At 47.0% G+C, this 62,454-nt stretch overlaps 1 protein-coding gene across 2 annotated transcripts; it reads right to left on the reverse strand.

The window, feature by feature from the left end:
• Positions 1 to 29,503: 29,503 nt before the first annotated feature.
• On the reverse strand, positions 29,504 to 55,430 carry clk2a (CDC-like kinase 2a). Of its 2 annotated transcripts, XM_063041824.1 has the most exons (13): positions 55,298 to 55,430; positions 51,201 to 51,358; positions 44,534 to 44,774; positions 42,564 to 42,657; positions 42,113 to 42,179; positions 36,587 to 36,703; positions 34,861 to 35,027; positions 34,263 to 34,357; positions 34,010 to 34,139; positions 32,889 to 32,971; positions 32,717 to 32,796; positions 31,682 to 31,772; positions 29,507 to 30,917 (listed from the first exon to the last, which is right to left on the reverse strand). In XM_063041824.1, the coding sequence occupies exons 2-13, from the start codon at positions 51,356 to 51,358 to the stop codon at positions 30,732 to 30,734; spliced, it is 1,509 nt and encodes a 502-aa protein (XP_062897894.1). In that variant the 5' UTR covers positions 55,298 to 55,430; the 3' UTR covers positions 29,507 to 30,731. The 2 variants fall into 2 exon arrangements, with proteins under 2 accessions (XP_062897895.1, XP_062897894.1); XM_063041825.1 differs by lacking the exons at positions 42,564 to 42,657; positions 51,201 to 51,358; positions 55,298 to 55,430 and having other exon boundaries at positions 29,504 to 30,917; positions 44,534 to 44,672.
• Positions 55,431 to 62,454: the final 7,024 nt, after the last annotated feature.

The following is a 62,454-nucleotide window of genomic DNA, read 5'->3' on the forward strand; positions in this document are numbered from 1 at the left end:
GTCAGACACAGAGTGAAGCTCCCTCTACACTGTCCCATCACACACTCCCAGGGTCAGACACAGAGTGAAGCTCCCTCTACACCGTCCCATCACACACTCCTGGGGTCAGACACAGAGTGAAACTCCCTCTACACTGTCCCATCACACACTCCCGGGGTCAGACACAGAGTGAAACTCCCTCTACACTGTCCCATCACACACTCCCAGGGTCAGACACAGAGTGAAGCTCCCTCTACACTGTCCCATCACACACTCCCGGGGTCAGACACAGAGTGAAGCTCCCTCTACACCGTCCCATCACACACTCCTGGGGTCAGACACAGAGTGAAACTCCCTCTACACTGTCCCATCACACACTCCCAGGGCTGGTTACAGCTTGGAGAATCAAAGGGACAGTTTTCAGACACCAGTTGGGGAGGAACAGGTTTTATTTTAAGAAAACGAAGCAAGTACCCCTGTTGCGTTAAACACAAGAGAGTCTGCAGACGCTGGAAATCCGGCATGACACACACAAAATGCTGGAGGAACTCGACAGGTCAGGCAGCATCTATGAAGAGGAATAAACTGTGAGCCTTTCGGCCCTTTTATCTTCTTCCCCGCTTCATTCCATTAGGAATGTTTATTCCTCTCCGCAGATGCGCTCTGATCTCCTTTGTGTTTCGGGGTTGGAGGCTGGGTACGAGGAAGTGTGTTGGGAGAGGTAAGGAAGCTGGGACTCTGAAGGGCATGGCGATGTCCCCAGGGGAGGTGACTTTCAGTCCTCCCCACGCCACCGTCCAAGTCTAGTTCCATTGCAGCCGCTCCTGGAGAGTTTGGAAATGTCTAGGCAGCTTTCGATTGTCAGAATCAGACTGGTCATCTCCCCTCGGCTAACCTTTGCGCAAGACGCTCGCCTTCATCGAACGAAGCTTCAAGTACCTCGCTATAAATGTTAAATCCAACCACACTGGCAGGATCCTGTGTCGCTCTGGCTGCCTTGTTACAGAACTGAAACGTGGAGACGGTGCAGAAGAGGTTCACCGGGTTGCGGCCTGGATCGGGACACATGAACCCGGGTCGCAGCCGCTGAGCTCCCGTTCGCCCCATAGGTGATCAGAGGCAGGGAAAGGGTCGTCAGCCAGGGTCTTTCTCGCAGGATGGAAATGTCTAATACTAGAGAGCATCGGCTTGAGGTGAGAGGGAGAAAGTTTAAAGGGGATGTGTGAGGCAGACGTTCTTACACAGGGACTGTTGGTCGCCCGAACGGGCTGCCATGGGTGGAGGTGGAAGCAGATATGATAGAGACCGTATGGATGTTGTTAGATACATGGTTATGTGGAGAATGGAGGGATGTGGATTGTGTGCAGGCCGAGGGGAGTTTGTCTCATTTAGCACTGTGCTCGGCAAAGGCAGTTCGGGCCGAATGGCCTGTTCCTGGGCTGTACTGTTCTCTATCGCTCCTTTCAAATATCTCAAGGGTGGGCGGGCATCAACGTCACCCCATTTTCTCCTGTCGCCCCGACACCATTTCAGCCACTGACCCCAACCTGGTGGCCCAGTGGTGTCGCGGGTAGAAACACTGCTTGAGAACCCCAGAGACCTCAGCTCGATCCCGATCCGCCCAGCACTGTCAGTGTGTGCTTGTTTTCCCATGAAATCGTGGGATTCCTCTCCATATCCCGCCACCCGACTCCCCGCGCCGCCGCCCCCTCTCACATCGGGACGTGGCTGGTGGGCTAATCGGCTGATGTTAATTGCCAACACCCGCACCACCAGGGTAAAACCCGAGGAGAGCTGACGGGAATCTGGGACGGAGATGGGATCGGTGTAAGTGGTTGATGGGCAGGGGTTTTAGATGATGGGAAGTAACGGGGGGGGGGGGCGGGAGAAGAGTTTCCGGGGGGAAAAAAAAGCGAGGAATGGGATCGTCGCGTAGACCAGTATAACCCTGAAGGGCTGCATCACCTACTCATAGTATGGCCCCTTAATCCCACGATGTTGTACCGACCCTGTAACCTACTCCAAAAACAATCTAACCTCCCGTCTATTTTTCTTTCATCCGTGTTCATAGTCTCGGAAATGTCCCCAATCTGGCTGCCTCTACCCCCACCCCTGCCAGCGAGTTCCACGCACCCAACATTCACCCTGACCTTCCCCTTAGTCTTTCCTCCTATCACCTTACACTGCTGTCCCCTCATATTAACCATTTACACCGGGGGGACTGTATACCCCTTATCATGTTGTACACCTCTATTAAGACACCTCTCACTCTCCTTCGCCCCGAAGAGCAAAAATCTAGCGTACACAGCCTATCCTCGCATGACATGCTCTCTAATCCAGGCAGCACCCTGGTAAATCTCCTCTAAAACACGCCCAATCCTCCTTAGAACGAGGAGACCCGGAACCGTGTTGAAATGGCGGAGTTGGGGCCAAACGTGAAGGCGCTGATTCCCTCCCGAGCCGGTGGAGCTCACGGGTGTCGGGTGTCCAGGGAGAGCGGGGAAATTTAGGGCGGGGGGAGGGTGGTACTGAAACCCCTGGCTCGATTCGCTGATACGGTCACATCAGGGGACAGGGAGTGTGTTGTCGCAGGCGTTGCACGGTGTCTCGGGCCACGCTGTTGATCTGGCTCAGTCCCGGGACGTCGCTGAGGAAGGAAGAGCCGGGCTCCGTCCTGGCGATGGCCACCAGTTCCGCCGGCAGCTCCACCGTTCGGGTCGCTTCCCGCAGCTGCCGGCCGTCCCGCTCGTCCTTGGGGGGTGGGGGTAGAGCAAAGGGTCAGGAGAGGAACAGAAGGGAAGCAGCCCCTCTCTCCACCGGAAACTCACCCAGCCACTCCCTCAACTACCCCTATCTAACTCCCACCGACCACCCACATTCCCCACCCACCCTTCATCCATCCCCACTCGCCGCAGTGACACTAGGGCAAAGGGGGGCATAGCGGGTGGTTGGGGTGGTAAGGTGGAAGGTGGGGGGGGGGGAGAAGTGTTAAGACCGGAGCGCTTTACTATGGGGGAGGAGGCAGTTAAAGAAAATGGAGGACAGTGAGTAGGGAACATTTTGGGAGGGCAGTGAGAGGGCACTTTTAGGGAGGGAGCGCCGAGGGAGTGGTCGTGAAGGAGCTCTGCCCTGTGGGATGGGCAATGTTGAGGCTCCAGACAGGAAGGGGTGATGAGGGAGGGACAGTGATGAGGTGCTGAGAGAGAGCAGTGAGGGAGCTCTGTCCTGTGGGAGGGGCAATGTTGAGACTCCCCGCTGGGGGAGGGGCAGAGCTGAGGGTTTGCCCCTCCTGTACCCCCTTACACAGGGCAGCTCCCCCCTCCCCGAGTTTGAGCTCCCGCAGTGACAACGCATTCCTAAATCCCTTCGCACTCCCGCCCATCACCACCACCCTCGTTAATCCGGCTCCCTCCGGATCGCTGGTTGTTTCTCGTCCGACACCAGGACACCTCCCCGTACCAAGTCCCTGTTATAGATACACAGATAGTTCAGCTTCCCACTGAACCGGCGGTGGGAAGGGAGTCTCAACGCACCGGGTCCCAGTGACTCGTCGAGAATGTAGGCATGAGGTCCCGGAGAGCCTGCGGGAATGTGGGAATAGGATCCTGGAAAAACTACGAGTACTTAGGAATGGGGTCCCAAAGAAACCTACAAGGAATGGGATCCCGGAGAGGCCACAGAAATGTGGGAACGGGGTCCTGGAGAATATATATAAGAATGTGGGAATGAGGTCCCAGAGAAACTACGGGAATTGGGTCCCGGAGAGGCTCTGGGAATGTTTGAATAGGATCGCGGAGAGTCTTGAAACGTGAGAATGAAGTTCCGGAGAATCATAGGAATTTGGAAATGGTGACCTGAGAGACCGCGAGATATGGGTGTGTGGTCCTAGAGAGACAATAACAATGTGGGAATGGAGATCTGGAGACGCTAAGGGAATTTAGGAAAAAGGTCGACTGTGGGAATGTAGAACCGAGGTTCTGGGGCAACTGTGGGAATCTGGGAATGGGGAAACGAGAGAAAGTCTGCAGACGCTGGAAAGCCGAGCACGCACTGGAAATGCTGGAGGAACTCAGCAGGCCAGTCTTGGGAATCCGTGTGATTGTGGAAACGGGGTCCCGGGGAGTCTCTGGGAATGGGGTGCCGGAGAGTGGGGGAGGGAGCCGCAACGCTGACCTGCTGGGTCAGTCGCTGAACCACGGGGATTTTACGGTGGGTTGCAGATTATTGAAGGGTCACTGGACCCTCACGGGATCCAGGGATTCGGATTCAGATGGGCAGTCACGGGCTGGACCGCGGGCCGAATGGCCGGGATGGGTTTGGCAAGATCAGTACCTGCTGTAGCTGATATCTCTCTCGCAGGCGAATTCTCATTGCCGCTCTCTCCGCCTTCCTCTGCGCGAAGTCTTCGCGCCGCTTCCTCCTGCAAGGGGCACCGACAGCGTCAGGGAAGATGCCATCGTCACCCAGCCCTGCCCGGTCAGGGTGGGGTTCGGGCAACAGCCGTGCACTGCTGGGGGTGAGCCCAGACGGGGGCAGAGTGTCAGAGAAAAAGGGAGGAGGAGAGCGGCAGAGGGGAGAGAGCCGGTGACGGACAGCCAGAGAAAGGAGAGATGGGGAAGGGAGAGAGGGATAGACAGACAGCAAGGACAGTGAACGAGAAGTGAGGGAGAGCGCCAGGGAAAGAATATAATCTTACAGAGCGAGAGACAGAGGGGAGAGAGAGTAAAATGCATATACACCGACAGAAAGGGAGTTACAGAGAGAAGGAAAACAAGAGAGTTACACGCAGGAAGAGAGACAGAAAGTGCAAAGAGCAGACAGGAAAGTAAGAGACAGATAAGAGCGAGAGAGAGAAGAAGTGATAGACAACAAGACACAACACAAAAACAGCCCTTCAGCCCCACTGTCCGTGACCACCAATCCCCACCCCCCCGTTCCCATCAAAACGCCCCCGGACTCTACCCCGTCACCCACACACGGGGGGGGGGGGGATATGTACGGCGAAAGTGGGAGGGAACCAGGGGAAACCCACACGGTCACAGGGAGGATGTACAAGTTGCACACTGACACAACGCCGGAGGTTGGGATCGAACCCGTGCCTCAGGGTCTGTGAGGCAGCGGCTCTGCCCGCTATGCCACCAAACCCCAGACTGTGACGGATGGAGAGGGAAACGAAGGTAGAAAACGGCCAGAGATGGAGACCAGATACAGAGTAATTGACAAAAACCCTGGTCTTCAGGAACGGCAGAGGGGAGGTGGCGGGAGAGTGGGAGGGGGGATAAATCACAGAGATGACCCTTCGGCCCACTGCGTCTGTGCTAACCACTATGCCTATCTATACTAATCTCACTTCCCTGTTTATCCCTCTGTTCCCTGTCTAGAAGCCTCTTAAATGTTGTCACTGTTCCTGCCCCCCACCTCATTCCAGACACCAACTCTTTGTCTGAAAATTTTACCCCTCAGATCCCCTTTAAACGTTCCCCCTCTCACCTTAAGTACACCGCCTCTTGTACTGGACAATTCTACCCTGTGAGAAAGATTCTGACTGTCTACACAATCTGATAATTTCAATTAGATCTCCTCTCAGTCTCTGAAACTCCAGGGAAAGCCGTAAAGTCATAAGATATAGGAGCAGAATTAGGCCATTCGGCCCGTCGAACCGATCTCTCCTCATAGCCCATGCCCTCTAATCCAGGCAGCATCCTTGTGAATCTCTTCTGGACCCTCCCAAAAGCCTTTCTGTAGCAGTGCAATACTCCAAATGCGGCCTCATCAAAGTGATCCGCAGCTACAACATGACTTTCCAGTTCTTGTACCAATGCTCCGACCAACGAAGGCTTGACAGTGGGTAGTTAAAATCCCCCAACGCATCACCGGTACTAGCCTTCCTGCCATCTACGACATATGTATATAAAGGTGCTGGAAAAGGTCCAGTAACACCATAAAGGAACCCGCCCACCCTGGTCATGGACTGTTCGCTCCACTTGTATCAGGGAGAAGATTATGTATCACCACGCTCTGAAACGGTCACTTTCCCTAAGCAGTAAAGCTGATTAACACCTCCACTCTCTAACCCATCCCTTCTCATACCCCCACCATCACTACTTTATTATTTCTTGTCAGTCACCTTATGTACAGACACTGCTGTGCCTCGTGTCACTTTATGGACCTAAAATCAATGTATGTATATGAGCTATCTTATGTATTTATATTTATTGTGCTTTTATTATCGTGTTCTTTATCTTATTGTATCCTTGGTGTTGCATCGTATCCAGACTAACAATTACTTCGTTCTCCTTTACACTCCTTTCTGCTGGAAATGACGTTTAACAATTCTGAATGTTGAATCCTGAAGCTTTCTGTTTGCAGAGCAAGGTCAGGTAGTGTCCCAGGTAGACAGGGGGATGAGGAGGGCCTTTCATCGGTCAGGGAAATGAGCGTGGAAGCTGTGACACAGAACCTGCAACGGTACAGCACAGTGCTGGCTCTTCAACGTACTCTACTCTCAATCTAACCCCTCCCTCTCACGTAGACCTCTATTTTTCCTTCATCAATGTTCCCATTCAAGCGTCTGATAAACGTCCCTAATGGAGGAGCACATTGTATCATTTCTTAATGCATGCATTACTAAATGACAATAAAAGAGGACTGCGTGTCCTCATAACCTAATCTAATGTAGCTGTCTCTTCCAAAACCCTGTCACTCCGCCCCACGCACAAATTCCATTTGTAAAAAAAAAATACCTCTGACATGTCCTTATACTTTTTTCCAAACACCTTAAATTTCTGCCCCTCGGCCCAGGGAAAAGTCTCTGACTGTCTGCTCTATGACTGATCATCTTGTACATTTCTCTCAAGGCACCTCTTATCCTCCTTCTCTCCGAAGAGAGAAGTCCGAGCTCGCTCAAACTTCTGCATAGACATGCCCTCTAATCCAGGCAGCATCCTGTTAAATCTACTCGGCACCCTCTCTGAAGACTCTGCATTTTTTCCTATAATGAGGCGATCAGAACCGACGGTGCAAAGCCCGGCTGGGAAAGGAGGAGGGTCGGACTTGGGGCTAGCAACCCCAACCCCGTCCCGGAGCCAACAGAAGCTCCAAACGCCTCATCTCTGGGCGAGGAGGGATCTCCACCTGGAAAACGCATGAAGTCGTGTGGTGGAACCTGAAGCTATGGGGCTTCTATCGCGCCCCCCACCCCGGACAGAGGACTCTGGCGAGCGGCCTTTGACCCAGGTGGGCTTAAGTAAGTAAGTAAGAACTGAGCACAATGCTCCGAGTGTGGTCTAACCAGAGTTTATTATAGAGCTGCAACATTACGCGGGGCGTTACGTGTGGTTGGTGAGGCTGCATTTGAAATATTGTGTGAAATTTTGGTTACCCTGCTGTAGGAAAGATGCCGTTAAACTGGAAAGAGTGCAAGGATGTTACCGGGACTCTAGTTACTGAGTTAAGGAGAGGGGTTGAGCAGGTTGGGATTTTATCCACTGGAGCACAGAACCTGAGGGGTGACCTTACGGAGGCGTATAAAATCATTAGGGCAGAGATTGGGGGAATCTGCGTAGTCTTTTTCCTAGGATTTTGGAATCAAGAACTACAGGACACAGGTTTAGGGTGAGAGGGGAACCCGCGCGGTAACATTAACATTTAAAAGGTACTTGGACAGATCAATGGATAGGGAAGGTGTAGATTTGAAACTTTGATACTGGCCAAATGGGACTAGACTGGATGGGAATCTTGGTCGGCATAGACCAAATGGGCCGAAGGTCCGGTTTCTATGTTGTGTAACTCGGTGACCGATGGGAAGATGAAGCCCCGCCCATTGAACAGTCGGCCATTAACGGAGGCGAACCCGACCGGGACACTCACTTCTCCTTCTCCAGCTCCTCCAAGTGCATCCGGTACTCTTCCCGGTTTAGCCTCGGCTTCCGCTCGCTTCCCGTCTGCTTCCTCCCGTCCGGCTGGGGGGCCACGCAGCAGCCGAGCCAGGCTGCCGGTCCACCGGACACTAGTTTGGCCACCGAGCCCATCACCCCCGACCCTAGCGTCGTCCTCCCGACGGGGTGGGGGGGGGGGGGGAGGGAGAGAGAGAGAGAGAGAGAGAGAGAGAGAGAGAGAGAGAGAGAGAGAGAGAGAGAGAGAGAGAGAGAGAGAGAGAGAGAGAGAGAGAGAGAGAGAGAGAGAGAGAGAGAGAGAGAGAGAGAGAGAGAGAGAGAGAGAGAGAGAGAGAGAGAGAGAGAGAGAGAGAGAGAGAGAGAGAGAGAGAGAGAGAGAGAGAGAGAGAGAGAGAGAGAGAGAGAGAGAGAGAGAGAGAGAGAGAGAGAGAGAGAGAGAGAGAGAGAGAGAGAGAGAGAGAGAGAGAGAGAGAGAGAGAGAGAGAGAGAGAGAGAGAGAGAGAGAGAGAGAGAGAGAGAGAGAGAGAGAGAGAGAGAGAGAGAGAGAGAGAGAGAGAGAGAGAGAGAGAGAGAGAGAGAGAGAGAGAGAGAGAGAGAGAGAGAGAGAGAGAGAGAGAGAGAGAGAGAGAGAGAGAGAGAGAGAGAGAGAGAGAGAGAGAGAGAGAGAGAGAGAGAGAGAGAGAGAGAGAGAGAGAGAGAGAGAGAGAGAGAGAGAGAGAGAGAGAGAGAGAGAGAGAGAGAGAGAGAGAGAGAGAGAGAGAGAGAGAGAGAGAGAGAGAGAGAGAGAGAGAGAGAGAGAGAGAGAGAGAGAGAGAGAGAGAGAGAGAGAGAGAGAGAGAGAGAGAGAGAGAGAGAGAGAGAGAGAGAGAGAGAGAGAGAGAGAGAGAGAGAGAGAGAGAGAGAGAGAGAGAGAGAGAGAGAGAGAGAGAGAGAGAGAGAGAGAGAGAGAGAGAGAGAGAGAGAGAGAGAGAGAGAGAGAGAGAGAGAGAGAGAGAGAGAGAGAGAGAGAGAGAGAGAGAGAGAGAGAGAGAGAGAGAGAGAGAGAGAGAGAGAGAGAGAGAGAGAGAGAGAGAGAGAGAGAGAGAGAGAGAGAGAGAGAGAGAGAGAGAGAGAGAGAGAGAGAGAGATAGATAGATAGATAGATAGATATCAACGACAGGATCCCAGACCCTCAGTGCCCCGCTAGCCGCCCGCCATTTCTGTGGTCGGGGGAAGTCCGTGTTCCGTGTAGGTGCGGGGAATGAAAAGATCGCAGACCCCTTTGCCAGTATCCACAAGTTTTATCTACACTCCTGATCTCTAACCCTGGAGTCACATGGCAGCGGTGGGGAGCAGGAATCCTGGCTAATCCCGCCTCTCTCCCTAACCACGGGGTCACCGGATAATTATGGGGAGCAGGAGCCCTGTCTGATGCACCCTCTTTCTAACAGGCAGTGATGAGGAGCGGAAACCCCGGCTGATTCCCTCTTTCGCTATCCCCGGGATCACTGGACAGTGATTGGGGGAGCAGGAACTGGCTGATTCCCTTTCTCTCTCTCTAACCCCCGGGTCACTGGACAATGATGGGGAGGGAGCAGGAACCCACTGTGGAGAGGGGTGAGTGAATTAGTTGCCAGTTCTTCGCCAGTTTGCTCCTGGGCCTGACCACCACTCACGGGCGGCAACGTAACGCTTTACAACGACCCGCTTCAATTCCGCCACCGTCTCTAAGGAGTTTGTACCTTCTTCCCGCGACCGCCTGGGTTTCCTCAGGGTGCATCGGCTTTGGCCCACATTCCAAAGATAGGCGATCAGGGTTAGTAAGGTATGGGAATACAATGCTGGCGTGGGAAGGGTGGCGACATTTGCGGGCTGCCCCCCCAAACATAATCCCCGGACGTGTCGGTCGCTGACACAAACGACCCATTTCATTGTACATGTGACAAATAAAGCTAGTCTTTAAAATATATTCTTCCCCGGAAACGTCTGTTACCCTGCTATATAGAACATAGAACAATACAGGCCCTTCGGCCCACGATTTTGTGCCGGCCTATGATCAAACAAATCCTTCTCCTCAAAAGGCCCTCCGTTTTTCTTGAATCCCCGAGTCAATCTAAGAGTCGCTTAGATGTCCCGAATGTAACCGGCCTTACCACCACCCCTGGCAGCACGCTTCACGCAACCGTCACTCTCTGTTTAAAAAAAATACTACCTTTGTAGGACACACAAAATGCTGGAGGAACTACTAGCCAGGTATATGGAGGAATTTAAGGTGGAGGGTTATATGGGAGGCAGGGCTTAAGTGTCGGCGCAATATTGTGGGCCGAAGGGCCTGTACTGTGCTGAACTATTCTGTGATCTATGTTCTATGTTAACTCAGCAGGCCAGGTAGCTTCTATGGAAAAGACGTTTCGGGCCCAGACGCTGAAGAAGTTATGACCATGAAATTATGACACTCGTATGAGCCATTTCCGCCTTGGGAAAAATATCTTCACTGTCCATTCTATCTGTGCACCTTATCATCTTATACACCTCTATCAAGTCACCTCTCATCCTCAGCTAAACGAATACATAAAGTCTGCTCCTCTATTTGATCACGGTTGGTGTTTTTCCCCGCAATACCGTTCTCTCGCGCACTCCCCTTATCAATGAAGCGCTCATCAGTCTCTGCCTTAAACGCAGCCTCCAGAGCCCTGTGTGTGTCAACGAGCCCCGCATATTCGCCGCCCTCTGTCGCCCCTCCATCTCCGTTCCAGAGGCAAAGGAAGCGGCAGAGGCTGGAAATCTGGAGTCACACGCACACGATGCTGGAGTAACTCAGCGGGGGCACGGGAATAAACAATCATATTTCGGACCAAGACCCAGTGAGACTGTGGCCTCTGGTCCTATATTCTCCCACTACTCTTCACTCAACCTAGGCTAGACCTTTCCGATAGCTTTTAACGGGATTCCGCCCCCACCCCACCCCGTTCTTCTAAACTCCTGCGAGTGTAAGCCCAAAGACGTCAAACGCTTCTCATACGTTAGCCCTCTCATCCCTGGGGTCGTTCATCCGAGGCTCCTCTGTCCTCTATACCTTCTCCTGAGGCAGCACCTCTTTCCTTAGATTGGAGCCCAAAATTGCTCACTCTCTTCCAAACATTGAATCTGCGGGAAGCGCTTAGAGTCCCGGGCTGCAGATGCGCCAACCGCGGTCCCACACAACATGAGCCCCCTGTCCAAGACCCCCCACACTGCCGTTTGGTGATGCGCCGGGGCGGTTCTTGCCCCTTCCTCTGCCCCGCCTGCCGAAAAGACAAGTCGCGGCGGTCGGGTTTACCATCGGGCAGTGAGGGACTCTTTACATGGACGTACCCCCGCCCGTGTTCTCCTTGTCACCAAACACGCAAACAGATGTACTGTTGAAAGTATCACAAGGACATTCCGGCTGCCTGAATATTGGTCGGACCACGCCCGGATTATTAAGTACGGCTCCGGTCACCCGGGAGGGCGTGCAGAAGAGAGGACGACGTGCAGTGTGTTGTTGACCTCCGTTCGTCGGGAAATCGAGGTCGACCGGCCACAGTGCCGCCTGCACGCAACCGCCGGAGTGAGACGACGAAGGGGTTGCACTTCACTGCAGGCGGCGTGGCGCCCAGACCGGAGTCGACGCTGCCCTCCCAGGGTTTCGCTCGGCAGAAAACACGTTCTGTTGCCGCCGACTTCATATTCGTTTGGCGGCACTCTCAGTGGACTCGGCCTCAAGCTGCGGGGCCGCTTGCTTTTCAGCGGTCGGGGAAGAGGCCTCCAAGCTCTACCGGGGGCGGCGTAGCGCAGTTGGGGTCGACTGAAGATGTCAATTGGACTGGGAGCCCTGGAATAAAACGTGCATAATCTGCGTCGTTGCATTTCACTAATATTCCATATGTGCTTGTATATGCTAGGACTGGGCCTCAAGCCGCGGTGTCGTAGCGAGCGTAAGACAGATGATATCGGTGGGCCGGGGGGCGGGGGGCGGGTTTGGACTACGTACATGCATATTCTACATCGTTGTATTTTACTGATATTGACTTGTATTTGCGAGTCGGTATCAAGCCGCGGTGGGGGATGGGGAGGGGCGTCGGGACTCTGTTATTCCGTGAACATGTTCTTGTGTGTGGCTGCTGGTGTTGTGTTTCAGCACCGTGACCCCGGAGTAACGCTGTCTCGTTTGGCTGTATTCATGTATGGTTGAACGTGAATTGAAGAGCCGTGAGGTAACGTTGCGGGTCTATAAAGCCCTGGTTGGACACACCTGGAGTATTGTCTCCAGTCCAGTCCGGAAGCTTTATGGAAGCTGTAGAGAGGATTTACCCGGAGGCTGCCTGGATGAGAGAGCATGTCTTATGACGAAATGTTTAGCGAGCTAGGGTTTCTCTCCTTGGAGCGAAGGAGTATGAGAAGCGACTTGATAGAGGTGCGCAAGTGTAACGCCCCGGTTCATATTGTTACTGTTATGCTGTATGTATTTCATTCAGCAGTTCTGTCAGAGCGGCCTGTTCTGCTGGGAGCATGTTTGGGTTTTGTTGAAGATAACGGATGCGTACGATCCAATTAGGATGGTAGAATTCGGGGAGGTTTCCTTGGTGAAACACGAAGGTTGGTCTTTGGGTGTTAATTTTTTGGTTCGGCGGGAGATGAAGAGAGAAGGCGCTGGGGAGAACCGGTCTAAGTGATACGACCTGGTGGAAGACCCGTTTGTTCGAGATGGATGCGAGCGACATTGGGACGATGGTGTGTGTGTTTTCACGTTGACCGAGGGCCCAGCGTGTGAGTGACAGAGAAGTTCAAGATGAGATCCAACTTGTGCACATTTGACTGTTTAATTAGAATGGGCCCTTTTCTTTTTGTTATTCTTTACTAACCCTTCAGTTAAGATTCACAAATATAATTCCTTTAATCGTATGCAGTGTGCTGTCTGTTGTTTTGTGGCATTAATTTGTAACAGGGTAGTAAATTACACAGCATCACACAAATCGGGGTTTGGGGTGGGGAGAGCCGTCTCAATCTCACAAGTTTGGCGGGACCTGAGAGTGTTTTCCCTAGACTTACGCAGCCAAGGAAACCAACGTTTGTGACAAGGTAACAAGAGGCATTGATAGAGTGGAGAGCTTGAACTCCACCCCCCCCCCACCACGCCCAGGAGAGCAATGACTAACACCAGAGACCATAAGACCATAGGAGCAGAAGCAGGGCATTTGGCCCCTCGAATCTGCTCGAATATCTCACCAAGGCTGATACGTTTTCCCTCTCAGCCCTAATCTTCTGCCATTCCCATATCCCTTCATGCCCTAAATCTATCAACCTCTGCCTTAAATATACATACAGATTTGGCTACCACAGCTGTCTGTGGCAGCGATTTCCACAGATTCACCACTCTCTGGCTGAATAAATTCCTCCTCATCTCTGTTCTAAAAGTATGCCCCTCTATTTTGAGTCTGTATCTTCAGGTCCTAGGCCTAAGAAACATCCTTTTCACATAGATTCTATCAAGGCCGTTCACTGTTCGGTAGGTTTCAATTAGGTCACTCCTCATTCATCTGAATTCCAGTGAATACAGGTCCAGAGCCACCAAATACACTTCATATGATACACCGTTTAATCCTGGAATCAATTTCACAAACCTTCTTTGGACCCTCTCCAGTTACTGCACATCCTTTCCAAGATAAGGGGCACAAGCCTGCACACAATACTCCCCATGAGGCCATTATAAAGTCTCAACATTACGTCCTTGCTTTTCTGTTCCGGTGCTAACATTGCATTTTCTTTCCTCGCCACAGACCCAGCCTGCAAATTAACCTTTAGGGAATCCTGCACAAGGACTCCCAAGTCCCTTTGTTCCTCAGATTTCTGTATTTTCTCTCCATTTAGAAAATATTCAACCCTTTCAGTTCTACCAAAGTGCATGACCATAACTTTACAAGACTGCTTTCCATCTGCCGTTTCTTTGCCATTCTTCTAATCTGTCCAAGTCCCTCTGTAGCCTCATTTCTTCAAAATTGCCTACCCCTCCATCTGTCTGCGTATCATCTGCAAACTTTGCAACAAAACCATTAATTCCATCATCAAAATCATTGACATACAACGTAAAAAGAATCCGTCCCAACACAGACTCCCGTGGAACATCACTAGTCACCAGCAGCGAACCAGAAAAGGCTCCCGTTATTCCCACTCTTTGCCTCCTGCCAGTCAGCCAATGCTTTATCCATCTTTCCTGTAGCACCACTGACCGGTAGTTTGTTAAGCAGCTTCATATGTGACACCTTGTCCAAGGCCTTCTGAAGATCCAAATACACAACATTGACCATTTCTCCTTTGTCTATCCTGCTTGTTATTTTTTCAAAGAATTCCAACAGATTTGTCAGGCAGGATTTTCATTTAAGGAAATCATGCTGAATACAGCCTATTTTATCATGTGCCTCCAAATAGCCCCAAACTACATCCTGAACAGTCGACTCCAATATCTTCCCAACCACTAAGGTAACTGACCTAAAATTTCCTTCCTTCTGCCCCTCTCCCGTCTTGAACAGTGCAGTGACATTTGCAGTTTTCCAGTTTTCCTGAACCTTTCCAGAATCCAGTGATTCTTGAAAGATCATTACTGATGTTCCAGAATCTCCTCAGCCACCTCTTTCTGAACCCTGGGTGTAGACCATCTGGTCCAGGTGACTTATCCACCTTCAGACCTTTCAGTTTCCCAAGAACCTTCTCTCTAGTTATGGTTCTTGATCCTTGACACCTGGAACTTCCACCATACTGCTAGTGTCTTGCACAGTGAAGACTCATGCAAAATACTTCATCTGCCATTTCCTTGACCCCATTACTGCATCTCCAGAATCGTTTTCCAGTGGTCCGATATCCATTCTCGCCTCCCTTTTACACTTTATTTGTCTGAAGAATCTTTTGGTATCCCTTTAATACTGGCAAGTTTATTTTCATAATCCACCTTTACCTTCCTAATGACTTTTTGGTTGAGTTCTGTTGGTTTTTAGAAGCTTCCCATTCCCCTAACTTCCCACTAATCTTTTATAGAAGAGAAGCATAGAAAGATAGAAAACCAACAGCACAATACAGGCCCTTCAGCCCACAAAGCTGTGCCGAACATGTCCTTACCTGAGAAATTGCCTAGGGTTACACATAGCCCTCTATTTTTCTGAGCACTATGCACCTGTCCAGGAGTCTCTTAAAAGACCCTATTGTGTCTGCCTCCACCACCGTCGCCGGCAGCCCATTCCACGCACTCACCACTCTCTGTGTAAAAAAAAACTTACCCCAGACATCTCCTCTGCACCTATTTCCAAGCACCTTAAAACTGTGCCCTCTCATGCTAGCCATTTCCGCCCTGGTGAAAAGTCTCTGACTATCCACACGATCAAAGCCTTTTATAATCTTATACTCCTCTGTCAGGTCACCTCTCCTCCTCCGTCGCTCCCAGGAAAAAAGGCCAAGTTCATTCAACCTATTCTTATAAGGCCTGCTCCCCAATCCAGGCAATATCCTTGTAAATCTCTTCTGCACCCTTTCTATGGTTTTCACGTCCTTCCTATAGTGAGGCGACCAGAACTGACCCGGTACTCCAAGTGGGATCTGACCAGGGTCCTATATAGCTGCGACATTACCTCTTGGTTCTTAAACTTAATCCCACAATTGATGAAGGCCAGTGCACCGTATGCCTTCTAGTCAACCTGCATAGCAGCTTTGAGTGTCCTGTGGGTTCGGACCCCAAGATCCCTCTGATTCTCCACACTGCCAAGAGTCTTACCATTAATCCTATATTCTGCCATCATTTGATCTACCAAAACGAGCCACCTCATGCTTATCTGGGTTGAACTCCATCTGCGCTTCTCAGCCCATTTTTGCATCCTATCAATGTCCCGCTGTAACCTCTGACAGCCCTCCACACTATCCACAACACTTCCAAACTTTGTGTCATCAGCAAATTTACCAACACATCCCTCAACTTCTTCATCCGGGTCATTTATAAAACTCACGAATAGTGGGGGTCCCAGAACAGATCCCTGAGGCACAACACTGGTAACCGACCTCCATGCAGAATATGACCCGTCTACAACCACTCTTTGCCTTCTGTGGGCAAGCCAGTTCTGGATCCACAAAGCAATGTCCCCTTGGATCCCATTCCTCCTTACTTTCTCAATAAGCTTTACATGGGGTACCTTGTCAAATGCCTTGCTGAAATCCATTTACACTACATCTACTGCTCTACCTTCATCAATGTGTTTAGTCACATCCTCAAAAAATTCAATCAAGTTTGTAAGGCACGACCTGCCTTTGACAAAGCCATGCTGACTATTCCTAATCATATTATGCCTCTCCAAATGTTCATAAATCCTGCCTCTCATGATCTTCTCCATCAACTTACCAATCTCTGAAGTAACACTCACTGGTTTAAAATTTCCCGGACTATTTCTACGCCCTTTCGTGGATAAGGGAACAACATCTGCAACTCTCCAATCCTCCGGAACCTCTCCCGTCCCCATTGATGATGCAAAGATCATCGCCAGAGGCTCAGCAATCTCCTCCCTCGCCTCCCACAGTAGCCTGGGATACATCTCATCCGGTCCCGGCGACTTATCCAACTTGATGCTTTCTAAAAGCTCCAGCACATACTCTTTTTTAATATCTACATGCTCAAGCTTTTCAGTCCGCAACAAGTCATCCCTACAATCGCCAAGATCCTTTTCCATAGTGAATACTGAAGCAAAGTACTTATTAAGTACCTCTGCTATCTCCTCCGGTTCCATACCCACTTTTCCACTGTCACACTTAATAGGCCCTATTCTCTCATGTCTTATCCTCTTGCTCTTAACACACTTGTAGAATGCCTTGGGTTTTTCCTTAATCCTGTCCGCCAAGGCCTTCTCATGGTCCCTTCTGGCTCTCCTAATTTCTTTCTTGAGCTCCTTCCTGCCAGCCTTATAATCTTCGAGCTCTCTATCATTAACTAGCTTTTTGAACCTTTCGTAAGCTCTTCTTTTCTTCTTGACTAGATCTACAACAGCCTTTGTACACCACGGTTCCTGTACCCTACCATCCTTTCCCTGTCTAATTAGAACGTACCTATGCAGAACTCCATGAAAATATCCTTGAACATTTGCCACATTTCTTCCTTATGTTTCCCTGAGAACATCTGTTTCCAATTTATGCTTCCAAGTTCCTGCCTGATAGCCTCATATTTCCCCTTACTCCAATTAAATGATTTCCGAACTTGTCTGTTCCTATCCCTCTCCAATGCGATGGTAAAGGAGATAGAATTGTGGTCATTATCTCCAAAATGCTCTCCCACTGAGAGATCTGACACCTGACCAGGTTCATTTCCCACTACCAGATCAAATACAGTCTCTCCTCTTGTAGCCTTGTCTACATATTGTGTCAAAATACCTTCCTGAACACACCTAACAAACTCCAACCCATCTAAACCCCTTGCTCTAGGGAGATGCCAATCAATATTTGGGAAAATAAAATCTCCCACCATGACAACCCTGTTATTATAGTGCCTTTCCAGAATCTGTCTCCCTATCGGCTCCTCGATATCCCTGTTACTATTGGGAGGCCTATAAAAAACAGCCAGTAGAGTTATTGACCCCTTTCTGTTCCTAACCTCCACCCACAGAGACTCCGTAGACAATCCCTCCATGACGTCCTCCTTTTCTGCAGCCATGACACTATCTCCAATCAACAGTGCCATGCCCCCACCTCTTTTGCCTCCCTCCCTGTCCTTTCTGAAGCATCTAAAACCTGGCACTCGAAGTAACTATTCCCGCCCCTGCACCATCCAAGTGTCTGTAATGGCCACAACATCATGGTTGCAAGTACTGATCCACTCCCTAAGCTCATCTACTTTGTTCATGATACTCCTCACATTAAAATTAACACATCTCAAACCATCAGTCTGAGCGTGTGCCTTCTCTATCACCTGCCTATCCTCCCGCTCACACTGTCTCCAAGCTTTCTCTATTTGTGAGCCAACCGCCTCTTCCTCCGTCTCTTCAGTTTGGTTCCGACCACCCAGAAATCCTAGTTTAAACTCTCCCCAATAGCCTTAGCAAACCTCCCCCCCCCCCAGGAAATTGGTCCCCCTGGGATTCAAGTGCAACTCGTCCTTTTTGTACAGGTCACTCCTGCCCCAAAAGAGAGGTCCGAATGATCCAGAAATCTGAATCCCTTCCCCCTGTCCAAACCTTCAGCCACGCATTTATCACCCACCTTACTCTATTCCAATATTCACTGTCAGGTGCCACAGGCAGTAACCCTGGAATGACTACCTTTGTGGTCCTTCTTCTGAACTTCCTTCCTTACTCCCTGTAGTTTGTTTTCAGGACCTCCTCTCCTATTCTGCCTATGTCGTTGGTACCAATATGTACCACGACCTCTGGCTGTTCTCCTTCCCACTCCAGGATATCGTGGACGCGATCAGAAACATCCCGGACCCTGGTACCTGGTAGGCAGACTACCATCCGTGTTTCTTTCCTGCGTCCACAGAATCACCTGTCTGACCCCCTAACTATATAGTCCCCTGTCACCGCTGCCATCCTCTTCCTTTCCCTACCCTTCTGAGCCACAGGGCCAGACTCTGTGCCAGATGTGCGGCCACTGTTGCTTCCCCCAGGGAGGCCGTCCCTCCAACAGTACTCAAGCAGGAGTACTTATTGTTAAGGGGTACAGCCACAGGGGTACTCTCTAGCCTCTGACTCCCGCCCTTCCCTCTCCTGACTGTTACCCACTCATCTGTCTCCCCAGGCCCTGGTGTGACTACCTGCCTGTAGCTCCTCTCTTTCACCTCCTCACTTTCCCTGACCAGACGAAGGTCATCGAGCTGCATCTCTAGTTCCCTAACGCGGTTCCTAAGGAGCTGCAGCTCGACGCACCTGGTGCAGATATGGCCACCCGGGAGGCTGGGAGACTCCTGGACCTCCCACATCTGACACCGAGCACAGAAAAGTGGCCTCACACACAGACTTCCTGTCTGTATTCTACTCAGGCAACCTACCTCGCCTCGACCCATTGAGCCAAAGCCTTCCGACTCTGTCTCCTTCTACTCTGTCGCCCGCTCTATAAAGCTATCTCCTTTTAAACTCTTCTTGCTGTTCTCACTGGCTGACGCCCACGCGCTTGCGCAGTCGTGCCCCAATCAAACCGCTGATGAAATAACCATATGCCATCTTTTTGTTTTTTATTTGGCTTAGATTTCCCTTGTTAGCCATGGTTGTGTCGTACTTTTTACTCTTTGGAATGTATATATCCTGTGCCTTCTGACTTGCTTCCAGAAATTCCAGCCATTGCTGCTCTGCTGTCATCCCTGCCAGTGTTCTTTCCCATGGCTCTGTAATTTCCTTTCACTGGAATATTGATACTCTGACTTCAGCTTCTCCTTCTCAAATTTCAGTGTGAATTTGGTCGTATTATGATCACGGCCCCTAAGGGTTCTTCTACCTTAAGCTCCCTAATCAATCCTGGTTCATTGCACAACACCCAGCCCAGAACAGCTGATCCCTTGCTGGCTCAACCACAAACTGCAACAAAAAAAAAATTCTAGAACCTCCTCTTGGGATCCCGCACCAACCCAATTTTCTTAATCTACCTACGTATTGAAATTCCCATGACAACTGTAATATTGCCCTTTTGGCATGCATTTTCTATCTCCCGGTGTAACTTGTAGTCCACATCCTTACAACTGTTTGGGGATCTGTATGTAACTCCCATCAATGTCTTTTTGCCCTTGCAGTTCCTTAGCCCTATCCACAACGATTCAATACCTTCCGACCCCATGTCACCTCTTTCTAATGATTTAATTTCATTTTTCACCAACAGAGCAATGCCGCCCTCTCTACCTTCCCTAATGTCCTTTCGATACAATGTGTATCCTTGGACATTAAGCTCCGAGCTATAACCTTCTTTCAGCCATGACTCAGTGATGTCTACAACATCATACTTGTCAGTCTGTAACCATGGTACAAGTTAATAGAAACATAGAAAACCTACAGCACAATACAGGCCCTTCGGCACACAAAGCTGTGCCCAACATGTCCTTACCTTAGAACTACCTAGGCTTACCCATAGCCTCTATTTTTCTAAGCTCCATGTATCCAGCCAGGAGTCTCTTAAAAGACCCTATTGTATCTGCCTCCACCACCACCGCCAGCAGTCCATTCCACACACTCACCACTCTCTGCGTAAAAAACTTACCCCTGACATCTCCTACATATCTACTTCCAAGCACCTTAAAACTATGCCCTCTCATCTTATCCATTTCAGCCCTGGGGAAAAGCCTCTGACTATCCGCAGGATCAATGCCTCTCATTATCTTCTCTCTCTCTCTCACTCTCTCTCTCTCTCTCTCTCTCTCTCTCTCTCTCTCTGGCTATCCATTCCATAGGATGATGATGGTTCCTTTCAGTCAGTCAGTGGGGTGGTACCCCACTCCTCAGAAAGGAACAGCGTGTACGTGAATGGATTTTAGGTGAGTATGGGGTTTGCACAGGTCCAGACCCACCCTCTCGACATCCCCTCCCGGATCCAGCGGCATGGTGGGGTCCAAGACGGCTGGGGGAAGTCCTGTTGCAGTGAATGGCCAGACCAAGCTTCGATGCAAGGGATGCCCTTTCCGCGCTTCACGGCACGTGTTTGCTAGATGGCCGTTAACCCTACGAGAGGGTTCATCCTTCCTTTGACAGATCTTGTTTTTCGTCCTGCCACCCTCCTCACCAGGCACCTTGGTGGGGGAGCCAGTTTAGTCGCCGACCACCCGACCATGCAACTGGTAGTACTGGGTTACATGGTACCAGTAGCACTCAGAGGAGTGACCTGACAATTATCTCGTGCACCTCTATCAGGTCACCTCTCATCCTCCATCGTTCCAAGAAGAAAAGGCTGAGTTCACTCAACCTATTCCCATAAGGCATGCTCCCCAATCCAGGCAACGTCCTTGTAAATCTCCTCTGCACCCTTTCTATGGTTTCCACGTCCTTCCTGTAGTGAGGCAACCAGAATTCAGCACAGTACTCCAAGTGGGGTCTGACAGGGTCCTATATAGCTGCAATATTACCTCTCGGCTCTTAAACTCAATCCCACAATTGATGAAGGCCAATGCACCGTATGCCTTCTTAACTACAGAGTCAACCTGCGCGGCAGCTTTGAGTGTCCTATGGACTCGGACCCCAAGATCTCTCTGATCCTCCACACTGCCAAAAGTCTTGCCATTAATGCTATATTCTGCCATCATGTTTGACCTACCAAAATGAACCACCTCACACTTGTCTGGGTTGAACTCCGTCTGCCACTCGTCAGCCCATTTTTGCATCCTATCAATGTCCCGTTGTAACCTCTGACAGCCCTCCACACTGTCCACAACACCCTAACCTTTGTGTCATCAGCAAATTTACTAACACATCCCTCCACTTCCTCATCCAGTTCATTTATAGAAATCACAAAGAGTAGGGGTCCCGGAACAGATCCCTGAGGCACACCACTGGTGACTGAACTCCATGCAGAATATGACCCGTTATCGACCTTATTCTGTATACGGCAAGTGTTCAAATATAACACCTTTAGTCCTGTATTTACCTTTTCGACTTTGTCCACCTTTTATGTTGCAACTTATCCCATTGACTGCAATTTTGCCCTATCATCGGCCTCTCCTTCCTAGGAGTCTCATTACAGATTGCCTCAGTTTGTAAGCCAACTACCTCATCCTCAGCACCATCACTCCAGTTCCCAACCCTCTGCAAAATTAGTTTAAACCCACCCGAACAACTCTAACCAATCTGTCAGCAAGGATATTGGACCTCCTCGGGTTCAGGGTGCTGACGAAGGGTGTCGGCCCGAAATGTCGACTGTACTTCTTCCCATAGATGCTGTCTGGTCTGCTGCGTTCCACCAGCATTTTGTGTGTGTTGCTTGAATTTCCAGCATCTGCAGATTTCCTCGTGTTTGCGTTCAGGTGTAACTTGTCACTATCGTGCAAGTCATACCTTCCCCTGAAGAGATCCCAATACAATTGTGCATAAATCTGAACCCTTGTCCCCTGCACCAGTTTCTCAGCAACGCATTCACCTGCCAAATAATCCTATTCTTACCTTCACAGGCAGCAATCTGTTACTACGCTGGAGGTTCTGTTTCTCAGCATTCTACCTTGCTCCCCGTAATCTCCCTTCAGGACCTCCTCACCTTGTCTACCTATGTCACTGGTGCCAATATGCACCAAGACTTATGGCTGCCCATCCTTGCTCTTGAGAATGCCATGGACACCATCCACGGCATCCTTGATCCTGGCACCAGGTAACAACATACTAACCGGGTGACTCTGTCACACTCGCAGAACCGCATCTCTGTTCTTCTGGCTAAGGAATCTCCTATCAACGCTGCAATTCTCTTCACCTCTCTGCTCTTCTGAGACACAGCACCAGGCTCAGTGCCAGAGACCTGGTCACTGTGGCTCCCCACTGGTGAGTCGACCCCCTCAATAGTATCTAAGGTTATATATTTATTGAGGGGGGCGGCCACAGATGTACTCCACACTGGCTGTGTATTTCCCCTCCTTCTCCCGACCTGTCTCCCGCAAGCTAAGGGTAACTACCTCCCTGTAGCTCCTGGCTATCACCTCCTCATTCTCCCATATGAGTTGAAGGTCATCGAGCTGCAGATGCGCTTATCTGGGAGAGAGGGTGTCTCCCACACACGGGACAAAACCGTGCAACTGGTGCTATTATCACTAATAGATGAGGAATGAACAAATAAGAACAGAGAGAGAGATTATGATTTGGAAGACGATCTACCTCACCCAAGCCTGGTGAGCCAAAGCCACTGCAAAGACCGGCACACTCAAAAGTCAGAAGCTTTTCCCCAGAGCTGGAATAGCTAGCACGATAATGAGAGCATTGATCGTGTGGATAGTCAAAGGCTTTTTCCCAGGGCTGAGATGGCTAGCACGAGAGGGCACAGTTTTAAGGTGCTTGGAAGTAGGTACAGAGGAGATGTCGGGGGTAAGATTTTTACGCAGAGAGTGGTGAGTGTGTGGAATGGGCTGCTGGTGGTGGTGGTGGAGGCGGATACAATAGGGTCTTTTAAGAGACTCCTGGATGGATACGTGGAGCTTAGAAAAATAGAGGGCTATGGGTAAGCCTAGGTAGTTCTAAAGTAAGGACATGTTCGGCACAGCTTTGTGGGCCGAAGGGCCTGTCATGCGCTGTAGGTTTTCTATGTTTCTAAAAGAATGGCATCTCCGCTTGCTCTTGGATTATTCTCAATGGCCCTTTCTATGAATCCTTCTTGCTGATTGGTCGCTCCTCAAAGCAGAAAAACTGCCGCGAAACGCTGCCTTTGAAATCTTTGATCGCCGCCCTGATTAAAAAGTAGCTCTTTTCACGCACCCCTTACGCGGATTGACCAGGTCCTTTTAAGGACATCTTTTTAAGGTGATTGAAGGAAAGTTTAGGGGAGATGTCAGGGGGTAGGTTTTTGTCTACACAGTGAGTAGTGGGTGCGTTATAGACGCTGCCGGGGGTGCAGGTAGAGGCGGATGAATATAAGGTCAATGGAGGAGGGAAGGGTCCCTTAAGGTTGTTGTAGCCAGGGGTGGTAATGGCGATAAACTCCCACTCCCATGATAAATGCTCCCAAAGGCGTTCGACTCCAATAACCTTTGACAACTTCTGGATGATAATGTGGTAAATTGGATCAGCAAATTTGCTGATGATACAAAGATTGGAGGTGTAGTAGACAGCAAGGAAGGTTTTCAGAGCCTGCAGAGGGACTTGGACCAGCTGGAAAAATGGGCTGAAAAATGGCAGATGGAATTTAATGCAGACAAGTGTGAGGTATTGCACGTTGGAAGGACAAACCAAGGTAGAACATACAGGGTTAATGGTAAGGCACTGAGGAGTGCAGTGGAACAGAGGGATCTGGGAATACAGATACAAAATTCCCTAACTGTCGCGTCACAGGTAGATAGGGTCGTAAAGAGAGCTTTTGGTACATTGGCCTTTATTAATCGAAGTACTGAGTATAAGAGCTGGAATGTTATGATGAGGTTGTATAAGGCATTGGTGAGGCCGAATCTGGAGTATTGTGTTCAGTTTTGGTCACCAAGTTACAGGAAGGATATAAATAAGGTTGAAAGAGTGCAGAGAAGGTTTACAAGGTTGTTGCCGGGACTTGAGAAACTCAGTTACAGAGAAAGGTTGAATAGGTTAGGACTTTATTCCCTGGAGCGTAGAAGAATGAGGGGAGATTTGATAGAGGTATATAAAATGATGATGGGTATAGATAGAATGAATACAAGCAGGCTTTTTCCACTGAGGCAAGGGGAGAAAAAAAACCAGAGGACATGGGTTAAGGGTGAGGGGGGAAAAGTTTAAAGGGAACATTGGGGGGGGGCTTCTTCACACAGAGAGTGGTGGGAGTGTGGAATGAGCTGCCAGACGAGGTGGTAAATGCGGGTTCTTTTTTAACATTTAAGAATAAATTGGACAGATACATGGATGGGAGGTGTATGGAGGGATATGGTCCGTGTGCAGGTCAGTGGGACTAGGCAGAAAATGGTCCGGCACAGCCAAGAAGGACCAAAAGGCCTGTTTCTGCGCTGTAGTTTCTATGGTTCTAACCAAGTCCAGCTCCTGGCCTTCACGTGTGGTTTAGCTTCTAAGCCCAGCGGAACCACTTCTACCGACGGGTTACCGGTGCCTTAAAGCCAATTGCTTTCCTTTGGATTCATTAGCTGCGTGGGAAGGAGGAGCCTGTTGCCTGGGCTTGCTCCCCCCGGCTCTGGTTTGCGCATCACATAGACGGCTGGAACGCAACATCCATGGTCGATCCCGACCGACGGAAGTTCTCAGGAAAAGGAGTGAAGGGTTAGATTGATCATGGACAAGGTCTAACAGATGGTCACCACAATGTGGGCCGAAGGGCCTGTACTGAGCTGTACCGTTCTCCAGACCAAGAGATTCGCTAGGATGGTGTCTGGAACGGAGGGCTGTAGTTATAAGGACAGAGTGTATGATATGCGTTCATATTTACTGATATGGATGAACGCGGAGGCTGACATTATGCCAGGGCTGATACCGAAGACAAATACGACAGAGGCATTTAAGACAGGCACGCAAAGTGCAAGAAATGGAGGGATCTGCGTGGACAGACGGGATTCGTTTGGTTAAACATTCAATTATTACATTAGTTTGACACATTATAGACGAAAAGGCACGTTCCTGTGTGTTCGATGATACAGAAATTTATAAAAATATACAAGGAGACGGGTAGCGAGAATCTTTTTCCCGCAACTTCTATCCCGTTGTCATAACTCTATTGAACAATTCCATTGTACTATAAGATGGATTTGATCTCACAGTCTCCCTCTACATGGTCGACCATTGCTCTTTCTCTGTACTGTAGCACTACATTCTGCATTCTGTGATTAATTTTCCTTTTACTGCTGTACGGAAATGGTCTTCTGAATCCCAGTACATATGGTGATAGTAAATCAATTTCTCCAAACACGCCGCAGATCCTTTTTCACACTGAGCTCACCCAGTACTGTCACTGGGTGTGTAGAAACCGTAGCGCTTCACTCTGTCTGACCCCATTGTTTGTAATGGGATAGTGCGAAGGGAACTTCACTGTGCCTGATCCCGAGACTGTGTGATGGGACAGTGTAGAGAGATTCACTCTGTGTCTGACCCCGGGAGTGTGTGATGGGACGGTGTAGAGGGAGCTTCACTCTGTGTCTGACCCCGTTGTTTATAATGGGACAGTGTAGAGAGAGCTTCACTCTGTGTCTGACCCCGGGAGTGTGTGATGGGACAGTGTGGAGGGAGTTTCACTCTGTGTCTGACCCCGGGAGTGTGTGATGGGACAGTGTGGAGGGAGTTTCACTCTATGTCTGACCCCGGGAGTGTGATGGGACAGTGTGGAGGGAGTTTCACTCTATGTCTGACCCCGGGAGTGTGATGGGACGGTGTAGAGGGAGTTTCACTCTGTGTCTGACCCCGGGAGTGTGATGGGACAGTGTAGAGGGAGCTTCACTCTGCGTCTGATCCCGGGAGAGTGTGATGGGACGGAGAGGGATCTCTATATCTATACTAATGGGATAGTGAAGCGAGCTTTACTCTGCCATATTAAAGGACAACAGACATCGATTGCTACTTGGAAGATTTACACACCGGCTGTGGCCGGACCACAGAACACTTTCATGCATTTTTACAAACAATTCAACGTATCCAGGTACTCACCTGTTAACAGGTCTCTCCACCAATCTGCTCCCCTCCCCTCTCCTACCAGGCCCTCAAATCTACCGAGCCCATGGGTAACCCTCACGTTCCATTGTCAGCTCCCTTACAGACAGGGCCGGTCCCTCCCTAGGCTCCTTGCAAATCCATCCCAATCCGTTTAGGACAGATTATAGCCAGCACTGCATTACGTACGGGACAAGTGACCCAGTTATTCTATTTGGCTGCAACATTCGCCGAATGTTTATCTGCACCATCTTAATACAATCCTTTTTCAAAATGGGACTCACTCCTCCAGTGGGAGACCCATTGTAGACGGCCAAGAGGAGAGGGGGAATGGGGCAATATTCCCCTATGGGAACCTTGATGGAGCAAGCCCTTGTGCGCTTTAATGATACTGCACGGCATTTTATATCATTGTTGTTGCAGACTGCCATTGGGCCCATGGACTTGGTGCTACCTCTAGCACTGCAATTTCATGCATGGTAAATAAAAGTTGTTGCCTCTTCCCAACACTCCACCCTACTGACCTGAAGTGCTGCAGCCACAGGGGGACTTAACTTACCAGGGGCATCAATGAAGCTAATAGGGTTCATAAAACCAGGAACTGGTGGTGGTGGGAAGCGCTGAGGAAAATTTGTAAGAGGACAACTTGTTGTGTGCCTCAGTACACGGAGAGCGATGTTGGTTGGAGTCAGGGCGTTATGTTTCTGCTCTTAGTAGGTTCACCCATGCCAAACAGTAGAGGCCAAATTAAATGTGGAACGCTAGTTCTCCAAGTTCGGGGGTTCAGCTCAGGGACAACAACGTTAATTAGTAAAATAAAATTATTGTGGAAACAGCAATGAAGAATTCTACATCTGAGTGTGATGGTATTCCTGAGTCTCCACCCGGAACTTGTGTGACTGACAGTAGCGAAAACTGAGAGGAAGCTACTGACATGATGAAGGAAGCCCTGAACACCAGCAGAGATGCAGGACCTTTGCTGCCCTAAACACCAGAGGAGTAATAGCCAGTAAGCAAGCGATGAGGGAAAACTTTTCCAATCGAAAGGCAGCAAGAGTCCCAGTTACACAGGATGTGAAAGCCAGTGATGGGGTCATGCTTCCCACGGCTATCAACAGACCACACCACCCCCCACCCTGCAAACATTCCCCAACCTTGCCTTAATGGTTGCAGTGTCTGGTCCACTGCAATATGTTGTTCTCTTCTCAACTTGGCCCATTGGCATTCTCTGGGACCGGATTATCGGCCAAGACCACGTAGGGCCCTACTTAATTACACCAACACACACAAAATGCTGGTGAAACACAGCAGGCCAGGCAGCATCTATAGGAAGAGGTCGACGTTTCGGGCCGAGACCCTTCGTCAGGACTAACTGGAAGAAGAGATAGTAAAAGATTTGAAAGTAGGAGGGGGAGGGGAGATCCGAAATGATAGAAGACAGGAGGGTGAGGGATGGAGCTAAGAGCTGGAAAGTTGATTGGCAAAAGGGAAACAAGGCTGGAGAAGGGAGAGTATCATGGAACGAGAAGCCTAGGGAGACAGGAAGGGGGAGGCGAGCCCAGAGGATGGCGAGCAGGCAAGGAGTTATAGTGAGAGGGACAGAGAGAGAGAAAAAAGAGGGGGGAGAGGAATAAATAAATATGGGATAGGGTGAGAGGCATCAACGGAAGTTAGAGAAGTCAAAGTTCATGCCATCAGGTTGGAGGCTACCCAGACGGAATATAGGGTGGTGTTCCTCCAACCTGAGTGTGGCTTCATCTTGACAGTAGAGGCCGTGGAGACGTATCAGAATGGGAATGGGATGTGGAATTAAAATGCGTGGCCACTGGGAGATCCTGCTTTCTCTCGCGGACAGAGCTTTGATGTCCAGTGAAACGGCCTCCCAGTCTGCGTCTGGTCTCACCAATACATAGAAGGCCGCATCGAGAGCACTGGACACAGTATATCACCCCAGACGCCGCACAGGTGAAGTGTCGCCTTACCTAGCAGGACGGTCTGGGGCCCTGAACAGTGGTGAGGGAGGAAGTGTAAGGGCATATGTAGCACTTGTTCCGTTTACATGGATAAATGCCAGGAAGGTATGGGGGAAGGGACGAATGGACAAGGGAGTCTCGTAGAGAGCGATCCCTGCGAAAAGCAGAAAGAGGAGAGGGAGGGAGAGGGTGTGCTTGGTGGTGGAAGTTACAGAGAATTATATGTTGGACCCGGAGGCTGGCGGAGTGGCAAGGACAAGGGTAACCCTAATCCTAGTGGGGTGGCGACAGCACATGTGCGTGAAATGGGAGAGATGCGTTTGAGAGCAGAGTTGATGGTGGAGTAAGGGAAGCCCCTTTCTTTAAAAAAGGAAGACATTTCCTTCGTCCTGGAATGAAAACCTCACCTCACCTGAGAGCAGACGGAGGAATTGCAAGGGGCGGGAGTGGCATTTTTGCAAAAGACAGGGTGGGAAGAGGAATAATTTACACCCACTTAATTACACTACCAGTTTTGCTGGACAATGAATCGCTATCTTTTGTCTCAAAAGCTTCTCAACCGGTGGAGTATTTCCAGCATCAGTTCATCAGTTCATTTCACCTCTAAAGGGTGTCCACTCTTACCTTTCCTCCGCTACAGGCAATGCCCTAGCGTGGGAATAACAACCTGCAACTTTCGGAGATAAGGGGCCTCGGTGCAATGGAATACACAGTGGGCTGGAATAGCAGGCACACCACACGGCCTGCTCCTGTGAGTAACCCCAATATTTGATGGCTCTGGACCCTCACTCGCTGGAGTTTTTAAGAATGAGGGGATAGAGAGGAAGAGGAATAGGGTGGATGTATTTTCCGAGAGTGGGAGTCTAAAGCCATCCCTTGTCAGAACAAAGATGAATAACTTCTATAGCCTGAGGGTAGTAGAGTTCACGGCCATGACAGTTTTGGAGATCCAAGTCTTTGAGTATATTGTAAGGCTCTTGCTTAAACAGGTCGTCAAAGGTAATAGGGTGAAGGTAGGAATGAGATTGAGAGGAATATCAGACATGATAAAACCATAGTGAAGACTTGATTGGCTGGATGGTTTAATTCTGCTGTGTTATGAATTGTGGCTGTGGAATAGGTAGGGTCAACGCCTACTTGGTTCTGTTGAGGATAACCTTACTCAGAGCTTAAGTGGCTCAATGAAGGGCAACAAATGGTGGCCTCATCCTTTTCCTACCTCTGCTACACACGTGTGGCTTACGCTGGCGCTAGATACACTCAACATGTGGCCCTTCTCTCCTACTGTACCCCTTTAAAGGCTGCAGAAGATGCCCTTTTGCCCTTGGTCTTTACTCAGCAGGGTGAAGGGAGTAGCCGAGAGACAGCAAAACAGTCGGCCACAAATACAAGGGGCCTGGGGCCCGGCCTCTGAGGAAATTAAACTTGTGAACATCCAGTATGTGTGGGCCCACCCTGGGATGCCACTGTAGCAGCGCCATTAAGACATTCCTTCCTGTGACTGAATGGGCTTCCTCCAGGTACTCCTGTTTCCTCCCACAGTCAAAGACATCTTGTCAGTAGGGTATTTGGTAATTGTGAATTGCCTTGTGATTAGGATTGGATTAAAGTAGTCGGCTACTGGACAGAGCAGCTCATTGGGCAGCAAGGGCCCGTATCAATAAATAAATCAGAGGAATGGTAAAGTATAACCACCGGGGCAAAACCCTTCTGAGTACAGCGTCAACAGTACAGCAAGCTAACAGCTAGAAGCAAAAGGTCATAGATTTTCTTGTCACTGTCCCTACCCTCAACCAACCTGCCAGAACTCACCTTGGACAGATCCTGCCATCGGTCTGGCACTTGTCTGGCTCTCCCAGGGGGACGACAGCCTTTCTTTGCAGTGCTAAGTAATGCTGCAGGGGAGACCTCCTCTCTCCTCGCCGCAGTACATTTCCACTCAAGACAATACAAAGGTTTTATTTAATATATATATAAAAAAACACATATCCAATAAACTATTTTAAACCATCACAAAAAAAGCGCCTAATCCTTCCCCTGTATAATATTCTCCCTGTCTGATGATCTACAGAGCATACCTGCCCAGTCTGTAAACATAAAGGATGGAGATTAAGAACTGCAATACAGAGGTTGTGGTCATGATAAAGTCCGTGACAGGACAGTTAAGAACTCCCATTTTTAACACTACTTGCAGATGAATTGGTGTGGTACATGGCTGAGTGGGAGGGGCAACTGCTTGCTGAAGGTAGGAGCGAAATATTGACAAGAGTCCCACTCCTTGCCAGACACACGGGGAGGTGGGGTTGCATCCTGCGGCTGCCCCGCATGGTTGGGAGGGGTTTGCTGGATGCCTTTGATTGGCTTACTCATGGACATCCCCTCCCAGTTTAGAGGCAGCCGACACAATCCGAAGTTCTCCGCCTCTCCAGAAATAAGTTTATTTCGGCCACCCCTGGAGTTGTGCACAGGACACTTCCCCATCCTCCTGCCCCGAACACTGTCGGCAGCGAGGTTCCATAACTCAGAAGGGCAGCCTGGGGCTCCACAAGGCAGCAGTCAGAAGGAATAAGTTAGGCTAAACAAAATAAAGGTTCTTCTCTCCTGCCCCTCCCTCCCGCCCAAAAAGTCCCCAGCTGGGCTCCGTGTCATCTGCTGATATCTCGGTTGGATTCCCACGGCTTTGTGCTTTTGGGCTCAGTTTTGAGTGGATCAAAAAAGGGGTGCCGGAGAGCGTCAGCGAGGTTGATCCGTTTTGAAGGTTCATACTCCAGCATCCTCTCAATCAGGTTGAATAGTTGGCAGTGCTCCTCAGTGTCGGCAATCATGTATCGCTGTGGAAAGATGCAGCTGTCAGTACACTGTCGGATCGGCTCCCAACCACCCTAGGCTATGCACACTACCCACCTGTACTGACCCAGCACCGTACAGCTCAATTGGTCCATACTGACCATCAACCACTCATACTGGTCATTTGTTCTTCCCACATTTCCATCAACCTCCACCCTCCCCTACATACCTGAGGTAAGTTACAACAGCCGATTAACCCACTGACTCCCACATCTTTGAAGTGTGAGAGGATGCAGGGGTACCAATGGAAATCCATATGGTCATAGGGGAGAATGTGTAAACACCACACAAGCATTTGTGCACAAAGACATGGGTGATGAGTGGAATCTGGAGAATGGGTCTGTATATATACATATTTGTATATATGGCTGCTCAACGTGCAGTGCAGCCTCAGAGGGAACAAGAACATGTTTCCTTTCTAAATGACTTCCATCAGTATGGGCAACTTAGAACAGGGCATTTCACATTTATCTCCTTCTATTAAGTGCAGCTTTTAAAACGGCAAGTTTTGATGACTTGAGAGATGGTGGCCTCTGCCAGCTGAATCAGGAAGCCCGCTGCAGTCTCTCACGCACAAACACAGGCCAGTGGAAATATGGAACAAGAGTGATCTCACTGGAGCTGATTTTATGGAATTAGTAGTGGAGAACTGGAAGACTCGAGGAGCAGAGGAAGATTTCAGCAGTAGGTGGGGGAGATGGCATATTTGGGGTCCTGAAAGAGATACTACTGCCCAGAGAGCACTTACTTTTAATGGCTTGCAGTTCTCCCTTACGTATCTCCCAGCAGAACTGTTGTCATCCCAGTCCAAGCGGCCATGGTAGAAGTATTTCTGTTTCCTGTTTAACAGTAAATTGCCAATACAATGTTTGAACCACTTCTCCATACTCCACCACTTTCCTTCAACAGAAAACCTCCCCTACACATATTGCAACCACCCTTCCATTACATTAAGCAAAATGCCCCACATACACTGCAGCCCCAACCTCCTTCGATCTCAAGCAGTCCCTGGGAGTGACTAGGTTCCTCTCTGGTTCAGAGATGGCTGGCTGACAGGAGTTAAAGGAGGAGGTCTTGATTGGATTCTTCAGAATGAGGAGGTCTCAGCATCTCCATCCCCATTTTGAACTATGACACTGGGATTCCCAAAATTCAGGGGACAATATTACCTACAAGGAGTACGCTACACCACTTCTTTTGCCCTCCTGCTGCAGTGACACAATGCCTGCTTTGGGATTAGAGAGAGTGGACAGCCAGAATCTGCTCCCATTTATTCCTCTCAATCTTATAAATCCCGACCAGATCTCCCCTCAACCTCTGCTGCTCCAGAGAAAACACCCAAGTTTATCCAATCTTTCCTTACAGCACACCCTCTCATCAAGACAGCATCCTGCTAAACCCCAACCCTCAACATCCTCATATAATGCGATGACCAGAAATGGATGCAATACTCCAGATGCACCCCAACTAGTTTTATAAAGCTGCAAAATAACTTTCCGATGTTTGACGTTAATTTGACAACTAATAAAGGCAAGCTTGCCATACACCTTCTTTACCAACCCTATCAACCTGTGCAGCCACTTTCTGGGAATAATGAACTTGAACCACCAACTTGGACCCTGCTCATCAACTAGAGCTTAATTTCCAACTTTGTTACCTAATCGTGCTTTCTCAGCACCGAAGTCCTGAGGGTACTAGAATATCAGATTTACTGTCTTCAGAGAGGAGAACTCATCTCTTCTCCTCCTCTCATGATGCCCTGGAGATGAGAGTCAAGCCTTACCTGGTCTTCCTGATCATCCGGGCAGGGATAGGACCCAGAATCCTCTCCATCATGGCCAAATGCTCACGATTGTCGTGGGTCTGAAAGGCAGAAAGGGAACAATGTCGGCAAAACCAGGTGTGGGCATCCAGTTTTCTATTTCCTCAGGGGTTATGGCCAGCAGCAAACCTACCTGGAACAGTGTAAAGCCGAGGTAATACTCAAAGACGATGCAGCCTATGCTCCACACGTCACATGGCTGGGACCAACCAAGCTCTGAAGGGGAGAAAAAGTAATCACACTGGTGAGCAGACTGAGTGAAGCAATTCATGAAAATTGATTCCTTTATCCACTTTAGTTTCTCATCACTTAATAATAAACTGTGAAAGCTACCACTTGTCACCACTGCTCACAAGCCTGCAGGTTCATCATTAACTAAGTGGCAGACGGAATACAGTGCAGGGAGGGAGGAACTAAAGGTGCACACTGCTTTAAAAAAAATCCAGGAATCTGTTCCTATACAGGACTCCCACAGATTAAGATGGTAGTAAGATTTATTTCAAAAGGTTCAGAACTGAAAAGCAAGGATGTATTACTGTTGAGGCTTTAAGGGCAATGGTCAGACTGGAAAGATGTGATTGTCCTGGAGGGGTCCAGAGGAGCCTCATGGAAAATGATACCAGGAATGAAAGGCTATATCTATGAGAACAGCCCAGGGTTTCTACTCAAAGGTGTTCAGATGGATGGAGGGAGATCTTATTGAAAACTATCTGATACTGAAAGCCTTGGATGTTCTCATTAGGGGCATCCATTTAGAACTCAGATGAGAGGGACTTTCTCTAGCCAGAGGGTGGCAAAATTGTGGAATTTGTTGCCAGAGGGGCCTCACTGAAACCTACAACTGAAAGGCCTGGGTAGAATGGATGCTTCCATCAGTGGGAGACCAGAGGGCACAGGCTCAGAATCCCTTTACAACAGAGGCAAAGAGAAAATGGGTGGTGAATCTGTGGAATTCATTGCCATAAGTGAGTGGATGTATTTCAAACAGAGATTAATAGGTTCTTGATTAGTATGGGGCTAAGGGTTATGAGAAAGTGGGAGAATGAGGTTGAAAAATATCAGCTATGACTGAATGGCAGAACACTATGGGCTAACAGGCCCAATTCTCAGAATCTGATTTATCAAAATTGTTGCTTTACAGGGTAAGGGCATAAAAAAAATCACAAATATACATGAATGGTGTAAAAAAAAATATGTAGTATGCATGGACTGCTCAGAAACCTTGTGCTATGGAAACCAACAGAGGGTGCTCACCTAGTATGACTTCTGGTGCCCGGTAGTGCCTTGTGGAGACTATGGTGCTGTGGTGCTCGTGGTCAAAGGTGGCGCTGCCAAAGTCCACTACCCTGGTAGCCGTATTTTTTACCACTCGCTCTTCACGCTTCTACAAGGAGGGAAAGTCAGGCATATAAGCTAGCTGCAAATGCCGAGGTAACCTGCAAGATTCACAAGGCTTCAAAAGTCCCAGCAGTCACAAGGTCACTCTCACACACACACTCCTTCCTACCTTTTCGGCGTTACCCACAATCTCGTAGTCAGAGTTTACAAAGAGAATGTTTTCTGGCTTTAGGTCAGTGTGAGTGAGCTTGTTGTCATGTAAAACTATTAAAGACATAAAAGGAAATATTAGATAACTACACGGGTCAGCAGCTCCAGAGTTCAGCAACAAGTACATTTTGGATTAGCAGTCCAGGCTCTGGACCACTGGTTCATCAGCATAAATTGAAAACACAAACATGCTAGATAAGAAACTCCCACTCAACTTATCAAAGTACCTCAGGACCAAACAGCCAGAATCAGCGATGGTGATCATGTAATGGCAGATTAATGCTTGTCCTTGTTTGTAAGTGACCCCAGACCCTCTAATTTGTCAGCTCTTGACTAGTTATTGGGAGATAAGGGAAGGGCAATAAATAACGCCAGTACTGTCCATGACCCATGAATGGATAAACAAAAATTAGGCAATAAACTGACAGCATTTCACTTTCCAGGGGAGAATTTTTTTAAAGCAAGGCATTTGCCTTGCTATGCGACATTAGCCTGGTATTATGATGTCACTGTGTACCCACCAGACAAGGCACTGGTTAAAACAGCAGACAACTCACAATTAACTGCATGGCAGGTCTGAAAGGCCATGTGCCGCACTTGGTGGATGGGGTACGGTGAGTAGTTGTTATCCTTCAGGAAGTCAAAGGTACTCTGGCCCAGCAACTCAAACGATATACAGATGTGGCCATGGTAATCAAACCAGTCGAACATCTGCACGCATTGACTGAATGGGAGAAAAGTAGAGCATTTAGACACCACATAGTTAACACAGCAAAACCATGCCCGCTGTCCAGATGGACCAGAAGACTTGGCAGCAGAATAAGGCCATTTAGCCCATAAGGTCTAATTTACCATTTCATCATGGCTGACTTTTTTTTCCCCCTCTCAACCCCATTCTCCTGCCTTCTCGTCACAACCTTTGACACACTTACTAATTTGATACTCATCAACCTCCAATGATATAGCCTCCACAGCTTTCCATAGCAATGAATTCCAGATTCATCACCCTCTGGCTAAAGAAATTCCTCATCTTTGTTCTAAAAGGTCATCCTCCCATTCTGAGGCTGTGTCCTTTGGTCCAAGACAACTGGAAACATTCTCTGTACCTCCACTCTGTCTACGCCTTTCAATATCCAGTAGGTTTCAATGAGATCTCCCTCATTCTTCTAAACTCCGAGTACAGACCCAGAGTCTCAAAATGCTCATGTGTTTCCTTTCATTCCTAGGTCATTCTCATGAACCTCCTCTAGACTCTCTCCAATGCTAGCACATTATTATGAGGCCCAAAGCTGTGTACAATATTACAAATGTAGCCTGATCAATGCCTTATAGAGCCTCGGCATTACATCCTTGCTTTTATATTCTACTTCCCTCAAAATGAAAGCTAACACTGCAATTGCCACCTTTACAAATGACTGAACAGCAAGTAAACCTTTAGGAAATCTTGCACTAGGACCAAGTCCCTTTGCATCTCTGATTTTTAAAATTTTCTCCACTGAGTAGATAGATTATGCCTTTCCTACCAAAACGCATGACCATACACTTCCCTGCACTGTATTCCATCTGCCACTTCTTTGCCCTTTCCTCTGATCTGTCCAAGTCCTTCAGCAGATTCTCTGCCTCCTCAACATTCACTGTGCTTCCACCTATCTTTGGATGGTCAGCATTACATCCTTGCTTTTATATTCTAGTCCCTTGAAATGAAGCACCTGTCCAAGATGTACAACTTCCTCCAGACTGTACCCCTTACTCACACACCATGGGCAATTTACTGTGGCACAGTAATCTTTCCGAGCACATCTTGGGACGTGAGAAGAAACAGGAGCATGAATGGGGAAAGTAATGGGGTCACACAGAGAATCTGCAAACTGCACACAGATAGCTGGAGGTCAGGATTAAATTAAATTTTAAGGCAACAGTTCTCAGAAGTGGCCACTGTGAAAATCAGAAAACCTAGATGCTGGAAATCTGCGGGAATGGTGTAAGACCTATCATCTACGCCTGACTATGGGTCTGTTGTGCTTCTGTCGTTCTGTTTTAGACCAACACTTTGCAGTGGTCTCGACTCAGTATTCACCTTCAATTGCTGCACGGCTCTGTGAACTGACCCAACCTCTTGAAATGGAAGCAAAGATTCCCCATCCCCATTAAACATTCAACCCTGTGCCTTCTGCACCAAGAAATATGTCAGGAAATGACAAGTTCCCCTCTCCCATCCACCAGGCAACAATTAACTGCAGAAATGAGACACTCTCACAAACCAAGTTCTGTGACAATACTTACAATTTGTTTTCAGGATCCTTCTCATTAATTTTCTCCAGCACGTTGATTTCTAGACGGGCAGCCTCCCTGTATTTCTCCACATTCTTAATTATTTTAAGAGCCACCCGAGAGCTACCCCTGAAAAGGGAGAAGGTAACCATTAGTAAACACTGCCAAAAAGAGCTTAGGTAGGCATTTCTAAATAAAATGGGCAGGATGTCACTCGAGCGAAGTGGAACCGAAACAGCCAAGTCTTTACTGTACATTAACAATTGCACTGACTTACTGAACCATTAATACTTTAAAACACTGGGAGGAACGAAGTGGGGGGGGGAGAGAGAGAGGGGAATTATGGCAGTAGTGTTTTTTATATATAAATACAGATGGAACAGGGGCAGATACAATGAGGGGACATAGAAGAGACTTTTAGATAGCCACATAGATGAAAGAAAAATGGAGGGCTATGTGGGAGGGAAGGGTTAGGTTGATCTCAAAGAGTAGGTTAAAGTGTCAACATAACACTGTGGGCTGAAGGGCCTGTACTGGGCTGCACTGTTCAATAACTTTCAAATACATATTAGTAGGCTAATTCGTCATGGGCATAATTGGGCAACACAGGCTTACTGGGCCAGAATGGCCTTTATCATGCCGTACCTCTCGATAAAACAAGCTACATCTCTGCTGGGATAGGCAGAGGTAGACCAGTGGAAGTTCATAGCTCCAGAGGAATGTCACTACCAAGTTGGATTCTATCAGCAGCACCAGGTCTATAGTGACAAGTTTCACCTGTTTACACTAAACCAGATTTACTTCCCCACATTCCCAGCAGCTCATGTACATGTAGATATACCCTTTTGCAAATGTGGAATCCATCTCCCTCCCTACAGCCATCTCTTTCACACACATTCACATTAGTTAGTACAACATATTATTTGCCTCTTTCACACACAGACATGCATATAATTTATTTTATCCAGAGATACAGCACAATAAAGGGCCCCCTGGCCCAATAAGCCCGTACTGACCAATTAGCCTACTAACATTTCTTTGGAATGTGGGAGAAAACCCACATGGACAGGAGGAGAATGTACAAACTCCTTACAAAAATGGTGGGAAATGAAATCAGATCACCAGCGCTGTAATGCTAACTGCTGCACTACCATGCTGCCCCAAAACAAAGAAATACATGCCCAGCCAGAGAAATTCTCTGTCTGAATGACCTCATTTGAGATTCCAAATAGCAACAATGATCACCAATGAATTCTGCACCAGGAAAAATCGGAACGAGGGGCAAGTATGACAAAATGCTGCCCAGTCAGATTAGCCATAGAACACTACTGCACAGAAACAGGCCCTTCCGCCATCTAGTCTGTGCCAAGTTATTAATCTTCTTAATCTCACTGAGTTGTACTCAGACCATAGCCTTCCATACCTCTCCCATTCAAGTATCTCAATGTAGTATCCAAGCTTCTCTTAAATGATTAAATTAAATCCGCACTCACCACTTGCACTGGCAGCTCGTTCCACACTCTCACCACTGAGTGAAGAAGTTTTCCCTAATCTTCCCCTTAAACATTTCACCGTTCACCCTTACTATATGGCCTCTAATTCTAGTCTCACCCAACCTCAGGAAAAAACCCTACAAATACCCCTCATAATTTTGTATACCACTTTCAAATCTCCCCTTAACCTTCGATGTTCTAGAAAATAAAGTGCAGATCTATTCAACCTTTCCCTATAACTCAAGTCCTGGCAACATCCATGCAAAGTTTCTCTGGACTCTTTCAAACTTGCTTACACATTTCCTGTAAATAGATGACCAAAACTGGACACAATACCCCAAATAGGCCTAACATCTCATACAATTTCAACATCCCAACATTTATTTATGAAGATCAATGTGCCAAAAGCCATCTTTACAACCCTATATCTGTGTAAGACCTAACCTGGTTGGTCTCAAACTTGTCTGCATTATATCCCATCTGTCATTTTTCCAACTGCTTCAGATCCTGCTGCAGGCTTTGATAATCTTCCTTACTGTCCACTCTTCCCCCCCAGATCTAGGTATCATCTGCCAATTTGCTGATCCAGTTTATATTATCATCCAGATTGTTGATAGAGATAGATGACAGACAACAACAGATGCAGCACTGATAACTGCAGCACACTACTGGTCATAGGCCAGCAGTCAGAAAGGCAACTATGTACCACCACTTCCACAAAGCCTTGCTAAAGTCCACGTAGACATCCCTTGCCTTCATCAACTTTCCTGGTACCTTCCTCAAAAATAAACAAATTCTAATAAGATTGGTTAGATGCAACCTACCACACACAAAGCCATGTTGACTATCCCTAATCTGTCACTGTATTTCCAAATACTTATATATCCAGTATTTTAGAATACTTCCCAATAACAATGTCAGGCTCACTAGCCTAGAATTTCCCGGCATATTCTTATTCTTCAACAACGGAACAACATCACTATCCTCCAGCACCTCAGCAGTGGCTAATGATGTTTTAAATATCTCTCTGCTAGCCCCCACTAGTTTGCCTCAAGACACAAAACACTTGCTTCCTCTGAAATGTGTATAGCACCATGACCTCGCTGTTGCTTTGCCTCACTTCGAAAGACTGTCGAGAAAATACATCTGCAAAAAATCCACTTAAGATCTCCCCCATCTTTTGGCTCCACGCATAGAATGCCACTCTGATCTTCCAGAGGACCAACTTTGTCCCTTGCTATCATTTTGTTCTTAATATATCTGTCAAAACCCTTAGGATTCTCCTTAACCTTGTTTGCTAGAGCAACCTTGTGTTCTTTTAGCCCACCTGATTTTCTAAAGTGTTCTCTTGCATTTCTTACTCCTTAAACACCTAACTTGTTCCTACCTGCCTATACCTGCTATGCACCTCCTTCTATTTCTTAACCAGGATCTCAGTATTTCTCGAAAGCCAAGGTTCCCTAAATCCCTTATCCTCGTCTTTTATTCTGACAGGGAAATACAAACTCTGCACTCTCAAAATTTCACTTTTGAAGGCTTCCCATGTGGGGGCCTTTAAAGACAGCCTGTCCCAATCCACTCTTGCCAGATCTTTTCTGGTACCATCAAAATTGGCCCTTCTCAAATTCAGAATCTCAACTCGAGGACCATGCCTATCCTTTTCCATAATTACCTTGAAACTAACTGTATTATGATCACAAGATGCAAAGTGTTCCCTTACACAAAGTGCTACCTTCTGGTCTCATTTCCTAATAGGAGATCTAGTACCACACTCTCTAGCTGGACTTCTATGTACTAATTAAGGAAACTTTCTTGAACACATCTGACAAACTGTTTCTCATCCAGCCCTTTTACAGCATGGGAATCAATATGTGGTAACTTAACACCACCTATCACAAAAGTTTCTTGCAAAAGTCTGCAGTCTCTCTACAAATTTGTTCCTCTAAATTCTGCACACAATTGGGTGGCCCATAGTTTAATCCCAATAACATGGTCATACCTTTCTTATTCCTCAGTTCTACCCATAAAGCCTCACTAGACGAGCTCTCAAGTCTGTCATGTCTAAGCAATGCCATGACATTTTCCCTGACTAGTAATACCACCCCTCCCCCTTTAATCCCTCCTGCTCCATCACGTCTAAAACAACGGAACCCAACCCAGGAACATTGAGATGCCAGTTCTGTCCCTCCTGCAACCAAGTCTCAATAAGGGCTGCAATGTATAAGTTGCACATGCTGCTCTGTGCCCCAAGCTTAACCACTGTTCCTACAATACTCCTTGCAACCCACCACACTCAGCCCTTTGATCTGTGACTTTGTATGTGGGCTTAACAACATCTTTCTCCACAACTACTCCACTGTCTGGCCCTCTGGTTCCCATCCCCTGCAACTCTAGACCATCACTTGCAAACCTTCCCTGGAAGAGAGCCCTGTAATCCAAAAATCTGAAGCCCTCCCTCCTGCACCATTCTCTTAGACATGTGTTAAACTGTATGATCATCTTATTTCTGGCTTCACTAACACTTGGCAGAGGTAGCAATCTTGAGATCACAACCGTGGAGGTCCTATTCTTTAATTTAGCACCTAACTCCCTGAACTCACTTCGCAGGACCTCATCACTCCTCCTACCCATGTTATTGATACTGACATGGGCCTCGACCTCTGGCTGCTCACCCACCCGTTAAGAATGCTGTAGACTCAATCCAAGATGTCCATTATCCTTGCATACTCCAGCAATGGAACCTCCTTTCTGTTCCTCTAACCAAAGAATCCACATCACTCCAGCTCACCTCTTCTCCGCCCATCCCTCTCTTTGAAGCCACAGGGGTAGAGACCTGATCACTTTGGCTTTCTCCTGCTAGGTCATCCCCTCAACAGTATCTAAAGCAGTATACCTTTTGTTGAAGGGAACAGCTATAGAGATACACTGCACAGGCTGCCTATCGCCTTTCCCTCTCCTGACCGTCATCCAGTTACCTGTACCCTGCACTTCTCATGCAACTACCTCCCTCCATGTCCTGTCTTTCAATCCTCAGTCTCCTGAATGAGCCAGAGTTCATTCAGCTCCACCGCCAACTCCTTAACACAGTCCTTTAGAAAATGCAGCTGGACGCACTCTTCCAGTTGTAGTGATCGAGGACACAGGAGGCCTCCCTTTCTTACCACATCCTGCAAGAGCAGCATTCTACTATTCTGCCTGGCATTACCACTGTTCTAAATCCACAAGAACAAAAAAAAATCTACCTATGGCCCATGCTTCTCTTCACGGAAGCCTCAACTCCCCACTAACACCGGCCAACTCCGCCTAAACCTAACTTCTCTTCATTGGATCTTGCCAAGTGGCTCACCACACACAATCCAGATTCTCCTTGGGAACTGTAGCGTGCAAAATGTCAACTGCTCTGTACCGGTAATTTAGACTACCAGAGAAACGAAGGCCCCCAGGATGTATCATTCACCCACACTTTAAGGAGCATTTACAGCAACTAACTACCCTGGAGGCTTTTAGGATGTGGGAGGAGACTGGAGCAACCCAGCGGAAGCTCACACAGCCACAAGGTGCAAATTCCACACAGATAGCAAAGGAGATCAGAAATGATCCTAGGTCGCTGGAGTTGGCGCTGTTAATCTCACATTCACACACAAACTGAGGATGAAGAACCCTGATATGAAATCACGAGGGCAGAAATGAGGTGGATGGCCACACCCTTTTCCCTAGGATAGGGGAGTCCAAAACTAGAGGGCATGGTATAAGTGAGAGGGGCAAGATTTAAAGGGAAACATTGGGTGACTGATATGTTGTGAGAAGAAGTGATACTGATATTTAAAAATGACAGAATTATGTTTAAAAAGACACAGACTGATTGATTCAAGGATAGGAAGGGTTTGAGAGGGATGTGGGCTAAACATAGGCAAAGGCAATCTTGGATAAACATCTTGGCTGCCCTGGCCTTGTTGGGTCAAAGAACCCAGTTCCCTACTGTTTTACTCTAAAACATAACTACCACGGTTTGTTTCAGAAAATGAAGGAAGCAGCTGGCACCTACCTCCGATGGTCAATGCACTGTATCACTTTGCCAAAGGTTCCTTCACCTAAAGTGCTAATAATTTCATCTGATAAAGGAAAGAGAGAGAGAAAAACACCAAATGAACCTCTTGAATGGGACTGAGGGACAGCAACATTTAAAAACAACAGTCAGACTGAAGGTAAATTACAAAGGCTCTTCTCATTACACAGTTATTTTTTTTGCACTTTTGAGTACAAGTAAGCCACATGTCTGAAGCAGAAAGCATATAACACCATCTGCTGAGAAAAAAAAGATCTCTGTACAATATTATTTTCCTGCATTTAGGATAAATTATAACAAGTATAAACATAAAAAAAAGCAGGAGGAGGAGGAAGGGGATTAGAAAATAAAAACAGCAATGAGAGTTCTGCAACTTTTTTTCGGGATCTTAACTATTAGAGCTAAATGAAGTTACGATTTAAGCTTGTACATCGTTCTTGTAGCCAGTCGCCGGTGCGATAGATCAGGTGGCCCTCGCTGTCATCTTCCACACTCTTGGCCCTCCTGCTGCTCTGATGGCTCCGCTGTGTACGCAGAATCCCCGATGACCGGGCGGTGACACCAAGACACAGAGGCGCCCATCAAACCACCATCCAAGCCAATTGGAGAGAGACATTTTCAAACCAGCAGCCACATTGGATGGTTTGGGGTTTTCGCATTGCAGAGAAGGGGGGCAGCGACGGAGTGGTCGATTGCCAGATTGTCAAGATTCCAGGCAATTCATACGCCCACACAGGATATATAACGATAGGGATATTGCAAGGGAACATGTCAAGATACACAGTACTAACTCAGAAAATAAAAAAAGTAACGAACATTTCAAATATCCCCACCTAAAATCTTCCCACCCCACTCCATACAGTTAAGCAAATTTTAATTTATAAAGTCCCAATAAATCATTTCTAATGCAGTTAATTTAATAATGTCACATAATGGTTCATGTCCCAGGAGAGTTGCAGAGATATTATTTCCTTTAAATGTAAGCATTCAGCAATAGGCCCCTGCCCCGTTGCTGCCTCTCCAAGAGCAGACACTGCTGTTGGCTCTTCTACCAGCCCAGCAACAATGCAGCACATGTCAAGGAGTCGCAGCCAAAGTGCGTAGTGCATGCTGGAGTTCAGGTCCCTGAGCATCAGTTACAGTTGAAGCATGCGAAAGACTCAATCCCTGCACTGCTCTAGCTCACAGTCTGCGTAACAGGCTGCTTAAATTAACCTGGATGGGAAAATAAAATGTAATATCGCTGCAACCACTCCTCATTAAATGCTCCCAACTCTGCATTACAGTCAGCAGTACTGCACAGTGCATTAACTGCCAATGTTAAACAGGCCCCCCACTTCTAATATAGCTGAGATCCTACTTCATCACAGCAAATACAACGGCCGCAAAGACATATATCCTCAATCTGTCTTCTTTACAAGACAGTTCTGCACATTTAAGAACACCCTCAGCTTTGCAAAGCAAAGTGGCTCATCTTAAAGACTGTCCCATTCAAACAGGGAGGACAATATTAATGTAGGGTTGTGGGGGCAGGGAGGGTTACAAACTAATCCAAACATCCCCTCATTCTGTTACAAAACAGGAGAAAATGAACACCTGATTTCAAGGGCAGAGAGCAGGATAGAAAGCGAGAAAGGAGAGAGCAGCAAACAGAGTACAGAGGGTGAAGGGAGAAATGGAGAGTAGAGAGGGGAGGAGAAAAGATGAATAGGGAGGAAGGAAAGGAACAAAGAAAAAGTAAAAAGCAGATGAGCGCACAGAAAGCTTTGGCTTCAGTTACTCTGCTTCAAGCTCAGCTCACACCAAGATTGTTCACTTCACTGCAAGGTCGCACACATGCTCACATGCACAAACAAAACACACAACCTGAAACGGCATCAGGAATGGGTGGAGAAAAGCACCCCTCGAGACACCGTACTTTCATGGTAATCTCAGCTCCCTTCCCAATGGCGACAACACGCAAAGTGAACAAGTGGGCAGCTGTTTGTATGTTTCTGTTCAAGGGGCTTGGAGGGAAAGATAATTACCAACTTCCAACCCAGGCCAAAGCAAACCCTCCTACTCAGAGCCATTTTGAGGGTGGGGGGAATCAGAAAGGGGAGATGGCTTATTGAAACAAACCAACTCAGTCCCTACATCCAACATCAACAGCTACTCCTGGTTCATGATCAATCTAACAGAAGAAAATGTCAGATCGCACTGGCCTGGAGACTGCACGGCACCCAGAAGGGGTTCCCCTGAACCCGTGGGACACATGTAAAGATTCCATCTTAAAAACTCCCCACACAACCATAAAGGATGAGAAGAAAAAGAAAAAAAAATGGCTCTACTTACCCAATCTTGTCGGCTGTAGGAACAAAAAGACACTGATATACTAAGTAGAGAGGAGGAAGTACTCACCGAGGAAGAGCGGCTATATGACCTGCTTCGATGGCGCCGCCGTTTGTGCTTACGTCTGCTGCTCTTCCGACTCCTGTAGCTCCTGCCGCGGTCCTGTGAGCGCCGGTAGTCGTATGAGTTGCGCGAGCAGTAGTCTGGTTCATGATAGCTGTCCCCTTGGTCCCGGCTGTAGTTGCCTCGGTAGGCATCGCAGTACCTCCTCTCGTTGTACAGTCGCCTGTCGCACGAACAGTTCTCGATGCTGCAGGGCGGCCATGGCGAGGGGAGGGAAGAAACATGGATTAAGTGGCGTCGGTGCAGGCGCTGAACGATGAGGCTGACCCAGCACGAGACAACAGTAAACAGGATTAAAGTAACTGGCTGGCAGTGGAGTAACTGGTGATGTGGGGGTGGAGAAGGATTGCCATTTCAATTATACAGCACAAACACAGGCTCTTTGGCTCATCGCACCCATGAAAAATTTGCAATAGTCTGACATTTAGTCCAATGCAGTGATGGCGAATCTATGGTACGCACAAAAATTTTGCTGGCACACAGAATGCAGTGCTGCACCTCAATTCTTTAACCAACGCCTGAACCGTATCGGATTGATTGTGAGAATGCGGCAAGTGCACGTGGCAAACTGATCACGCAGGGGATCGACTGGGCCTCCTAATGCGGGAGGTACTCGCTTTTTCTGTGGTTTCAAGCGCTCTGAGGGTCCGGTTCAGAGCTCCCACACTATAAGCTGCACTGCATGTATATAGCTAACATGACTCAGTAAAACCTGACTGCTCCGTGCATACATACCACCACCCATTTCAAACAGTCTCTGATATACTTTTGTTATGGTAAACAATGAATGAGCCCTGCTGTTCATTTACACACAATCTTTAGCCTTTAAAAAAGTCCATAATTATTGTTATTCATTATAGATGATCTTTGCTCAAAATTACCATGGCACATGAGGAAATCTTTTAGAAGATTATCACCAAGTTGGGCACATGGTCTCAAAAAAAAAATTCAACACCCTGGGGTGGAGCGACTGAAGTGTGTACAACTAAATAGGTGTGAACACCTACCTCTGGCAATATGCTGTAGATATTAATTACTTCTGATGCGCTCTAAACCTCTAACATATACCATAGTCTTAGACACCTCTGCTACAAAGAAAATGTTTATTGCCTTCTACTCCACCCATACCTCTCTCTCTTGTAACTGTTGTACTTAAACATTGCTGAAGCTTCTGCCACCACCAGCCCATTAACAGAGCAATCCAGACTCAATCTATCTCCTAGCTGAAATAAATTCTCTCAGATCCCCTCTAAAAAAATAGCTTTATTTGTCACATGTACATCAAAATGAACAGTGTAATGCGTCATTTGTGTCAACAACTAACAGTGCAAGTATGTGCTGGGGAAGCCCCCTAAGAGTTGTCACAACCTAACATGCCCACAGCTTACCAACACTAAGCTGTACATCTTTAAGAATGTTAAAGTCAAACTCAATATGTCCTCTAAGTATGCACGTTATCCTATACTACCTTGAGATTTATTTTCTTGTGGGCATTTACAGGAAATTCAATAGAATTTATGAAAAAATATACATAAACAAAGACTGACAAAGAACCAATGAGCAAGAGATAGATTGTGCAAATCATCAGAAATAATACTAAGAACATGAGCTGTGGGGTCCTTGAAGCGAGTCTGTAGTTCAGTGTTGTACAGTCCTTGAAAGGAAATCTGTAGATTGTGGAGTTAGCTCAGACGTGAGTTATCTACGCCAGTTCAGATGCGAATTAAGTTATCTACACCAGTTCACGATCCTGATGATTTTAAGGTACTAACTTCAATGTTCAAAGTAAATTTATTAAGAAAGTACGTACAGTATATGCCTCCAATTACTAACCTGAGAATCATTTTCCGGTGGACATTCACAGAGGAACAAAGAAATACAAAAGAATCAATGAAAAAATACACACACACACTGACAACCAATGTCCAAAAGAGAAACTGTGCGAACATAAAAATTAAAAAAATGAAAACACGAGTTATAAAGTCCTTGAAAGTGAGTCCACATGTTACCTTCAGTGATAGGTTCAATGTTGTGGTGAGTGACGTTGTCCACACTGGTTCAGCATCCTGATGGTTGAAGGGTAATAACTGTTTGTGAACCTGGTGGTGTGGGACCCTAGTTACTCCTGTACATACTACCTGATGGCAGCAGCGAGAAGAGAGCATGGCCTGGATGGTGTGGGTCCTTGCTGATGGATGTGATCTTCTTGTAGCAGCACTCTTTGGATAGATATGCTCATGGTGAGCAAGTCCCCCCCCCCACCCCGTGATGAACCCGGCTATATTCTCCACTTTTTGTAGGCTTTTTCATTTTCCGGCACTGATGGTTCCTATCAGGCTGTGATGCAACCAGTCAGGATACTCTTCATTGTGCATTTATAGAAGATTATCAAACTGTGCCTGAACCTGATGGTGTGGGACCCAAGGCTCCTGTACCTTCTGCCCAGTGGTATGTTGTGAGAAGAGAGCATGGCCTGAACATGGGAGGAAACTGGAGTACAAACCTAACCCAGCACAAACTGGGCACTTTTGCAATGAGGAATGGTGCTCTGCTATCCACTTGTTCGACACTCTTCAGTGTATTGAGTATCTATCACCTTTAATCATTGCAGACTCCCTCCTCCCAACTTGGTTTACATTCCAGCATTGTAGTACATCTTCTCCCACCCTCCACCCTAACTCTCTCTCTTTCCAACAACCACACAGCTGGCTGTCAGTTGTTCTCTGACCTTGCAGCCAGGCTTCTTCAGCACATCAACAGACCACCTGTAAGCCAAGGTCAGAGATGGCTTTTGAGATTCGCTAAGCTCGTCCTTAGACCCACTTGCATTGTGGGATGTTTTGAAGTACAAAGCAGTGCCTTCACACTGCAGCATTTAGCTGGATTGCTGGTTTAGGGTGTCAAGAAACTACTGTAGTTACTTGCTTTCCTTACCCCAATCCCCGGGATTTCAACACGCAAGGACGAATCAACACAAGCTGTAGTGTGCTCAAGGCTCCAGGGACAAACAGTTTTTTAAAAATTGGCAAACAAGATTATCACATCATGTGCACTGAATACAAATCATAAAATTATGAGCATTAGGGCACATAATAAAAAGTACAATCATCAGCTAATGCACAGGCACAGTGTGTTCAACAAAATAACAACCAGTTCTCACTGAGGGCTCTGATAGAGATCAAAACAGAAAATGCTGGAAATCCTCTGGAGATACTGGCATCATCAGAGGACAGAGAATCTGTTTTCCTTTCAGATGTTTCTCATTCGACAAATGCTGTGTGACTTGTCGAAGTTTCCAGCAGCTTCTATTTTAATTTCAGATTTCCAGCATTTGCAGTTTCTCCGTTAGAGATCACTACATGCTACAGTCAGAATTGGACAGCACACAGAACCACCACACCAACCATCAAGTAGCTATAAACACATCCTGTTTTCTGCATAGTTGACTATTGACATACTTGCCTATACACTTACATATTGTGAGTATTTGTCTCCGTTACCCACTAAGGCCGTGTATTTTAAGATCCAACCACACTGGGTGAAAACATTCTTACTCATGATCCTAAATTGAACAATAGTTAAAATATTATTTGAAATTTTAAATCACTAAAGTATCAAGAATCCTTCTGACTGTTGGAAGTAGTCTACATCTACAAGTCCTGACGAAGCGTCTCGGCCCGAAACATCGACTATATCTCTTCCTGGAGATGCTGCCTGGCCTGCTGCGTTCACCAGCAACTTTTATGTGTGTTACATTTATAAGTCTACTGGTGTGTCATCCAGAGGATGAAGGTCAGTTGGCATTCATGAGTTAACCACACATCATCGCCTTGGATGGCTTTGGGAGTTGAGGGAATGAGGGATCTGGCACAGAGGTGCGCTTTGCATATTACTGACAGCACCACCAGAAGGCAGGTCTCACCGTTGTAACACTAGCCTTATAGAGTGAAGAGCTGCCCCTTCTCACTGTCCTAAACCAAAAAGCAGAGACAGCAAGTAAATATACTGACTCACAGAAGTAACCTATTTGGACTCAACACAACATTGAGTGTTGGAGTTGGGGCTTTGAGTACAAGTTGCCTACAGACAGCTGATTCTTTCTGTAGCTTAGCCTACCGAAAGTGGTGGATATAGCCCAGACCACAACAGGAAAAGCACTCCCGCACACCCCCCCTCACCACCAACACCACTGAGCACATCTACAAGGAATGTTGTCACAAGAGAGCAGCATCAAGGACCCCCATGACCCAGGCCATGGTCTCTTCTCACTACTTCCATCAGGTAAGAGGAATAGAAGCCTTCAGCACCACATTCAGGAAAAGTTATTACCCTACAACCATCAGGCTCCTGAACCAGCGAGGATAACGACACTCATTTCAACCTACAGATTCAGATTTAAGCACTCTTTACAACTCATGTTCTTAGTGTTTTTTTTAAATGTATATGCAAAATTTATCTTGTTTTGCACACTGATTATTTATCTATTTACATTTAGATTTTTTTGAGAATTCTGTTGCATTTCTTTATTTTATTGTAAATGCCTGAAATAAACGGATCCTCAAGGTACTTTGATAATTCTGCTTTGAAGGTTGCACTCATTTACATTAGCATTATGCTATTACAGTGCCAGTGACCCGGGTTCAATTGCTAGCACTGACTGTAGGCCGTCTGTACGTTCTCCCCGCAACCGTGTGGGATTCCTCTGGGAGCACCGGTTTCCAAAGACACAGGTTAGCAGATTAATTGGTCACGTGGGTGTAACAGGACAGCATGGGCATGTTGGGCCAGAAGGGCCTGTTACCATGCTCTACCTCCAAATAAAATTTTCAAACAGTAACACTGCACATGTGGAGGGGAAGAAAAGCAACACGCAGGTGTAACTGGTTAGCTACTCGCCTGAAGGCAGTCAACTTGCACAGCCAGTGATAATTCATTGACCTCTGCCCATCTGTTTCACACCATAGACAGTGGATATATGCTGTACGGGACAGCACAGTGGCTCGCTCACTGAGCAGCTCCATGCAGACGCTTATGAGTCCAAATTTCCTGTCTGTTGGAGAGCCGGAACAGCTTCCAAGTAGTGACCCTTCCTGACCAGCATCTGTGAGCTTCAAAGCCAAATGACGCGCAGTTGGGTGGGGTACCACTGCAACAAATCTAGAAACTACCCTCCAATCAAGAGGCCGCAAGAGGAGAGGTCACCAATCCTAACACGAGACCATTTCACAGAAGATCATGACCCTTTCACTTCCTCGAACCCCAAAACAAGCACCAAACAGCAGAGTGTCACAGAAATTTCAATCCTGACCTCCAGCACTGTTATGTATGGAGTCAGCGTAAGACCACAAGATGTACTGTAGGAGCAGCATTAGGCAATATGACCCATCGAATCTGCTCCACCATTCCATTATGGCTGAATAATTATTCCCCCATAACCTCTGATGGCCTTACTAATCAAAAACCTATCAACCTCCACTTTTAATATACCTAAATAATTGGTCTCCACAGCCGCCTGTGGCAACAAATTCCACAGATTCACCGCCCTCTGGCTAAAGAGGCACCACAGTAGTTAGTGCAATATTACAACTCAGGGTGTTGGGAGTTCAATCTCAGCATCCTCTATGAGGATGTACATCCTCCTTGTGAAGTGTGTTGGCCTTCTCCAGGTGCTCAGGTTTTCTCTCACATTCCAAAGACGTACCAGTTAGTAGGTTATTAGATGTTTGTAAATTGTCCTATAATTAGGTTGAAGTTAAATCTGGGGCTGTTGGGTTTGCTGGGCTGAGCAGCTCGAAGGGCCTATTCCGCATTGTGTTTCTAAACAAAATAAAAACAAATAAAGAAATTCCTCATCTCTGTTCCAAAGGAACATCCTTCTGACGCTGTGCCCTCTGGTCCTCGACACCACCATTATTGGAAACACTCTCTTCACATCCATTCTATCTAGGCCTTTTCAGTATACACAATGTTAATGTTCTGTACATCAGGATTATAAAAAGGAATTATCCATCATCCACGTCATTATTGAGAAAACAAAGTGTAATTTTGAACTATCAATAAACAGTTACACGGTTCATTCCAGTTTAAGCACCTCATCTTTTAAGGATTTACCCAATTGTTATTTACTTTAATTTAATGCCTGCTGACTACATTTGCAATATGGATTACCAAGCACACAACCTTTCTCTTCAACATTGTGAATGACAGTCCCCTGAGTGCTCCTGCTTGCTTTGCACAGGATGGTGGATCAATGAGCTACCGTCGTGTGCAGATAAGAGGCAGATTCTGGGGTTAGCTGATGGCAATTTGGGGAGAATAAAATGGGTTAAAGCAGGACAAGTGTAAAAGTAGATATTTGATAGTCAGTGAGGACAGGATGGAGAGGGTCAAGTAATGGTTTCCTTGCTGGATCACTCCATATCTGTTAAATCCAACTGAATTGCTCCTATAGATCAATAAATTGACATGCCCATCTCTCCATAGCTACACTTAGGATGGAGAGAAGGGGTAAAGTTCCAAGCTAAAGGTCTGAACAGGCAAGAAACAGCACATACTAAGATGAGGCTTGTTAAGCCAGAAGGGCCTGTTCTGCACTGTATCTCTAAATAAATACCTTCTGGACCTGATGTAACTCTCATTCCTGTGTCGCCTGTCTCTATCACTGCTCCTTGACCGCGATCTCCGCCTTCCTCGCCTACTTCGCCGGTAACGATCATGGTAACTCTCCCGGCTCTCTCGGTCTGACGAGCGGTATCGCCTCAAACGAGGCATCTGCAAGAGAGAAAGGAGGGTGTTCTGTTACCAGGTGGCCGAGAGGAGCCAAGCTGCATGTTTGCCAACTGGAGGCAAGAGGGGCTGAATAGCCTCCTCCTATTCCTATCTTCACTGCTGGTGTGCAACCTGGAATATTGAACTTTTGAGTATCCAGCTTCGACAGAAAACATTAATAGAACTGTTCCTAAGAGAACTTTTTAAAAAAAACCAAGGTCACTGCACCAGGGTGGCAGAGTAGCACAGCAGTCAGCATAACATTATAACAGCACCAGCAATCTGGGTTCAGTTCTGCTGCTGACTACAAGTTCTCCCCATGACTATGTGCTCTGGTTACCTCCCACATTCCAAAAACGTACAGGTGAGGGGTAGGTTAACTAGTCACATGCGAGTAACTGGATGGCATGAGCTCAATAAGCCCAAATCTCCAAATAAATAAAACACTCAGTACACAATGGGAAAGCGAGAGTCAGTTTCCAGATCGACAGAAATGACATGAATGTCCGGTCTGTTGTGGAAGTTGTTAATACTTGGTGAAATATGGTGGCAAGAATTGGTAATCAGTGGCTAGTTAGGAAACAGAATACATTGAACAAAGTCTACTGGAAGAACTCAATGGGTCAAGCAGTATTTGTGCGAGAAAAGGACACATGGTTTGGGTCAAGGGCGATGCAGAAACTTCAAGGTGACTAAGCCAAGTTGATCAAGTGTGATGCATCAAGACAGGTGCAATAGTAATGTGGAAAAATGAGAAGATATCCACTTGAGTCGGTCAATCGTAATGAGGATTACTTAAAAAATGGCTCAGTGGGAATGCTGATGTAGACAGGACCCTGTCGTGCCCCTGTACACCAGTCACTGGTGCAGCAAGCAGTAAAGGTGGCAAATTGCAGGAGTAGCACAGGGAACAGCTAGGGTGCCTCGCAGCACCAGAGCTATGTATCAATTCTGACCCCGAGTGCTGTTTGCATGGAATTTGCACATTCTCCTGTGACTGCGAGCGGTTACTCTCACATCCCAAAGACATGCATGTCATTGGGGTTAGTTGGCTGTTATGAATTGTCCCTAAAGTGTGAGGGGCACAGGCAACACAGGAAAAAGAAAGAAAATGGATTAATGCAGAATTAGCATAAAATAGGCAATTAATGGTAAATATGGGGTCAGTAAACTCAAGGTCGTTTCCATGCTGAATGTCTCTCTTGACTCTTATACAGCAGGGGTAGCAAATATTTTTGAAACCAAATTGGCAACAACCTTCTAAAAAAAATGCTGTCACGCACCATGGTAATTTTGAGCAGAGATCACTGATTAATGGATTAGTAACAATAATTATGGACTTTAAGGAAAAAGGATAAACCCTGTTGCTAACTTAAGCATATTCATTATTTTACTAACAGATCCAAATAAATGAAGATTTTTGAAAACCTGTTAAAATTAATTTAAAGACAATTGAAAAATATTATTTCTAAATAATGTACCTCATCTATAGAAGAAATGTGAATGCGATATTATGTTTCAGTAAATATTCATGAAAATAAACTTTACTCTCAGTGAGACTTTCGTTGCTGCACTATGTTAAATATTTTTATCTGCCTCCTATAGGTTGATTTGAGAGCTATGCACATATCATTAATTTCATAATTAAGTCTACTCCTGCAATTAGACTTGACCAAGTTCATCAGTGAAAATAATGACACAAATATGATAATACTGTTAACATTGCCATTGCTAGATTCTTCAGACAGTTAAGTTTTAGGAATGGAATTCCAGTTTCAGAATCTCATTACCTGGATTTTTGTCACTAGCTGACCTCCCAATATTTTCTAGCTCAGCTCTTAAGACAACAAATTTTTGCCTCTAAACTGAACTGCTTTGTAAATTACTCAATTGCATTTAAAAATGATCCAAATCAATGCGCTGTAACATTTCCAGATTCGGTGCATCTAACGTTACACTGCATGCATACTTCATGAACTTTGCAGGTTGTTTCAAATGACCTGAACATGGCTAGTCTTAAAAGAAATTTGTTCAGTAATTGAATGGAAGGCTCAGGAATGTTTGCCTTTTCAGGAACTTCAATGAGTTTTTATAGGTTTGGAAATATTTAAAGGTGCCATTTTCAGCAACACGTTTAAATACTTCTAACTTGATTTCAAAGGCTTTTATATTATCAAAAATAATATCATGTGTTTTGCCAGATCCCTGAAATTTGTAGCTTAAAGAATCAAAAGGCAGCACTGCAAGCTGCTTGCAATGAAATTTGTGTTTGTGCCATCTTAGGATCGCATTGAATGGTGGAATAGACTTAAAGGGCTGAATGATATAGTGGGCTCCATTTTTATATGATTGTTAGGAATGGTTAGAATTTATTTTATAATATGATTTATCAATTGACTTAATGGCTTCAGAATAACCATATATTTTTGGGACTGCTGTCGCACAAGTTACCAGCTTGCTCAGAACAGTACAACAGATCTAAAGCTATTTGTGGTTAACACATATAAGGCAAACAACAGGAATTCTGCAGATGCTGGAAATTCAAGCAACATACATCAAAGTTGCTGGTGAACGCAGCAGGCCAGGCAGCATCTATAGGAAGAGGCGCAGTCGACGTTTCAGGCCGAGACCCTTCGTCAGGACTACCTGACGAAGGGTCTCGGCCTGAAACGTCGACTGCGCCTCTTCCTATAGATGCTGCCTGGCCTGCTGCGTTCACCAGCAACTTTGATGTATGTTGCAACACATATAAGGCAATGGGTTTGGGAAGGAACTGAAAAACACATCTCAGTTTGATTACCAATAATATACTGTAGTGGGGCAGGCTGGTTACAATGTAGGTTACTGCCCCAACAGTAATCACCATCACCGAAACACAAGAGATTCTATAGATGCTGGAAATTCAAAGCAACACAAAGTGCTGGAGGAACTCAGCAGGTCAGGAAGCATCTATGGAAATGAATAAACAGTTGACGTTTTGGAGTACTGAAAGGTTTCTGCCCAAAACGTTGTCTGCTAATTTTCCTCCAGCATTCTGAGTTCCACTACCAATGCCAGAATAGACTATGAGGTTTAGTTAAACATTTTTCCAAATCAGACACAAGTCCCAGCGCAATCAAGAGCTCAAAAACTTAAAACGATGTTGCTGTGAGAGATGGCGAAAGATCCTAGATTTAGGTCAACGAAGACAGCATAGGACGAATTGTGCACTGCTAACAGACGGCCGCTGAGAACTATAGGCATAGGACGTACCAAGGAAGGGATGTATGACAATGTAGACCTGTCTGCAGACAAAGTCAATTTTAAAGGATATGGGGTATTCTCTTTACCGCAATATTTGCCTTCAGTTAATAAAAGTCATTATCATCTAGGTGATGCACTGCCTCCAAACATTGTCTTCTCCCCATTGCTGCTGCCCGCCGTGTTGGAGACAATTCTGAGATTCGCAGTATCTCCACACGTCTCCTTCTGAAATTGAGCTGGGCCTACTCTCCCACACTAGCACCACCCACGCTCCACGGCGAGTTCCGGGGGTCGTGAAGGTTCCCTAGGACTCCTTTGCTTTCCCCACCATCCGGGCAACGCCTCCAAAGGAACTACAACTCCCAGCAGACACAACGCTCTGCGCACGCGCGAGACCACCTCCACCTCCCCCACTAGCACCCCTCCCCCCCGGCCAAAAAAAAGACTTCGAATCGCCTCACAGCCACTTTCAAGCGATAATTTCTCTCTCTAACTGCAGCGAGCGCGGCTCAGCCACAAACCGTAGGGGCAAGGGTAAGGGTCTCGGTCGAGCCGAGCCAAATCTGCCGTGGCCGCCATTTGGTAGCGCCACCGCCATCTTGTCTCTTCGCCGAGCCCTGGAGCGGGCCCTCGGCTCGCTGCTCCGCCACCCGCCCCTACCCATCTACTCGCACACCGCCTTCCCACCCTCCCCCTCACCGTCTTCGCAGCCAGCCCAGTGTGCTTGTCCCACAAGAAATCCGTGATGGCGGAATTCCTCCGGATCGCAAACTTCTCTCCCCCGCCGCTCAAATTGAAAAAAAAACTCTCCGCAACGGCAGCCTAGCCACGCCCATGCGCCCCTCTGTGACGCACTCACGCAGCTCCCGCCCATTTGTTGACGCCTCCGCCGGTCCCGCCCACTCTGCCGGGCCTGAGTGGCCACTTACCCCGCCCTTCAGGTGAATTAAAGACACGCCCACTGCTTTCCGTCGACAGGCTTCGCCCTTCGTTTTTCCCGCACAAAATGCCGGAGGAGCTCGGAAGGTCAGACGGCGTCAATGGAAAAGACCCTGCCCAAGGGTCTCGGCCCGAAACGTCGACTTTCCATAGATGCTGCCCGGCCTGCTGAGCTCCTCCGGCATTTTGTGTGTGTATGGCTTGGATTTCCAGCATCTGCAGAATTATTTTCTCTTGTTAATGTCCCATCGTGTCCCTCATTTGCGAGTATCAATGGTCCCTCGGCATAGGTGCCAAAGTTGAACATCACTATCAGTGTAGTGCCCCTCAAAAAATCCGTCCGTTCTCCTTCACATGTGTCAGTCTCACATGCTGTTGGGGGTCAGTATTCAAAGTAATTTGACAGTCAAACTACATATATGTCACTATATACAACCCTGAGAATCATTTTCTTCCGGGCATTCACAATAAATACAATAGAATTAATTAAAGACTGCACCCTAACAGGACAGACAACAATCAATGTGCAACTAACTGCAAATATAAAATGGGAAAATAATAATAATTAAGCAATAAATATTGAGAAAATGAGCTGTAGAGTTCTTGAAAGTGAGTCCAGAGGTTGTGGGAACAGTTCAGTGATGGGGTGAGTGATGTTATGCCCTCTGGTTCAAGAGCCTGTGGACGTGGGGTAATAACTCATCCTAAACTTAGTGTTGTGGGTCCTGGGGCTTCTGTGCCTTCTTCCTGACGATGGCAGCAAGAAGAGAGCATGACCTGGATTATGACCCCTCATTCATGGGTGCAAATGTCCCTCACAGGATCTGTCAGTGGCCCTTATTCACAAGTGACAATGTTCCCTCATTGTAGTACATGGCAATGTAGTTCAACACAACACTCCTCACAGTGGGTGCCAATATCCTTTCATCATGGATGCTGACATTTGAGTGTCAATGTTCTTTACATCATCATTATGCCACATGGGTGCCAATATCCCTCACAATGAGGGTCAGTGACCTCATAGTAGTTCAAGTTTTAAGTTTAATTGTCATCAACATTACACATGCAAACAGCTAAACAAAACAACATTCATGTAGGGCTAAGGTGCAAAACACAGTGTATACAGTTACACACAGTTGCAGCATATCAGCCATGGTTGGCAGTTCATCAAGCAGGACAACTCTAATCTCAAACATCCACTGCCTTGCGGCTATACCCACCCATGGGGAAAGCTTTGGGAGTAAACCCCGAGGGAAAAATCCAGAGCTGGAGTCCCTAGGGCAGTACAATATTAAATTCAACACCAACCAGCGCCAAACAGTATCAGCCTCTGCTGTACCTTTGAAGAGGGGGAGCCTGCAGAGATGTTACAATTTAAAGAACTAGCCAGACAAAGAGCACTTAGTTAAACTGGTATTCCCACCAAGTCTGTTGGAGCAAAACTTAATTACTTAGATAAGAGAGTCCACTAAATCAAGGGTTTAATTACAGATGAATGTATTGTCCAGCCCTTATCAGTTATTCTCTTTGCTAGGCCCTGGCTTAATTACAGACAGATGTTCATTCCTGTCCCTATCAATGAGTCCTCCCCTTCCCTGAACAAAGAGGGAACTTAGCTCAATTTGTGCGAAACCACAAGTCGGCAGGTGTGTGATCCATGAGAACCCAACCCCCACAACAGTCTTCAAGAGACATCTGTGAGTCGTTAATCTAAACAAGCTGCAGGCAGATTCCTCAGTGAAGGACACACATAAATTTGCACACTATCCTGAACAGAGCACACATAAGTTGGTACTTAATTTTAACCCGTTATTTACATGAGTCCAAGAATCATTTCTTACGTCCCCAATATCCTTAAAACTTCATCAATTGCAGCATGGTCTGGTTGAAAACACTAATGCCCAGGAATGGAAATATCTGCAGAGTGGTGGATACAACCCAGTCCATCTCAGGCAAAGCCCTCCCCACCATTCAGTATATTTACATGGATTATTACCACAAGAAAGCAGCATCCTTCATCAAGGACCCCACCCCCACCATCCAGGCCACGAGCAGAAGGTACAGAAATCTTAGGTCCCACACCACCAGGTTTAGGAACAGATATTATCCTACAACCATCAGGTTCCTGAACTGGCGTGGACAACATCACACCCAACAACTCAACCTTTCAAGGACTTTTTACAAATCATGTTCTCAGTAGTTTATTTTTGCACCTTTGTCTTTGTTTGCACATTAGCTGCTTGTCAGTCAATTTTCATAAATTGTATTTCTTTATTTTCCTGAAAATGTCTGAAAGAAAATGAATCTCAAGGCTATATTCAGTATGTAACATACTGTATATGGGTTCTTAGATTTTACTTTGACTTGACTGTTTTGAGTTTGAAAAAGGAGAAACAAGTTACCTTGGCAGAAAAGGCAAAGGAGAATTCTAAAAGAAACTAAATTTAGAGCAACAGAAGGTAATTAGGGAGAGAGTCGGCCCCATTAGGGATCAGTATGGTTGTCTAGGTGTGGAAGTATTTCTTATTTGTATTTACCATGAAGAAGGTTATAGAATTTAGTAAGTTCAGTGAAGGGAACAATGACGTCCTGAAACATATTGATATTACTAGACTAGGTGTTAGAACATAGAATATTAAAGCACAGTACAGGCCTTTGGCCTGTGATGTTGCACCGACTCTTTAACCTACTCCAAGCTCAGTCCAACCCTTCCCTCCCACGTAGCCCTCCATTTTCCTTTCATCCATGTGCCTATCTAAGAGTCTCTTAATTGTCCCTAATGTATCTGCCTCTACCACCATGCCTGGCAGCACATACCATGCACCTACCTCTCTCTCTGTGTTGATCATTTTGAGTTCCATAAAGGTGGAGAAATTCCAGAGGCCGAAGTGTATCCTAGGAAGATGTGGGAGAAAAGGGAAGACATTACTGAGACCCTGGCAGATTTTTGGGTGAGGTACTGGAAGACTATGGCGACTGCGCAGTTATCTACAGGCTGCTGAGCCTATTGTCAGTGGTGGGATAGTTACTGGAGTGAATTCAGAGACACGGGATCTCTCTGTACTGTGAAAGGCAAGGACTGATTAGGGATTGTCAGAGTGTTTTTGTGCCTGGGAAATCGTGCCTCTTGAATCTAATTAAGTTTTATGAAAAGGTGACCTACAGGACTGATGTGATTAAGCTAGACAGGGTGCAGAAAGCTTTCACAAGGATGTTGCCAGGACTGAAGGGCTTGAGCTACAAGGAGAAACTAATCAGAACATGGAACAGCACTGCACATTACAGCCCTTCAACCCATGATGTTCTGCCACCTTACATTAACATACCCTATAATCAATCTAACCCTTCCTTCCTATACAGCCCATTATCTTAAATTCTTTTTACAGCCTTGTGCCTGTTGTATCTGCCTCCACCTCCACTCCCTGCTTTCCATTCCAGGTATCTCTGCGTTGCCACCCCGAGAAAAAGGTGCTGTATCTATCTATGCCTCTCGTGATCTCATACACTTCCATCAAGTCACCTGTCATCGTCCAATGTTACGAAGAGAAAAGCCCTAGCTCATTCACCCTTTCCTCTTAATGTCCATACTCTAATCCAGGCAGCATTCTGGTAATTCTCCTCTGCACCCTCTCTAAAACTTCCACATCCTTCTTACAATGAGACAACCAGAATTGAACACAATAAGTGTGGCCTAACCAGAGTTTTGTAGAGCTCAACTGTATCTCAAGGCTCTTGAAATCAATCTCCCAACTAAGGAAGGCCAGCACACTACACACATTCTTAACCACTCTATCAACCTGCATGGCAACATTGAAGGATTCAATTTCAATCTTCCAAAGTGCTTCACTTCACACTTTTTCTTGATTGAACTCCATCTGCCACTTCTCTGCCCAGCTCTGCATCCTGTCTATATCCCTTTGCAACCCACAACAAACTTATACACTATCCACAACACCTGCAGCCTCTGTATCATCTGCAAAGTAATCAACCCAAGCCTCTACTTTCTCATTCACGTCATTTATAAAAGATTTACAAAGATCAGGGGTCCCAGGACAGACCCACTTCATAGTCAGTGACCACTAGTCACCGACCTGCAAGATGAATACACTCCATCTATTACCATCCTTTGCCTTCTGTGGGCAAACCAATTCCAAATCCATACAACCAACTTTTCATGGATCTGTTCCCAGGTGGCTGAGGAGTAATCTTACATTTATAAAATCATGGGAAACATGATTAAGGTCACAGTCTTTTTCCCAGAGAAGGGACTCTAAAAATAGAGGGCATAGGTTTAAGGCAAGATGTGAAAGATATAAAGGAGACTGAGGGGGTAAGTTTTAACATACACAGGAACAAGCTGCCAGGGGAAGTGGAGGAGATGGTAAATTACATCTCAGACTTTTGGACGGGTGCACGGATTGGAAAGGTTTAGAGTGATACAGGCCAAACACAGGCAATTTATGTAGGCATTGACGATTTGAGCCAAAGAGCCAGATTATGTGCCTATAACTCAATGACTACATGGTTTCTGCAATTCTATATATAACTAATGCACATTCTCACTCGTTTGTAGTCAATTCTCCTAACATGGCAACATTGTCTGGGCTTTCTTAATTACTTCCTATGCCTACATGCTAACCAAGACATCTGGGTCTCCGTGCATCTCAGAGTACTATTTTCTCATTATTTAGTATTTTAGGTAACATGTTTCATTATTATTAACCCTGTTAGATTCTATGTGCCCATTCACTGTGTAGTCTCCTCGTGTCTTTTTCATCACTTACAATCCACCTATTCTTGTCTCATTCTCAGTTACAACCCACACCTTCAACGCCCATCACCATGGCTACCAAGGTCCTTTACCATCTTACTGATGTGCTCCTCACCAGTGTGCCCTTCACCCTGGGCTTCCATGTTTCCTTCACTATTTCAATAAGCCCCCTCATTATGGATACCAACGTCCTTCACCATGAGCATCAATGTGTCTTGTGCCATGAATTCCAATGTTTCCTTTGCCTTCCATCGTGTGCTCCAATGTCATTTTCATCCATGGGTGCCAATATGGTCTGTGGGTGCCCATTAGATGCCAGGGGTTCTCACCAATACCAATAGTGTGTGACACAGGATGATGGGGGTTTGAGGTAGAACACCACCTGAGAGTTGTCCATCTTGGCCAGGCCCAGAAGCAGCCCCAAAGGATAGTGTCCTACATATCTGCCAACCTCCCCAGGACTGAAGCTAACAGCACAAGAAAGCCAGACGCAAGATTTATCAGCAGGCTGAACGGCGTCGCAACAACCTTGCACTCAACATCAGTACGACGACGGAAATGATTGTAGACTTCAGGAGGGGGAAGTTGGGAGAACACACAACAGCCGTCATTGTCTCAGCCAGCTCCATCATGGGCACTAACCTCCCCACCAAGGACATCTTCAATGGATGAGGCCTCAAGAAGGCAGCATCCCTCGTTAAGGACCTTCATCACCCAGCACATTCCCTCTTCCTATTACTACCATCAAGGAGGAAGTACACGAACCTGAAGATCCACACTCAACGTTTAACGAACAGCTTCCTCCATCAGATTTCTGAATGGACAATGAACCCATTTAAATACCTCACTTTTTACACTACTTGTTTATTTTTTAGTTTCTTTTGTAACTTATAGTTTTTTTTAATGAATTGCACCGTACTGCTGTCACAAAACTAGATTCCTCAACATCAGTGACAATAAATCTGAATCTGATTGTACTCTCAGAAGACAACTAGATAATAGATGCACAATTAGCTCCCCAAAACAGTTATCATCAGTACTTTAGAAATGTTGATTTAAGGTTAGATTTTAAAGCCAGTTGAGGATGTCCTATTGAAAGCAGCTATAGAATCCTTGCCATCCAACTCGGGTCATTGGATATTTCTCTCATTCTGGACCTATCCCACTCCTGACTTGGTCTAGAGTCCGCACAGGTCAAAGGTCTTCAAGTGATTTTTCAGGTACTTCAAGAGCACGCGGGCTTCTGCCTCCACGATCTTCAGCCATCGAGTTCCCAGCAGCTCACCACTGCCACATCTCACCTCCAACCCTTCCTTTGACTAATCCAGGGATTTATCGTATGGTCTGTCACATGGCTCACCAGATTGCCATGGATCGTGAGACTGAGGTAAATCCCTCCCGATCTCTCAGGGCCTGGATGCAGGCCTCTCTTAGTCAGGGAAATGGCGATGACACCAAGTCCCCATTGAATAGGCGAGGAACCCCTGTGCACAGGTCTGCTGGGACTTATTGCCAGGACTGTCGATGAGGATGAGGTTCCAGAGGGAATGCACGGTAGCGATTCCCACCACTACATGCAAGGGTTTTGTACGTTCTCCCCGAGACCACGTGGGTTTCCTCTGGGCACTTTGGGTTTCCCCTGCATTCGCAGGGTTAGGGTTAGTGTGTTCTGGACATGCTACGTTGGCCTCAACACATCCTCAGACCGTGTTGGTCACTGATGTAAAACAAAGCATTCACTGTATGTTTTTGATGTACTCTTGTGACAAATGAAGCTAATTTCTCTAATCTCTACAACAGTAGTCAGTATACAGTGGACAGCCTCGCCCTGCAGAAGATGGGAGTGGCAGAGTGGAACATGGGGTCCCACACTGATTCTAATGATAGGGATATGTTGGTCATAGTAGGGTAAAAAAAAAAATCCCCGTGAATACGGACACATTGGTCTTACACTGATCAACATTGATACCCGTGGACACAATGGATGTTTCCAATAGTGGGAGAGTCTAGGACCAGAGGCCACAGCTTCAGAATACAAGGACATCACTTTACAACAGAAATGAGAGGGAATTTATTTAGCCAGAAGTCGATGAATCTGTGGAACTTTTTGCTACAGATGTCTGTGGAGGCCGAATGATTGGGTGTA

Source organism: Mobula hypostoma, chromosome 2 (assembly GCF_963921235.1).
Source record: "Mobula hypostoma chromosome 2, sMobHyp1.1, whole genome shotgun sequence".
In the NCBI taxonomy this organism is placed as follows: domain Eukaryota; kingdom Metazoa; phylum Chordata; class Chondrichthyes; order Myliobatiformes; family Myliobatidae; genus Mobula; species Mobula hypostoma.

Bases quoted from the DNA above. Each gene is read 5' to 3' on its own strand.
- clk2a (XM_063041824.1), bottom strand. From the start codon at position 51,358: ATGCCTCGTTTGAGGCGATACCGCTCGTCAGACCGAGAGAGCCGGGAG. The intron at 42,658-44,533 runs GTGAGTACTTCC...CTGCGTACACAG, and splicing joins CATATAGCCGCTCTTCCTCG to CGGAGCCATCAGAGCAGCAG. The intron at 32,797-32,888 runs GTAGGTTTGCTG...TCTGCCTTTCAG, and splicing joins TCGGCTTTACACTGTTCCAG to ACCCACGACAATCGTGAGCA.